The sequence below is a fragment of the Chrysoperla carnea genome, chromosome X (assembly GCF_905475395.1).
Source record: "Chrysoperla carnea chromosome X, inChrCarn1.1, whole genome shotgun sequence".
Lineage (NCBI taxonomy): Eukaryota > Metazoa > Arthropoda > Insecta > Neuroptera > Chrysopidae > Chrysoperla > Chrysoperla carnea.
This window is the reverse complement of record NC_058342.1, coordinates 10,717,613-10,781,381: the sequence shown is the minus strand read 5'-3', so window position 1 is coordinate 10,781,381 and position 63,769 is coordinate 10,717,613. Positions and strand designations below refer to the sequence as shown.

General features: G+C 32.4%; 3 protein-coding genes across 3 annotated transcripts; all 3 read right to left on the bottom strand.

Annotated features, from left to right (window-relative positions):
• Positions 1 to 29,957: 29,957 nt before the first annotated feature.
• On the bottom strand, positions 29,958 to 30,860 carry LOC123302390. Its single transcript, XM_044885309.1, has 2 exons — positions 30,497 to 30,860; positions 29,958 to 30,394 (listed from the first exon to the last, which is right to left on the bottom strand). The coding sequence occupies exons 1-2, from the start codon at positions 30,735 to 30,737 to the stop codon at positions 29,958 to 29,960; spliced, it is 678 nt and encodes a 225-aa protein (XP_044741244.1). The 5' UTR covers positions 30,738 to 30,860.
• An 874-nt stretch (positions 30,861 to 31,734) lies between these two features.
• Positions 31,735 to 41,460, bottom strand: LOC123302888. Its single transcript, XM_044885982.1, has 3 exons — positions 41,376 to 41,460; positions 38,930 to 40,619; positions 31,735 to 31,831 (listed from the first exon to the last, which is right to left on the bottom strand). The coding sequence occupies exons 1-3, from the start codon at positions 41,458 to 41,460 to the stop codon at positions 31,735 to 31,737; spliced, it is 1,872 nt and encodes a 623-aa protein (XP_044741917.1).
• Positions 41,461 to 42,925: 1,465 nt separating this feature from the next.
• On the bottom strand, positions 42,926 to 46,561 carry LOC123302385. The gene is made up of 4 exons (XM_044885302.1): positions 46,280 to 46,561; positions 45,799 to 46,011; positions 45,047 to 45,124; positions 42,926 to 43,302 (listed from the first exon to the last, which is right to left on the bottom strand). The coding sequence occupies exons 1-4, from the start codon at positions 46,524 to 46,526 to the stop codon at positions 43,094 to 43,096; spliced, it is 747 nt and encodes a 248-aa protein (XP_044741237.1). The 5' UTR covers positions 46,527 to 46,561; the 3' UTR covers positions 42,926 to 43,093.
• Between the last annotated feature and the right edge of the window lie 17,208 nt (positions 46,562 to 63,769).

Sequence of the window (63,769 nt, the reverse complement as noted above, 5' to 3'; positions counted from 1 at the left end):
AATATAAAGTAAACATATAAGCAATTACATAGACAAGAAAAAAACCAAGTATCTCCGCCAATATAAGCGATACAAGAGCAGGGTAGATATAGAGTTGAAATTATTTTATCTTATTTTCAACTTTGATAATGAATTTTGTTATAACTTCAATAGTGTAGACGAAAAATAAGAATAAAATTTTTCGATCTGCGCTTTGGTTTTCGAAACATCGAAAACTGAATAATTACACAAAATTTTCAATTGTTTGAAAATTACACCAAATATCGAAAAATTTTATTCGTACTTTTCGTCTTGTATCGTCTAGTGATAACAAAATTTATCATCAAAATTGAAAATATATTTTTTTTAAATTTGTGTCCCCAATACCGTGCTCATACATACTTAAATGTACAGGGGAAACTATGTTTAAGGGATGCTAGATATAAAAAAATTCATTTTATGATACACGTTTCCTACGTAATTTATAAATAATGACAATTTGTAAATACAGTTATAATCGGAAAAATGTCCTTGTTTATTATGAGGTGTTTAAATTTAAAAAAAAAGGAATATTCTTGGGCATATTGTCCAAAACGATCGCATGGAAAAATTGGAAATTTCGCACACAGTATGAGTTAGAGATCTTTCATCATTTAAGAGTTTAAGAATTAAGAAAATCATTAGCGGGTAGTTTAAATGAGTGTAAATGACTTTACCCCATTTCGCTAAGTCTCTTACACTACTGACGTCATTACAAACAGGATAACGTTGTACACTCACCGATTTCTTTTAAAACAAAACAAAATTTTCTTTTCCAATTTTTACATAGAGTGCAACGTTTTGAATATAGATTATACATGCATACAAATGAATTCAAGTAACATTAAATAAAATGCAAAATTTCCAATTTGTTTCAGCATCCGTTTAAAAAATGATTTTATACTTTTTAGTTCGTTATAAAAACATAGAACATTGAATTTTTTTTTTAAATTTTATTATTTTCTACTTTCTAGGGCTGTTATGTGAATGATGAAATTCATTCTTTTCGTTTTTCTCCTTTCACTTTTTTCACATTTCCATGCGTTGTCATCCACTTCTGAGCTATGGTCCCAATTTAAAATTTGGACCCATTTTCCAGATTCTTCATCACATAATATTGATAAATATTATTATGCTATTATGAGAAGAAAAACTTATACATTTTACAAATCAACCAAAAAGCCTAAAAAAATTAACTTGATTCTCTGTCCTGTGAAAAATATCTTAATTGGCTTATTATAAGAATGTTTGTTACTGTTCAACATTAAGATAGGAAAATATTGTATCGATATCAACAGAAAGTTTTACATAAAAATATTTTCAAAATTATCGGTAATAAAAATTTTAAGAAATAAACATGAAAATAATAAAACAAGATTAGTTCGACAGTCCGTATCTGGTAAACTGGGACATAATAACAGTTTATCAAATATCAACAAGTATTCTTAACTATTCCATCCATCTATACTTAGTTTTTGCCATCTTTGGAGAAAAGTACCTACAACGAGATTTTCTTTATCTATGGTATATAGCACAATAATTTGTGCGCATCTTTTACTCTTCTAATTGGCGTAGCCAATCAGAGCTACCCTTCAGCCATCTTGTACTTGACAAGTTTAAATTTACTTAGTTGTCTGGACGAGTGGACGTCATTATTGATGCTTACTAGTTACAGGCTTGTGAAACATTTGTGTTGAAAATATTAAAAATAAATATTTAAAAATCAGTGTTGATTAATTATTTAAAAATATTTGACTACATAAAATTTTTCAGTGCCTATACCTGGAATTTATAACTAGTGAAATGGAATTAAAATTATTATTAAATTGTGTGAATTTGTTAATATCGAATTACCTTCAAAATGCGAACAATTGGAAATAAAATAAAGCCAAAAAAGTGTAATATAAATATGTGTATTTTAAAATGTAATGTGGATGCCATTTAAAATTACAACTAGCTTGTACGAGTTTGGCATTACTTAATCTTCCAAGAAATGTATCTTATCAATTACAAATTTAATTTCAATCAAGTATGAGAACATTAAAATGAAGAATTTAAAATAAATTCAGCTTTTAAGAATTTAATACGAATTTTTTGAATTAGAATCATACAAAAAAAGTGCAATAAGATTGTTTTGAAAGACAGTAAAACGCCATTAAAAAGTACAAGTAAAGTTTAAATATCGTCGCTTGTTTATGTTTAACAAATTATATAAATCGGGTTAAATTTATAAAGAAATATGGTTCAAGATTTTATTTTACCATCAATAAAAGTCATAGCAGCAAACCAAAGTTGGAAGGTCTACATTGAATTATTATTGAAATAAGAGATTGGTAAATTGTGTTACCAATTTGTCCATTTTTTTTGCTGATTTGTTGAAGTTTCATTTTCAAGATATAATTTTCAGAATTTTGCATTTTCGTTTACTCTTTTTCTTCTATCAGAATAATTTTAATGCAATAAGCTTTAGTGGATATATTTTCATCGTTATTAATGCAATGGATTCGATTTTCGATTATTGCATTCCTTCCAAATTTAAAGCAAAGCAGGATTTGACGAAGTTTTTTTACTTGTTTATATAATTTTCACCTTTTGCGTTATTTTCTTATACAATTACATAGCATTTTTTTCGGCAGTCACATTATGAAACGTAGCTAAACTGAAGAGACACTTAATTTTGTTATCTGTTGATTGTCGTTTTTGTTAAAATCGAATTACCTTCAAAATGCGAATTATTGGAAATAAAATAAAGCCCAAAAATAAGTGTAGTCCAGCATGCGTAATTTAAAATGCATTGCGGACACGTCCTTGAAAATTTCATGTACTAAAACTAAACAAAATATTGTAGTAAACAAGAATAATTGCAAACGAACATCATGTGGAATTTAAAACTAGTGAAATGTAATTTAAATTATTATAAAATTGTGTGTAATTGTTAATATCAAACTACCTTCTAAATACGAACTGTTGGAAATAAAACAAAGATAAAAAAAAAGTGTGAACAAAAGTGTATTTTGAAATGCAATGTGAAATCGATTACTCATAAAAAAACGAGTAATAAATGTCCGGGAGGTAGCGTACATTTTTTGTACCTGTTTTTCTCACGATTGAATTATTGATAAATGGATAACTGAAGCAATGGTGATAATGACACCAAGCTTCAGCTGTTTGCTTCGCGGTGGGTGATGGGCGTAATGACGTCACGAATATGTTAAAAATTTGTTTTTTTGAAATCATTTTCTCAAGCGTGAAAATTTTATCACTTGTAATTATAATATTACTAAAGATAAAAACATTCGTCAGCTGCACCGAAAGTGGTGGATTCTACGTCAGTTACCCCTTTGAAGTTGTAAAAAAAGTGGGGGTAAAAAATCATTTTCTCATGCATGAAATTTTTATAAAATATTTAATATATTATTTAAATAATAAAAACAATCTTCAGGTACATCATTAGGTACAACAGATTGAATATTTTCTTCCAGACATTTCATTAATAACGCTTTATTTGATTTATAAATTATTCCATCAAAATCACAGAAAGCTAAAGGTACAGGTTTAAGTGGGTATGTAAAAACTGAATCTATAGTCAATGATTTGTTTAATGATGACAGATCTCAACGGGTATTCTCTCAATAATATAACAACTTGTTTGTTAAATAAAAGATTTATTCATATCTTAACATACATACATTACGAAGTATTTAACTCGACTAAACTAGTGTCTTTCTATACTGTGATGAGTATTGCTGAAAGGTGGGGAACAAGTAACCAACTCATCAAACATACACAGCATAATATAAATTATTACAAATGTATATCGATACTCTTCTAACACCCTCTCTATCGATATAAATTATAAATTTCATCAAACATAAAAACAATTCCGAGAAATACAAAACAATAAGATTCTTAACTAGCATAATTTTTGTGTTTTTTAACATTTTTATTGCTTTTTCATGTTTAGTTTTAGGTAAAGTTTTTGTGCAAATATCTGCCACCATATTGTCAGTTTTTACGTAACACACTTTTATTTCATTTCAAGTCTTCATTTCATTTATCAAGTCTCTTGTATAGTGATATTGAATGTCAATGTGCTTGCTTCTCTTATGAAATACTGCATTTTGAGCTAGTGATATTGCACTCTGATTATCACAAAATACACTAACTGGATTTTTAACTAGATCACTGAATTACATTAATTTTAATAGTCGTTTAATATAAGTTATTTCTTTAGAAACTTCGGCAAGGGCCACGTATTCCGCCTCCATTGTAGATAACGAAACTGTAGGTTGTTTTCTCGATTTCCAACTTATTGCTCCTCCTGCTAAAGTTAAAACATTACCAGAACAAGAACGACGATCATCAGTATCACAACCCCAATCTGAATCTGTATAAGCACACAATTCCTGTTTATTTTTCTCATAAGTAATACCAAATGTTAAAGTACCTTTTAGGTATCTTAACACTCTTTTTGCTAGCAACCAATGTTGTTCCCCGGGATCCGTACAAAAACGGCTTAAAGCACTTGCTACGAATGCTATGTCCGGTCTTGTTGCGTTTGCCAAATAAATTAATCCACCGATAAGTTCACGATAAGGGCGTGTTTTCATTTCTTCTCTTTCTGTGTCTGATTTTGGTCCAAGTTCTTTTGATATTTTTGTATTTGATTCTATAGGTGTGGCTACAATGTCTGCTGAATTAATATTGAATTTTATTAACAATTCCTTAACGTATTTTTCTTGTGTTAGTTTCATTTTTCCTATTTCACCCTCTCTTTCAATATGAATTCCTAAAATATCAGATACTTTTCCTAAATCATTTATTTCAAATTCTATTTTTAGCTTTTCTTTCACTTTATCTATTTCTTTCAAACATTTAGAGGCCAGTAAAATATCGGCTACGTAGATTATCATTATAACTCGTTTCTCGTTTTCACCAAATACATAAACACATGGGTCAGCTTCATTCTGGTATCCACCTTGTTCACTCACAAACTTGTCCAATCTATTATACCATTCACGTCCTGACTGTTTTAATCCATAAATTGGTTTATTTAATTTGCAAACTTTTTCTGGATTTTCTTTTTTAACAAACATTTCTGGTTGTTCCATGTATATTTCATCATGTAAATTTCCTTGTATATACGCAGACACGACGTCCATCTGGTGTACATGCATTTCATTTTCTACAGCGGCCGCAAGAAGTGTGCGAATTATTTCATATCTCGCTACCGGAGCAAATACTTCTTCGTAATCGATTCCTTCCTTTTGTACATGCCCTCGTGCTACTAAACGAGCTTTGTATTTTTCTATCTGCCCTTTTGAGTTTCTTTTTATTTTAAACACCCATTTATTGGTAAGTACTTTTTTGTTTTCAGGTCGGGTAACTAATGTCCACGTTTCATTTCTTTTTAATGTTTGGTATTCTTTTTCCATCGCTTCTAGTCACAAATTGGCATCGTTACGGTCAAGGGCTTCATTTACAGTTGTTGGATCTTCCTCAGATTGACTGGTTTCTTCTGTTTTCTTTTCAACGTAAATTTTCTTGGGTTTACCCCGCTGACCTGTTCGAAGTATTTTTGGTCGACCACGACCACGTTTGTTTTCGATGTTTCTATACTCATCTGTATAAAAAATTTCCGAATTTGGTTCTGTTGAATTTTCTGTATCAAATATTTCCTTTGTGTCTTCTGTATTTTTCATTGATATTTCCTGTTCGCTGCTGGGGGCTTGTGGATCATTATCTTTACTTTCTTCTTTTACAGTTTTTACATATGGTAAATTTTCGTTTTCTTCATTATTTTCTGTTTGTTCTTGTTCAAAATTTAATTGGTAATCTATATCTTCATTATTTTGCATTTCTTCAAAGAATTTAACATCTCTTGCCTTTATTATAGTTTTAGTACCGGGACGCCACAATCGATATGCTTTTGATTCTTGAGAGTAACCTACCAATCTGTATTCTATGCCTTTTGGATCAAATTTTTTTCGATTATTTCGTTTGTTTAGAGCTATTACTTTACTGCCAATTATTCTCAAAAATCCAATATACGGTTTTTCACCGAACCAAATTTCGTAAGGTGTTTTATTGTCCAATAATTTCGTAGGGCATCTGTTTCTCAAATATGTAGCAGTATTAATCATTTCAGCCCATAGTGATTTAGGTAGTTTTGCTTTGAGCATCATGCAACGGGCCATTTCCACTAGGGTCCGGTTAGCTCGTTCCGCCACGCCATTTTGCTGGGGAGTGTATTCCACAGTAAGTTGTCTAGATATACCTTCTTCTTCTAATAACCTTTTAAATTCATTTGATACATATTCTTTACCATTATCTGTTCTAAGTCTTTTGATAACACAACCGGTTTGTTTTTCGATTCTCTTTTTGTAATTTTTGAACGCTATTAATATATCGGATCTTTGTCGCAACATTACAGTTTCAATATATCTTGAATTATCATCTATAAACGTTGCAAAATATCTTGCACCTTCAAGGGATTGAACGTCAAACGGGCCACAAATGTCCGAATGTACTAATCCAAGACGCTCTTTTTCTTTATGTTCTGATATTCTGTAAGGCAGTTGATGAAGTTTGCTTTTTGCACAGATAACACAATCAAAGTTTGTATTTTTATTATTGAGTTGCAAACCTTTTACCATATTATTGGTGTGTAACTTTTTTAAATCATTAACATTGAGATGACCAAATCGTTGATGCCATCTTTCTACATTTTTTGAATTTTCACTAGTTTGAAATACACTATCAGATCTTTCTGATACTACATAAAGATTGTTTCTTGCTTCAGCTCGAAGTACGGTCGTTCCATCTTTCTTTTGAATATAAGCATTATCTTTGTCAAAAATGACTTTATATCCATTTTTCGTTGCTTGTGATACCGATATCAGGTTGTTTCTAAGTTCCTTAATATAAATGGCATTTTTCAATATTATTTTACTTGACTGTTTATCATTTAAGTTCACATCCATATGAACTTCACCAACACCTTGAGAATTCATATACGTATCAGAAGCCGTGTAGACTCTAGATGTTTCATTTTCGTTTAAATTAGCAAATTTTTGTTTTTGATTACACATATGTCTTGTAGCTGCACTGTCCAAACACCAAATATTTGACTGTGTAGTTTCAACATTACAAGCTATGGCAGTCATCGCATTTGCATTCGGAAAAGGTTCTTCTTTTTTTTTATTAATATAACAGTCGGAACTTCTGTGTCAAAATTTTCCACATGTATAACACTTTCCATTAAAACTTTGTTGCTGTTGTGGGTAATTTCTGTTTGTGTTTTGCATAAAACGTTTTGTGTTTGATTGTTTATTTCTTGTATATAAGGCCTCATTACACGAACTTACATTATCTAATTCAAATCTACCGTCTCTTTCTTTTTGTCGTGCTTCCTTTTCAATTAACTTTACTTTAAGACTGCTAACGCTTGGTATATCATCTCGTGATTCGATAGCAACTGCAAAATTTTCATATTCTTCAGGTAACGACCCTAATAACATTATTGAAAGCAAATTATCTGGAATTGCTATACCAATTTCTTTTAATTGTTCAGTTTTACTTGAAAATTCAATTAAGTAATTTGTCATTGAGCTATCCTGAGTTTTCTTCATTCTATATAATTGTTTGTACAATGTTGCTTTTCTTACCGGGCCTTTTGATTCATGAATTGATTTAAGTTCATTCCAAGCTTTATTTGAAGTTTCTGCATTTTTAATATGATTTAACTGACCTTGCGTTATGTTTAATATAATCATAGCCAACGCTTTTTGATCCTTTTTGTCCCATTCTGTAGCATTTGTTTCTGTTTTCAATTCATTTCCATTTACGTGACTCCATAAATCACTACACACTAGAATACTTCGCATTTGTAATTTCCACGATTCATAATTTTCATCATTTAATTTGTCAATGTAATGAATTTACGACCGACATTTTCGTACTTTATTACTTTATTTTTATTAATTACTATTTCACATACGCGTGTACTCTGGTCCCATAACCTGACAGATCTCAACGGGTATTCTCTCAATAATATAACAACTTGTTTGTTAAATAAAAGATTTATTCATATCTTAACATACATACATTACGAAGTATTTAACTCGACTAAACTAGTGTCATTCTATACTGTCATGAGTACTGCTGAATGGTGGGGAACAAGTAACCAACTCATCAATCATACACAGCATAATATAAATTATTACAAATGTATATCGATACTCTTCTAACAAATGACAATAAGAATAAATGACCAAATAAATGCTGCACTTCAACAACTTTTCCAGCAACAGAGAATTTTTTTTAAAAGCATATTTGCGAAAGTAAAAATCTTATTTTTTTAAAATTATCTCAACAAATCTATTAACGTTTACTGCGCATTCTGTAATGAATTGCTCACGTTGCGTATTGCCTAAAGTTTCAATATTTAATACAATTCCGAAATATTTTTTAATGCAGCTTGTCCTGTGTAAATTGTACACAATATTTGGATCTAAATCACTTGAAAATGGGTTATTTGGACGGATACATTCAACTAAATTTTTTCGTTGCTCACTATGTTTTTCAATTCTGTCTTTTTCTAAATCTACTGTCACATCCTTAAACCTGCTTCTTCCATAACATGGCTAATAATTACAGAATGTATAGTATGGCTTTTACACCAAAGTTGACGAGAATCGGACTTGTTGAATGAATAATTCCTGTTAATTTGTTGGCAGCATCGGCGTTAATAGTTTGTTCTAAAGTTAGATCTACTGGTTGCCTTGAAAAAGGCTTTTCAATTCTTTTCACTCCGTATGACCTTTTTTTGGAACTGTAATTCTAATCCTGGATGTGACATACGGACTTTCATTAAATTTTCGTGATAAAGAACAGTGTAACGAGCATAGTTCGGCTGATGCTTGAATAATTCAACATCTGGCTTTCTGATACTCCGACTTAATTGCAAATAATAATTGATTAATTTAATATAAATCATGTAGAATTGCGCGGTTTTCCATTTAATGTTCTTCTTTGATATTTTTCATATTTCTCTAATAACAGCATTATTAACTTTTCATTTGCAATTACTGGATTTGCTGCTTTATTACTAATAAAATCAAATAATATTCGTTGAATTTCGGGACTAATTGTTATTTCTTTCTCTTCCATAAATTTCTCGAAATGTAAAATTAGTAGAGATAATGACAATAACGGGTGCAATCTTTTACAACGATTAAAATGTTTCCCAGTTATGAAGCTATTGACTGAACCGCTTGCTAATAATTCAGCAGTTACCATAATGTCTGTGATCCCACGGTTTTCAATAAATTTGCGATAATGATAATGGTGGAAAGGTCGTCAGTAAGATAGTTCGTCAGTTCGAATAAATCTACGCTGAGATAGTACCCGCGCTTCGTAGCTAAAACCACCTAGCTGACGATTTTTCCACCGTTACCTGGATAGCTGACGATTGTTTTTATTATTTAAATAATATATTAAATATGTTATAAAAATTTCATGCATGAGAAAATGATTTTTTACCCCCATTTTTTTTACAACTTCAAAAGGGTAGCTGACGTAGAATCCACCACTTTCGGTGCAGGTGACGAATGTTTTTCTCTTTAGTAATGTTATAATTAATTACATGTGATACAATTTTCATGCGTGAGAAAATGATTCATAAAAAATTTTTTTAAACAAGTTCGTGACGTCATTACTCCCATCACCCACCGCGACGCAAACAGCTGACGCTTGGTTTCATTATCAGCATTGCTTCAATTATCCATTTATAAAAAAATTAATCGTGAGAAAATGAATGACCCAAAGTGTACGCTACCTCCCGGACTATAAGAGGTTGGCATTACTTAATTTTCCAAAAATTATTTCAATCATGTTTGAAAATATTACAATAAAGAATAAAAAAAATTTCAGCTAAGAATTTCATACGAATAATTTGAATTAGAATCATACAAAAAGTGCATTAAAATTGTTTTGAAATGCAGTTAAACGTCATTAAAAAAAATTCAAGTATAGTTTATAATAGCCTTGAAATTAAAGAAATCGAGTTAATTTTGTAAAGAAATATTGGTTCAGATTTTATTTTACCATCAATTAAAGTCATACATTCAAACCACCGTTGGAAGATTTCAATTAAATTATTGTTGAAATGGAGATAGGTAATTTGTGTTGTGTTGTGTTACCATATTATCTATTTTTTCTGATCCCCCAATTTGAATTAATATCTTAACTACAAAAATTAAGTAATACAATTAATTTTTTTTGAAAGGTGTTACACGATACCATTATTACATCCTGGGAGAGCATTCTTAAGCAAGTGAAAACAGAGCATTCTTTAGTAACAATTGACTGAGTTAATTGTTGAAATACCATGTATAGACAGTGTTGGTGACACAATCGTTTATTTATTTTACGTCGTGTAAATAAAGATTTCCACTCTTAGATAGCCTCAAACATATTCCTATCTGTGAAAAGATCTTGTGTATCAACAATAGTTTCTGGTGTAGTTTGTGGTTCATCACTATTTCGAGAATTTCTTGGCTTGGTTTCCACTCTATCAGAAACTTTGATTATTATCATTAACTTTTTTTTTATTGTTTTGTTTTGTTTTTGTCGTTGTCATCTTTTGTTTTTGAATGATTTTGTTTGTTTGGCTTATTTTTTAGAACTGATTAATCAATAATACTTTTTCGGATAATAATAGAGACCGTTGATTGATTTATTCAATTGCAGATCTATGTTTAAGGTTATTTTCTTTGAGGATATTTATGTCTTCAGGTAACTTTTCAGTGTGTTTTACCACAACTTTTTTCCACGAGACCACTGAAAAATAATTTAAATTCGTCATCATTGAAGAAAACGTTTTTAATCATATAATTTATCTCTTTCTCATTAAAATCACAATTCTTTGTAGCTGCTTGTGTCAGGCATGTTGAATGCCTATACATGCATCATTTATCTATCCCTATCAAACTATAATATTTCTTATAATTTTTAAAAATGTTTGAAATAAAACACTGATTACTTTTTAAATTATCGCTTTAATCACCATTTAACATCACAATTAACACAACTCAACTGAAACAAGTTCAAAAATTCATCACTATTTATATAAAAACCTAAATCTACTAGAAAAATTTGGAAACTGTACATTGATCATATAAAAACGAATTTGTTCTGGATTCTTCTAGAAAAAACATTTTCTGTTCTTCTTTGATGCAAAAAAAAATTAGTTCATTAACTTTCCAATAGATGGCGCTCATATCAACTTTTTATTTAACCATTTTACACTAGTAACTCTTGATATTTCTAACAATAATTAATTGTTGTGAGCTTTAATTTGTGGAAGTTCATTTTAATTCGATTTTAGAAAAATAAAATTTTGTTTATTAAATATAATTTTCAATTCCACTTTTTTATTTAAAAATTAGTTAACATGTTTCGGGTTTTATACCATTGTCGAAACTAACTAAGAAATGTACTACAGGTGACAGAGTATTTATACAAAAATTTGTTTTATGTATTCCGACCTTGAGACACACCTCCATCAAATAAGTCAAAATATGTTAAAATAAATAAAAATGTAAATATAAATATAAATATTGATAGTAATTTCTAGGAATTACGAAGTTTAGTAAATTTGGAAGAAATAAAATCAAAGTTTATATGTAAACAGTTTTGATGGGAAACATTCTGTTTGTTCATTTAGTAAATTAAGTGATCCATTTTTTGCTTATGGATCTCTAAGCCTTCCAACACATGAAGCCTATGTCCTTTTTTCGCCATGTGGAGTATCTCAAGATTTGTGTTTGATTTGTGATTGCTTTCTAATAAATGATTGGCAAAAGCTGAATCTGTACGTTTCAATCTGAAAGATCGCAGGTGTTCTGATTTTCTGAGCTCAAACGATCTTCCAGACTCTCCCACGTAACAAGGAGGGCATTGGGCACATGAAATATTATAAACCCTAGATTTTTATTTTTTTCCCACCTTGTCATTATTTAAAAGGATATTGCCCAGCTTTTAAAAGAGGTTTAATTGCTACATTGATACCCTGTTTTTTCATTATATCAGAGACCTTTTCAGATGACTCGCCAAAATATGTTGTCACCTTAAAATTTTCTTTTACATTAATTTTTTAACCTGGGTTTACCGTGTTATTCACCATGTCCGCAGCATAACCATTGCTAGCCGCTATAGCCTTTTTGATATTTAGTTCTTTGATTATCATTGATTAATATGCTGCCAATTATCTGTTTATACTATATTTCGACCACAGTTCGAAGTTAAAAAAAGCGCTGAAGGACTTTTCCACCATTTCAGCTCCTTTAAAAATATCTCTACCAGTATTTGTGCCAAGAATACTATACATATCAAGAAGTGCCTCATGCACTTCATAGCTTTTATCTACTCCTCGAATATAAATCAACACCTGAGCACTATCTGACACATCCGTTGACTCATCCAAGGCCAAAGGAAACCATTCAACATGTCCATTTTGTCGAACAGTTGAGAGGATATATTTTCAGCGATGTTTTCTACCCTTCGAGCCACAGTGTTTGCTGACCTACTGACAGTTTTTAATAAATTTACCTTTTCAGGGCACATTTCTTCGGCTACTGCAATTATGCATTTTTTGATCATTTCTTCATCGGTGAATGGTTTTCCACGTTTTGCAATTTCAAGAGCCACACGAAAGCTGGCACGAGTTGCAGCCTCTTGTTCAGTTTTGAGTTTTGTAAATGAAGATTGCTGTGATTTCAATCCGCGCTTCATAGCTTCGAGTTTTCCTGCTCGCAAACTCCCGGTATATTTTGAGTAATTTTGAAAATGTTTTGTTTCATAATGGCGTTTAATGTTATATTCCTTGAGAAAGGCTATGTTTCCATTGCAAATCAAACATAGCGCCTTGTTACTGGACTCAATTACGAAATACTGAATGTTCCACTGATCTTTGAATTCACTGCATTCACCATCAATTTTTCGCTTCTTTTCCATACTAATAAATCGCACACAAAAGCAAAAATTCAAATCAAAATACTGTTACAAAGATGCCTTAAACTTAAACACGTTTCAAGGAGGTACGAACTATTTTATTTCACAACAGTGTCATAGGAACTGACTTGTGGTTGCGCCACTAGCTTTCTTATATATTCCAATTACTGATATCTAGAAGTAAGTGGAAGACACCAGAACTTTCTCGAACCAAGGAGATTATTCTGTACGTGCTACTAGCGTCCTATGTTAGCGATAGACGGTACTACCCATTTCCCCTTGTGTCCACCAGATGTCGTGTCACGTTACTCCTCATGGCGCTTACTCTACGACTAATCTAGAAATGACAGATGATGACTTTAGTCCGATTTGCAGCCTTTTTTCAACGTTGCGTACTTTTTTCGAACATTTTTTCATCAGTGGACTATTTTACTTTTTACCACCGGCAACAATGATAATATGGTTTTGACCCTCGGAACTTACTGGAGTAATCAGTATGGCCCTTAGGGTGGACAGTTTGGAGACCCCTGGTTTATAGGATGAACCGATCAAGCGTGGATTGTGGTATCGTAGTAGAGTGCCGTTAGACCGTAATATTCGAAAATGAAGGAACCCACGGAATATGTATGGAATTGAAAATAAATTTCTTTTCAATTCCATGAATTCTTATAAATTTCTTTTCAATTCTTTTTTATCAGATTGTTTATATTCTATATAAAAATGTTTACCTATTAAAAATTGTTGCTTTAATCGAAATAAGTTAATTTATTAAAAAATATAGATGCAACGTTCGGTCGCGCGCTGTCCGTGGCACCGCAGCATGCGACAAACATAAGAGTAACGAAGAGGCAGCGATAGTCTTCTCTGTCACTCTCATGGCCCATTTCTGGAAGTTTTGAAGGCATTGAATTTTTATTTAAAATTATGTAGAACAAATGTTAGTAAAAATTAATTTTTTTTTTTTCCAAAAATATACAAAGTATTAACACTAAATTAATTTAATTTAAGATATATTAATTACAATTTACATCTTCATCAACCTTGTCAATTTGTACTACAGGAGAACACCACAAGCAGATCCACATCTTGATTTACAAGTACAAAACAGAATTCGCAGCAAATTTTCAGGGCCTGGTGGTTTATTCATAATTAAAGGCTTCATGATGTCTGCATCAAATTGCCATCCCCATTTTTCAGGAGAAATATCATTGCCTAACCACATTTGTTCTTGTAAATAAACTCGCTTAATGTGTTCAGAAGCAGAATCTACAGTTGGAGTTAAAGTTGCCAATTGCACGTAACTATTTTTAGCAGTCGCTTTAATAAATGAATGGTATCGAAATTCATTTAAATCTTTGATACCTTTTGGTGCAGAGTACAAAGCTAAGATGCACTTTAAGCCAGCGTCATTTATTTTATTTTCATCTTCATTTACATTTTTTAATACTTTTGCAGCGATATGTAAATCTTCTCGTTCTTCAAACATTTTTGCAAAGTTGATTTTACCTCTTTTATAAAAAGCTGACGTCGTATTACAACCTGTGAATGTATGTAAAAATAAAATATGTTCTTTGCATCTCAGCAATGTTTCATCTAAGCTCTGCGTTGAAAAAAAATTTTGAGCAGTTTTACCTCTTGCTGGTTTCAAAAAAACAATTTCACTATTTTCTGGTGCTAAAGCTGTTAATAATACTAGGACATCAATATCCTCTGAAACGATGAAAAAATTTGTTGAATGTATATTGATAGCTGTTTCTACTATTAATCTATCAGCATCGTCTTCAGCTTGGCATGAAAATATATTATTGTCCGATAACTTGGTTTTCAACAAATCAATCAGCCTCATTTTATTATAACTGTTAGCTAAAAATTTTTCTTGACCAATTTTTAGAGGCATATTTTCATCAAATTCAATATTCGTTGACATATTCTTTTGAGCACGCCGATTTCTTTCAGATGATTTAATGCTTTTTTTATATAGCCATCAAATACCACAAAAATATTACTTCCATAATTATTTTTCAAATACATGATATAATGGTCACAAATAGTTCCAAATTTTTCATCAAATTGCCACTTGCATCGGTGCAATAACATTCCGCCATCAACGACATAATTAGGATTTGAAATATTTTTAATATTGATTGTAACTTCTGAAAACAAATCGTAGAAGGTAGATTTGGTTGTTTTTCGAATATTTCCATTTTCAAATATAGACAGAGGATAACGTGGTAATTCAAATGTCATAAAATTTTTTAATTCTTCATCACTTTTCTTTAAAACGCAAATACTTTGGAATAGTAATAACGGATCAACTGGTATTATATCATCGTGTATTTTTATTTTGCTGGTAACTGCTAACAAAGAAATAACTTTATCTTTTCTTGATAATTTAAGCTGCTTAAAATTTTCACCATCGATGCTTTGTAAAATTTTTTGCCTTCCTCTAAAGCACCAAAACAATTTATTTTATCTTCACCTGTAACTCCTGTTGCAATAGACATAATAGCGTCAGTATCCGGGAAAGGGTTGTGTTGAATGAAAAATTCATCTAATTTTTTTATATCTTTATCATCACGTTCTATCCTTGCATCTGTTGAATCAGTTTGTTGATGACTTTTCTGAAACGATATGTTACAAAAATTCTCCAAGCCTTCAATTATATCTTTCGTGTGAATCACACCTTTTATCCATTTGTAAACTATGCTCGCAGTAGATCCGCGCTTGAAAGGACCACCCTCTCATAGCTTTCATTAATGTCTGTTCAATAGTTTGATCTGTAGATATACCAGAAAAATAATAATTTGAATGTCTAGCAGTAAAATATCCTTCCGTAAATGTACTGAATTCTTTTGGATCCATTTTTGTTTTTAATTCATTCATATGTTGCAAATAAATTTGTGAAGCTTTTGCGTATGGAAAGTGACCGGATGCGTGGAAAAATGGAATCATTAATCCAAGAGTTTTTAAGTGTAAATTCCAATCACCCATACGATCTGCAGCAACAAAATCTTTTGAAATGGATACCATTCGAATATAAGTTATCCACAACTTACATGTTTTATTTTTGCCTGCAAGCTCGTTTAGTTTATTATCAAAAATTTTAGCTATCCTTTTGAATCCTTTATTCTCTTTAATTTCTGTGTAATTAAACATTTCAAAAATGCATGAGTTTGTTTCATCATTGATTAAAGCGACAAATTCTTCATTATTATTTTTAAGATCATTAAAAATTAAGCGTGATAGGGTTTGTTGCATTAGGGTATGTGCACGCACTGCTCTAGCATACGCACGTCCATTTAAAATTTGATCAATAGTATTCTCTGTATAAATACACGATAAAGCTTCTTTCAGTCCACTACCGCCCATAATGTAACCTATCGACCCCATATACGACATCTGAGTATGAAAAGGGCCTTGACGCACGACAATAAAAATTTTAACATGAATGTTTAAAGCTGAAATAATATCCAGTGCTTTTATATACAATGGTTGGTCGAATGTTAAAATACATGTTCTCATCCCTAGAGATATAGCATTTTCCACTGAATTTAGTATAGCTGTGTATAAAGTGTTATAATCACTTGGCGGTGCATTGATGAAAGGCATAAAAATGATAGAAGATAAATAAAAGTCCCAAGCACTAGTAAGCATATTCATAAAGCCATTCCATCCAGGAAAATTATTATCAGTTTTGAATTTCAAATACATCCACAGAATGTTCAGTTGAGCATTGATATTTGTTTTTAAGTCTAGTTCATCACTTGAGATTTTCACCACAAGCTTCTCAAATCCTTCACCAGCTGAATCTGGGTATACTTGCAGGGGAATATTTCCATTTTCAACAATTTCAGATTCAGTAGGCATTTTATTTACACGTTTAATAGGTTCTCTAGGCACCAAACCATCCCTTGGTGTAACTATTTCAATAGATCCTAAATAATGAAATGTTCCTTTTCCATCAATTGTATTTATATTAAAATCTGCATTGTCATGCACAAACTGCACAAAAGTTCCTGGTTTTATTTTCACAGGAGCGGTAATGCTTGATGAGGCTTCATATAATTGGGCTTCTTTATATGAAGCACAAAATCCAAGGGCATTACATATATTTATAATTTTTTTTGAACCAAATTTTCTGTGTAACGTTCCTGCTAAGCCTACTTGTAGAGGAGATATGAAAGATCGTGGCCGAACTGCAGATATAATAGCGTGAGCTATAGATGAACATTTATTATGATACAGTGTTAAGTTACCAGCTTTGGTTTTTTTTATCTGTTAAAATTATTTCTGATAATAAATAACTTAATGATTCGGGAATTAAGTTATTAATATTTTCAAACATTTTGTCACTAGCTTCATAAAAATCATTATTATACACTTGAATTCGAATATGCCTGCGAATTATCTCACCAGCTGCTTTCAAAATCCGATATTCTTCTTCTTCTTCATTACTTGACCTTGCACTGTACCAAGCATCATATAAAATTTCATGCTGTTTATTTTTAAAACATATAATTGTGTTGGAACCAAACTTGCTGGAAAATACAATGTTGTCTTGATAATGCAATTTTAATCTGGACTTGATCGTTTTTTCATCTGGAACATAGTCATTCAATATACCCTTCAATTCCTGCATGGAAAACTGACAATCATCATTTTCTTCTATATATCTATAAATTTGCTCCATAGCTTCATCAACTTTTGCTACTTGTGGATGAACTGAGTTTTCTGTTTTAGTTGTTTTTAAAGAATTCTTCAACGAAATATAGCAATCATTATGATACTTTGCTGCAAGAGCTAATAGATCAATGATACCTGAAACTCTCTTATGGATTTCTCTGCAATTATCGTTTTTAGATGTTGATATTATTTTCAGAATTTGACTTTGAAAATTTGCATTTCCTACAGTACATATTTGCCTACATTGGTTTTTATTTTTTTTCTTCTCTTTAACTACATCAGCTTGGTTACAAGTAAAGCATTTATTTTTCCAATCAAAATTTGTGGAAAGACTAGTTCTCAGTTTCTTCTTTGGTGGAGAATACGCAAGATTAACTTTTATTTTATTGATGTAGGCTTGAATATATTTCTTATTGATATATAGGGTGGGCCATCTGTTAGTTTTTTTTTAAATTATTGATTTCAATGTTGAAACACAGGTGTCATTATTTGATTTTCTGGCATATGTCAAGTTAGTCTATGGCAAACTTAGTCATGAATTCATTATCAACGCAAGAACGCATTTTAATTATCCAAACTTATTACGAAAAAGGCCGGTCTATAAAAGTTACATTTCGCAAACTTCGTGAATATTTCGGTCAGCATAAACGTCCTACAGAGTCTGGAATTCGCAAAATTGTTCAACGTTTTGAGAAATCTGGTTCCGTGGAAGGTCGTACAGCATATCAACATGCTCGTCCAGTTCGTACTCCTGAAAATGTAGCCTCTGTAAGTGCAAGTGTCCGTGAAAGGCCATCAACGTCAACCAGGCATCGTTCACAAGAATTGAACATTTCCCGAACCACTTTGCGTCGCATTTTACATGATGATCTTCATTTCCATCCATACAAGATTCAATTAACACAAAAGTTGAAGCCACAAGACCACTGTCAACGCCGTAATTTTGTCGATTGGATGCTTGAAAGAGAAGAGAGTTTTTCTTCAAAAATCATCTTCTCAGATGAGGCTCATTTTCATCTAAATGGACATGTCAACAAGCAAAATTGTAGGATTTGGAGTCCAGAAAATCCTCACAATATTCACGAAGAACCACTCCATGCTGAAAAAGTCACTGTTTGGTGCGGATTATGGGCTGGCGGTGTCATTGGACCTTTCTTCTTCGAAAATGAACGTGAAAAGGCCGTCATGGTGAATTCTGAGCGTTATCGGGGTATGTTGACTGATTATTTATGGCCAAAACTTGATGAATTGAATGTCAACGACCTTTGGTTCCAACAAGACGGGGCCACACCACACGTAACACGTGAAACAATGGGCCTATTGCGATCGAAATTCGGTGAACGCCTAATTTCCCGTAATTCCGTTGTGAATTGGCCAGCAAGATCATGTGATTTGACACCGCTCGATTATTTTCTTTGGGGTTATTTGAAAGGAAAAGTGTATACCAATATCCCACGGACGATTCAAGACCTCAAACGCAACATTCGACATGAAGTTCAAGTTATTGATCCACTTTTATTGCAAAAAGTCATTGAAAATTTTGATGTGCGGATACAGACCTGTAAAAGGAGTCGTGGTGGTCACTTGGACGATATTGTTTTTCATACTTAATTGCCATAGACACGACTTTGATTTTCAATAAAGATCTACGAATTTTATTCATATGAAATGTGTTTTATTTCCCCAAAAAAAAAAAAACTAACAGATGGCCCACCCTATATTTAGCTCTACATGTTGAATGACCATAAACAAAATCATCATTATAGCTATCAAAAAGTCCATCTTGCCTTTCAGCAGAAGCATTTTTTAAATTACTTATTCCTCTGGTTATTTTCATTACTTGTCCTAATGAATCAGTAGGTCCAGAAGCAGAGCCAAGTTTATCAGAAATGTAGCAAGTAAGATTATCATCATCTTTGAATTGATCCATATTTATTTATGTAAAGTGTAATGAACAAAATGTAAAAGTTTTAATTTACTTAAGTAAAAATATGAAAATGAAATTTCAATATAAAAATGGAAAGTAAAGAAATTTACTGATAATGAATTGATTTATAAATAAATTGTTATAGAAATTAATATCGAATGAATAGTTAAAAATTTTTATAAACGGAAAAATTTAGGTTATGAATCCATGTTTACAATCTTAAAAACATTTATAATTGCATTTCTTACAAAAAAAAAAAAAATCAATCGTACAATATATAATAAAATACTTACTATTAATTTTAATTATTGAAATACTGTATATTTATGCTGTAATTAAATAATTGATTTTACATGCACTTGAAAAGGGTAAATTTCACTTTACTTGCGTTAACAAAATTCCAAATCCGGTGGTTGAGAGAACTAATAACACTGAACTAGTCCTACGAAAACGGCACTCCGTTGTGCAGGAACACCTGCCGCGCGCCCCTCCACTTAATTTTACCTGTCCCTTGCTTGTTCAACTATTTTGTATACCTCTTACCGTATAGGTATGTGTACTAGAATATCTATTAATAAATATTTTCAATTTAGAATCATAAATTAAAAATTATTTAAACCAAAATAGCTAATTTACTTATAAATAAAATTGCAATTGTTTATAAATAAATAAATTAAAAAAAGCAACGAATTTTTTTGGGTAAACTTTGTTACATAGAGTACAAATAATAAGATTCCGCAAAATTTTTACCTATTCATCGATTTTACTTGGGTTCCTAGGTATAAATCTAACGACACTCCACTATCGGTAAAAGTAGGTTTTCGGTAGATGTTAAATTCAAGTTGATTATTAACTCTTTTAATATTTATATCTAAGAAATTTATTTGTTGGTTATTTTCAATTTCAAAGGTAAACTGGATCTTTTCGTTGAACGTATTTACTGTATCCAAATAGGTCTCTAATTGGCTATGAGTACCATCCAAACAAATGATAATATCATCCACATAACGATATCAGAATTTAATGTGTTGTTGGGTGGCTTTGTATGAAGCGACTATTTTATTTTTTAATGTTTCCATGAGTAAGTCGGCTAAAAACGGATTAAGTGGAGATCCCATAGCAAGACCCGAAATCTGTAAATTTTATTGTTGTAAGAAAAATAATTTTGTCTCAAAATAATTCTTAGCATATTTATTAATTCTGAAATTTTCAATGGATTGACACGTTGTTGTTCTAATTTTCTTTCAACAATTGAAATACATTCAGATGCCGGTATGTTTCCGAACATATTTGTTACATCGAGTGATGCTAGTTTGTACCCATTATTGAAACTGAATTCATTGAGTCTTCCAATTAAATTCAAAGAATTATTATGTTGTTGTTTGGAAATTTTATCAAATTTCTTAAAGTTGTATTCAAAAATTTTGCTATTTTGTTAGATGGAAAGTCAATGTAGGAGACAACCGGTCTTATTGATAGTTCTTCTTTATGAATTTTAATGATTCCATAAAGTGATGGTGATTTAGGTTTCATTTCAACCAATTTTAACTTCCAAATTACTTAAAATAGCGTTCGAATTTTTGATACAACTCTTTATTTCTTGTTGGAATTTGTTTGTAGGGTCTGTGGATAATCTTTGGATTTTTTATTTTTGAAAGAAATCTCCAACTTTATTAATGTTAATCTTGCCTCTTTAACACCACTATGGAATTACCTTTACCAGCCTTAGTAATCGTTAAATTATTTTCTACAATCTTTCTATTAATTTCTTTGATGGTGTTGGTGTCAGTAGTCTTGTTGTAGATTGGAATATTAGATAAAGCTTTCTTTAATAATTCGACTGTCAATGAGTCCTTGTGATTTTTGAGCGCTATTTCGGAATCAACAATTAAATTCTCGACTTGATATTTGAATTTAATTTGGTGGGTGTATTTAATACATTTGTCTAGTAATTTCTTTTCTTTATTATTGAAAACGACATCTGTTAATAAAATTGTTCGTTTTCCAAATGAAGAGTTGCCTTTCGAATTTTGTTTTTGTGTTGATCTATTGAATGTGCAAAGTTTTTCCAATTTCTTCTTTTATGTAATATACTTTAACTGAATAATTTAATTGATTTCTTGAGTCACTTGAAACATTAATTGATCCAATTCCATAGGATGAAGTTTAAAACTAAGTTCACTGTGTACAACTTTTAAGTATATGAATATGTTATTTCTCTTTATGAACCATGGCCTCGATTCCTCTTTTATCCAAACTATTTTTGCAGCTTTTATATCCTTCGTCGATTCTGTACTAATGGTTTTTGACTTCAATTGTACGTAATTTGTGACTTTTCTTCTTAAACATTTTTGATTAAACCAAATGTTTTGAGAATATTTACGTGATTTTAATTTCTGTAGTATAATCTTTTTTGCTCAATTAAACTTGCTTGTTTTATGTAATTAATTCTTGTTTTTTTATTTGTGGAAGTTCATTTTAATTCGATTTAAAAAAAAAAAACCAATAAATAAATTTCTTAGATATAAATATTAAAAGAGTTAATAATAAACTTGAATTTAACATCTACCGAAAACCTACTTTTACCGATACCACAATCCACGCTTTTTCGGTTCATCTTATAAACAAAAAATTGGCAGCATATCAATCAATGATGATAAATAGAGCTCTAAATATGTCTTTACCTACATCCAATTTTTTCAAAGAACTAAATATCATAAAGGCTATAGTTGCTAACAATGGTTATGATCCGGACATGGTGGATAACATGGTACGCAAAAGAAAACAAATTCTAACGTTAAACACGGTAATCCCAGGTGCCAAAAATGATGTAAACGAAAATTTTAAGGTGATAACATATTTTGGCGATTTATCTGAAAAGGTCTGTGATATAATGAAAAAACAGGGTATCAATGTAGCAATTCAACCTCTTTTAAAGCTGGGCAAAATCCTCATAAATAATAAGGACAAAGTGGGCAAATAAAAATCTGGGGTTTATAAGATTTCATGTGCCCAATTCCCCCCTGGTTACGTGGGACAATCTGGAAGATCGTTTGAGCTCAGGAAATCAGAACACCTGCGATCTTTCAGATTGAAACGTACAGATTCGGCTTTTGCCAATCATTTATTAGAAAGCAATCACAAATCTTCAGATACTCCACATGGCGAAAAAAGGACATAGGCTTGATGTGTTGGAAGGCTTAGAGCCCCATAAGTACAAAAATGGACCACTTAATTTATTAAATGAACAAACAGAATGTTTCCCATCAAAACTTTTTACATTAATATAAACTTTGATTTTATTTGTTCTAAATTTACTAAACTTCGTAATTCCTAGAAATTACTATCAATAATTTTATTTATATTTACATTTTTATTTATTTTAACTTATTTTGACTTATTTGATGGAGGTGTGTCTCAAGGTCGGAATACATAAAACAAATTTTTGTATAAATACTCTGTCACCTGTAGTACATTTCTTAGTTAGTTTCGACAATGGGATAAAACCCGAAACATGTTAACTTATTTTTAAATAAAAAAGTGGAATTGCAAATTTTTTTTAATAAATAAATATTTTTAAATAATTAATTTAGAAACTTTTATTTTTCTAAAATCGAATATTTCTTATAGCTTACACGGAGGTTTGTTGCGGCTGCCTGAAGCCGCCTGTTTCTCTACTTTTCCTCCCTCTTCATAACTAACAAGGGGAGGGCACGGTGTGGGAAATTCACTTCGGGAGGAGACTCTGTGTGTAAGTAGTTTCCCATAAGGGTATGCAAACCCTGAAGCATTCAGAATGGCCAGTAGTTTCGAAGAAATACGCCTTTGAAACTCCACGTGTAACTTATATACTAGGTTATTTTCATCGCTAGCACGAACGGCGAAATGGCCTAGTCAGCAGTGTCTCAGCCTACCACACGGTCGTTCCCGGTTTGATTCCCGCATTCAATTTTTTTTCTCCTTTAAACTTTTTTAATAATTAAATGAATTTAATTGAGAAAAACGTTGTTAAGTATTAAATTAATTTTAATTTACATTAACTATTATACTAAAAAATTTTAATTGTATTTTCTTTATTATTACAAAACAATTATTTTTCTACAAACAAGAACCTGAATGATAGTTATCGTAATAACATACGAAACAATATTTTTTTTCATATCTCGCACAGTTAATGAACGAAGAATTATTACTAGAACAAAGTTCTTTAATTGTAAGTAGTTCATTTGGAAAGCATACATTATTCACATTAACAAATATTTCTCTCTTTTCACAATCAGAGAGTTTTGCAGCATACCAAGTATATCGTTCATTTAAAAAAAAATTGGCGATGATAATTGATGTACGATAGATTAAATTTTTATACAGTCTTCCCTTGAATTGATTTCTCTATTATTTTCTACCAGATAAGCGGTGTTTTGTAAATTTTTAATGAGATTTTTAACCTGTCTATAAAAATAAACATCGCAAGGTTGAACAACCGTACATTTCGGAGGAATAACTTTAATCGCACAAGTAGGCAATTTATTATCATCTAGGAAATTTTCATCATAAATTTGAGGCTTTGTTAGACCTCACCACCAGACTATAAGAAGAGGAAAATTTTCTTTTCCTACGTAAGACTTTAAACAATTTCGTTAAAAGACAATATATAATCCTGTTGTCAGTTTACCAGATTTTGAACATGTTATTAGCATTCATGATAGAGTTATTAGCACATAGTTGGATTTTTCTGTGTACTCATCAACTATTTTTTGAACTCTAGGACCAAATGTACCAGTTGGTTCTTGGAGATATACAAATACTTAAGGCAATAATTCCCCAGATAACGTCAGAGCATATTGTGCTGTTGTATATGAAAGAGTTACTTTATTCATATCTTGTCCCTTTACAAATACTGTTTTGCTTCCTTTTTCTGCAAGAGTTCTATTAAGAGTGGATTGGTACTAGCATCCTGGAAAAAATATCATCAGATACATGATTCAAATAAGTAAACAGTTATAATTAAATACAATCTGAAAACTTGCTTAATGGACCTACCTGCCTAATCAGTGTTAATGACGAATTTTTCGTCAAATTTAGGTATTAATTGTAATGTCTGTATCTGAAATTTTTCTGCAGAGTTTAAAATTTCTTCTATATTTCTTCTAAATGTAGATTTCGTGGTTTTTTTTCGATATTACTTTCAAACTGCTTGGTTACAGTTATTCTTTGGAAGAGTAACAATGGATCTACAGAGACTTAGCCGTTTGAAGCTAGAACCATAAAACAAAAGAAAAAAAAATTAAAAAATATTAACTTTTATCGATTGTCTATCGATTGACCATGTTTGTCCATGAAAAATTTTCGATAGCCCATCTGTTTAGCTTATTTTGTAAAAACAAATTCCCGGGTGCCAACTTCACGCTGGCACCACATTTCTTTTTTTGCCAATATTTTTATTGCAATCAATTGTCCATCGTATGATCATGATTGCCCAAAAGTAATTATGTTTACCCACCCTTAGTTTTCGAATTATTTAAAAAAAATATTTTTTGGGTGCCAGATTCACACTACCGAAGAAGTCGATTTCCCATGGTTAAAAATTCCTTTGAAATGTTGTGATTGATTGTCCATTGCTGAATAATGATAGCCCATGCGTCAAATATATAAATTGTTTTGTCGTTTAATAACAATTAGTACAGAAAGATTGACAAAGTCCATATTCAAATCAACCAATGAAATGCGCGACACACAAATGCATAGTGTGCGAGCTCTCACTAATAGAAGGATTTACTAAACGATACCAATCGATACTCAAATTAATGAAATTGACGTTTGAGAAAAAACATGCAAAAACAAGCGAGAGTACAAATTCAAAAAAAAAACTGTTACGCGTTGAGGATGTCTCATATGTACTATTGGATCGTCGATTATGAAATATTAAATTTGAATTCATTAAGTACTCAATTCTTGCATATCAAATAATAGACGAATTACCGATCATTTTTTTTAATACTATTTCAAACCATTAACCGTTGAACGAATTTCAATTGCTAGACCAGTCTTGGTTTTTGCATAAATAAACAAACAAACTAAAAAAGTAAATCTAAAAAATAGTAAAGTAAATGCAGTATAATAGAGTCGCACTACAAAGCTAGCGCTTGTAATGGAAAATAAACAAAAGTAAATATATTCAGTTAAAATTTATTGTCATAATAAAAATTTTTACGTTTAGCTATCTGTATATTTACTTATTCGAAATGAATGCTTTTTATCATGACAAAAATGAAAAAAAAATAGCTAACAGAAATTCTCCAATAGAATTTTTTGATAAGTCGCGAATGTCACACTGTCTTAGACTTCCTGCCCCCCTTGTCACATCTTGACACACTCAGCAGAACCCCCCCCCCCCCTCTAGAGTGCGAACGTATTTTATGAACGTCCCCTTTACAATAGTTAATTTTGACTAATTTGTTAACAGCTAAAGTTGCAAAACCTTATCAGTGCGTTTCAAAGTTATATCATTAAACTTCAAATCAGTTATGTTCACCATAGATTGTCATACGATTTCATGGGCTGTGTAACAATTAATGGTCATTTCCAACGATTCCAGAAGCTAAGGATATCAATTTTTTTATTTTTGGAAAGGAATCATGAAGTTTAAGCCATTCAACTAGTTAACGTTCATCAATGTTATCTCTTCTTGCTCTTGAATCTCTTGCATCAACGTATTGTTCAACAGAATCTAATGAAATATTACAATACTTTTCAATTTCTTCACAAATTGTATTTGTAGCGTACATAGCATACACCGGTTTACATAAAACACTCTCTTGAGTACTGCGACCTCGAGATACTCCTCCTACTGTCTTCATAGACTTCATAAGATTTTGTTCGATTATCAAGTCTGTCCATGTACCAGAATAGAATTTTCTGTGCGTCTCACAGTGAATAATCCATCTTTAAATTTCTGAAAGTTGGTTGATTCATTGTCGTTTCCAATTTCATCATATCTTGAATATATAAATTAGTAGATTTTGCATGTAAAAAGTTACCACAAGCGTGAAAATACGGCAGTATTTTTCGTACTGCATCAAAATGTTCTTCGAAAAGTCCCAGTCTTTCAGCGCGAATAAAGTCTAGTGCTATCGATACCATATCCAAGTATTGTACCCATAACTGTGCTGTAGGACCTCGAGCTTTCAATTCCTTCAGTTGATCATGAAGTTGATTAATAAATGAGTTCGAATTACCTATACAACCTTCTACATCTTCATAAGCAACATCACGACAAGTTGTTTGTTCAATTGACTCATCCAACACAAAATCTTCCATTTTCATGTCTTCAAAAATTGTCGTTGATAATGCAAGTTGTAATAGTGTATGACCTCCGATACTTCTTGAATATGCGTGTCCATTTAAAATTTTGCCGATACAATTAGTAGCATATATTGTACCCAAAGCTTCCCTGATTCCACTTCCGTCCATTACATATCCTATCCATCCAAAAATGACATAAGCATATGAAATCCCCCCAGTTTAACAACTATTTTAAATATTTCTGAGTTAGAATCTTATGCAGCTACTATTTCATGTGCTTTGGAGTAAAGGGGTTGATCAAAAGTAATCACACACGTTTTTTGTTCATGTGCTTTGGCGATGTTTACTGGCGATGTTTATGTAGTATAAATCGCGTCTAAATTACTAGCGGGATGATCAAAAGGCAGAAACAGTTTGATGTTGACTTTAGATGTTGAAAAATTCGTATTTTTTCTTGTTAGCTGTTCAAAATAGCCAATCCATCCTGGCAATTGCAAAAAATCAACTGCAGTCAACTTTCTATTTGTTAGTGCTACATCATCATGCATTTTTTCGACTTGAATCTTGCTGTATCCAGGCTTAACTGGCTTCTTATATGCTAGAAGAGATACATGTAATCTTGCTGCGAACTCATTGGCACTTGGCTTCCTTGTACATTTTTGTATGAGTTCATCGTAAATAACAGCTTCTTTTGGAGTAAAAATCTTAATCATTCCCATAAAATGAAGAGTATTATTACCATCAAGAGTTTGGACATTTATATCCGCTTTGTCTCCAACATATTGTACCAACGCACCTGATTCTGATGATGAAATGTGAGGTTGCGAATGGTAAACTGCTGAAATTTCATATTCAACAATATTTTTATAGAAAGCTGCAAATCCCAAGCTAGATACAACATCCAATAGTCTTTTTGATCCATATCTTCTATGAAGAAATACAGAAAACCCTAATAGTCGGTGTGATGAAAATGATCGTTCTCGTATCGAAGACATTATTGCATGACATTATTCCGTTCTGCCTTTTTTATTTTTAAATATAATTTCGTGTAGAAAATGTAATAGAGTTTTAGGTATTTCTTCATTAATGTTATCTAACATTTTATTTGGAGGTGGATACGATTTGGTTTCAACTATCGAGGCCCGAATGTCTTGTCTAATAATAGCTGCTACGATCCTACATTTTTTAGTAATTTTTATTAATTACGATATCGGTTAAGTATTTTTGTTGAAGTCTTGCTAAGATAGTCTTGTCATCTGGTACATACTCCGTATGAACATCCTTGAGCTCTTTTAATGTAAATTGCGAATCTTCATGATTTTCTAAGTAACAAAAATCTCTTTCATTGCTTGAGTAACTTGATTTTCTTAACGAGGCTTATCTACTGAGAATATGGTGGTATAATGGTGTTCGATTCAAAAAATGAGTATTGTAAACGGTATGGTATTTTGCTTTAGCTGCAACAATGTCGATTTCATGAAGTACACGATCTTTCACTAATTCTCTTAAGGAATTCTTTCGTTCTTCTGCTCTTTTGATGACATAAGCACATGTCTTTGAATTCCAGAGTACTTACGTTACTGATTGTTCGTCGATACTTTTCTTTTTTTCGTAACTCTACTACCCCCCGCCCCAATCTGTCTCAAATTTTTCATACTTAACGGAAAATGAAATGAAAAATTTTAAAGTAGAGGATATTGGGGTACATTTTAGAGGTTACTATAAGTATTACTCAACACTTACTCGACTTCTCAATTGTCTTCCATTTTTACCGGAGACGAAAAAAATTCGGGGTGTTTATAAATTGGTCACAACATTTTTAAAAAGGAAAAATATGTAATTCATATAAGAAATTTGAAGCAATGTTTAAAGTTTGATTTGAAATTAGAAAATATTGACAGAGTTTTGCGATTTAATCAATCACGTTGGCTTCAAAATTATGTTGACTTAAATGCACGGTTAAGAAAATTAGCTTCCAATGAGTTTGAAAAAGATTTTTTTAAATTAATAGTCAATTCAGTTTTCGAAAATGTATGCAATCACAGACATATAAGAATAGTTTGTGGATGTGGGGGGGGGGCAGATATGGATTGAGAAAAATGCTAGCAAAACAAAAGTAAAAATCACAATTTGTATACTCTGGAACAGAATAAGAAATCTTTGTCATGTGACGATGATAAGAGGTATATTTTACCAGATAATATAAATACATAAGCGTTAGGACATTATAAAATTGGAAATGAAATAAAATAGATTTTTAAATATAAAAGTTTTTTATTTGAGTAAATTTGATTTAGTTTTTTTGCAATAAATCCTTGGTATCAATCCAAAATTTTCCAGGAAAACCAAGCCATTTTACATAAATTTTCTTCCCACATCTCTTAAAATTTTTTTCGATCAAATAAGAATTTAAATTATCTGTTTTTAACAGTTCGTGAGTATAAAATGCACCTTTAATTGGATTTTGATTTAAATCTCGTAAAATATACGAAACTAGCAGACCCGACAGACGTTGTCCTGTACACACGTCGTTAATTCGAAAATTTCAAACATTCTTCAATAAGCTGTAACAATCTGGACTGTTTTGATGAAAATTTTTATTCAAGAGTTATTTTAATATCTAACGTCATTACATGTACACTTATCCAAATCCGATCGATCGGTAGCATGTGAGTATATACTGTGTGTGTAAGTGTGCATATACTTTATGAGTGAAGTGAAATGTAGAAGCTGTGTTAAATAAAAAGATTAATCTATTACCACACTTCACGGATTAAATTTGAAGACTAGATAATAGCAGCCACTGTCTATGGTTTGGATGACACGGATATTTCTAGGCGTCACCGAAAATTTTAAGCGAATGAAATGACTGATTACAGGCTGGGATGTTATCCGTAGAGTGTGGCAATAACAGCATCGTAAATACAAACTTAAATTTGTTTTAAATAAAGGTAAAAAATCTTACACTGAAACTATTTTATAACATTTATTTATTAATTTACAAAAACTTAATTTATCTTAATGCTATAGGATGTACAATATTTTTAGTTAATCCTTGAGGCGTATAAACAAACAAATTCGATGGTTTTCCAACTCTGGAACACGCAACATATAATTGACCACAAATTGTCATTGTTTGGCCTTGTGACTTATTTATAGTCATAACATATGCCAAGCGGATCGAAAATTGTAAATGTTTGAATGGTATAGGCGAATCTGAAGGAATCATTGGGATCCGTGGTAGAAGTACACTGCTTCCTCTGACAACTGTGATCCATTCTCTTTTATTGTTAACTGTTTTTCTTCTGGAATTGCTTTTGCGCAGCTTTTTTAAAGCATTTTCTACCACACGTTCATGACGTCCGAGTATACTAGATGAAATTGGTGGAATGTTCAACTCAGAAAGCACCGTGTTTAATTGTGACGAGCCTAATCCTGAATCAATAACAGCTGTAAAATAATATAACATTTAATTTCACATTATTTTTACATGTTTATTCATGCAAAGTATTCTTATAAAATACAAAAATCAAGCAGATGCTTTTATATTACCTGCTGCAGCTTTAACATTAATGGAGTATTGGCAATTACGGAACTCATGAGAATGGTTGCTACTTGTTGTTTTAGTGGAAGTCGGCAGAACATAAATATTTAAGCACTGATGACATCTTATTTTATATACACTTGCTAACCCAATCCTCTTTTCTTCTTCAACATATCGGAATGAAAAGGCTGTATCACAATCAGTACACCACATTTTTTCTGCTAAAATACGCGGACACATCGTTCTCATACTACCATCTTATATGCAAGTAGATTCTTCATCATTCTTTTTCTTCGTTTTACAGCACTCACTTTTTCACGCCACTCAGTTTGGCTTTTAATTTACCTTCATAACGATGACGTTCACTCATAATTAAATACGTACTGCTACGGTTATGTCTGTCGTCATAAACACTGAATATAACGAACGAAACATGACCAGTTGTACCAACTACCGAAAAATGCAATTATTGTTATACAACGTTGCCAGGTTTATTTCTACTTTAGAGATAATTGAAAATAAATATTTAAACAAATTTTTATGACTTCAATTCAGACAATAATTATTTTTACACTTATAAAATATATTTACGAGTGTTTTTTGAGAATTTCACAAATGAGAAAAAAATTTTAAAATTAAGATTGGTAATTTAGTCAAATTTTCAACTATGGATTTCTTTCATTAACTTTTAAAAATAACAATTGATTATTAAATTAATAATAATTATAAAATAGGGCAATTTTGATATATGATCAATTAAAAAATGATAGCGTTATATTTTTATTTTTATTCTTAAAGAAATTTCAAATAAATAGTCAATTGATAGAAAGTACCTCCCAAACTTCCTTAAAAGTAAAAAAATAATCATCTGAGTCTTCTGAACATCCTGATGTTGGCTCTAAAGATGCATTTTTGCATTCATGCATAGGAACTGTTTTTACTAGTTGAATATCTTTAGGAGTTTTTTACCATTTGAGTTTAAATTTTGGATGTGATACAGTGGCTAATATATACTCTCTGAATTTTTTAAGTGCGTGATTTTGAAAAATCGGTTTTGTAAGCCTTCTAGACATGCTTTTTTCAATGGTTCACAGTATGTATGTAAGATGTGTTTTATTAGCTATTGATTCTTTAATTTGTATTATTATAGGAAGAACAAAACCCAAGACACAATTATATTTTCCTTGTTACAGTTCAATGGCTCTAGCTACAGAGCCCATTACATTTGAATATTCTTTAATGAAATCTAATTCAATTGACTTTGATTTTGGATTTCCGAATGTTTATCTAAACTATTTTTAATTTGTAATATTCGTTGAGTGCTGTCATATAACGAATTCCATCTAATATCATTAATTAAATCAGCTACTTTCGTTGATTTATGCGATACATTGCATAAAGCTGTTCGTTTAGCCATACTCGAATTATAAATTACTCTATATGAAGAGTTTTCGAGGGATTTAAGGGCGTCTGTGGCCGCTACTTAATTTAACAAATGAGAAAAGCATCTGTAATAAGTAGTTAGAGTAATACTTTCTTGTAAAAAGTCATCTTCATTCATCAATTACGAGAATACTTATGAACTTCAATATTTATGATCATCTAAATAGTCAGCTTGTTCGATAACCGTATTAGCACTGTGAGAGAGGCTGTAAATTTTGAATGCTTTCCTAAAATTAAACGTAAGATCAGTTACTGTTGCGGCTAATTGCTTTGCTATTCCAAAATCTGAATGAACAGTATTTCATCATAAGTATGTGAATATTTGATTCTTTTACAAGACATAACTACAGACTTTTGATAGTGTTTTGGGTTCTACATTAACTAACAGTGGTTCTAACAGCGGCCAGTTACACCCAAGTAGCTTTTATTTTTTAGCTGACCAAATATAAGCCGTATTGCGTATGAATTGTATTGATTTAAATGTTGCTATCATTTTAGAAACTAAGTTTAATTTTTAACTTACTGATTTTGTAATGTTGTACGGCATAGGTGATACTTTTCCTAATTCGACAATTAAGTTTTTAAATGAAGGCTTTCCTATGATTGATAACGGTAGCATCTCTTCAGCGATATTATTCATTATCAAATTTAATGTCCAAAAAGTGAAAATCATGAGAATGGTTTGGATGCATTCTGGATTCTGATGTAACTGAAGTTTCAATTGGTTATTAACTGAAAATATTCAAAATAAATTTTGTGTTCGTCCACTAATTCGGTTAAAAATGATTCCTTAAATTGTCCTTAAGAAATGATTATTTAGGCATTTTCCGATTGAGTGGACGGAACACCCCCTAGGCCACTTCGAAAATTTTTTAAATATACATAACTGAACTTTTTTGTTTCGTCCGTCCATAAATAATGTTAAAAAATGATTTCTTATTATGTCCTTAAGAAATAACTATAGAAGCATTTTACGATTGAGTGGATGGAACACTCCCTCTGACTTTACAAAATTTTGCATTGGCTTTGAAATCAAAAATATTTTCCGGAAAGAGCGCTAATTTGATATAAAATAATTCCTCATAATGTACTTAAGAAATAACTATAGAAGCATTTTACAACATAGTGAGAGGAAGGCTCCTTCAGAGCCCTTTTTGAAAAGTTTGAAGTAATTTGAAATTTTAACTGAAAAAAATGTGATCGAAGTCTTTCTTGTCTTGATTCTATATGTTGCAATTATTTTCGAAAATATTCATTTATTCAAGTCTGGCGATCAAATCTGGAGGAATGCATTTAATAAATAAATTTATTATTCTTTATTCAATGTGACTAGTAGATAAAATAAGTAATATATCTTTTTAAAATAGTTAATCAAATTTAATTTTGCTTTCATAATAATTTAATTTTATAACATTTTTTCTGTAAACAAGATATCGAAATATATATATATATATATATATATATATATATTTTAAATTTAGTTCGTTTCTTACTTAGGCCTTATCCTACTGCTCTCGCTTTTTGGCATTTTCATCTTGAGCCAGGGTTATTTCGCTTGATTCCGTCTATATAAACACAGATATTCCTTTTTTAAACCATGGTTTTTCTATAAAAAATTGCTATTTTTATTACGAAACTAGGTGTAATTAATAAGATCGATCCCGAAAGAAAAAATTTTATTTTAATTAGCTGAATAACTTTTTACCTGAATATATTAATTGTTACAAATACTACTATGGTAAATATTAAGATAATAATATATAATTGTTTTAAACATTAGATTTAGATTGAAACATGCCTATCGATGGTCTTTTTCTTTTCGGTTTAGTTTCTTTGCATTCATCCTCTGAACACATTTCACTATCTTGAATACAATTTGAATGTATGTACCGTTTGCATGTGTTACATTCATATTATTATTATTATTTTTTTATTAATTTAACGCAAGCAATGCAAACATTTATCCTGAATATTTTCGAACTTTCTTAACAATGTATCTTTTATCTCTTTCCTAAATTTAACAGGATCGAACGGTACAGAATTGAGACAATTTAGTATTTGATCTTCGTTATTCGTATATTATGAGTTTTTGCATATTGTTATAATATATAGAATTACCCGAGTAGAAATTTTTAAGGGTTGCAGCCCGGCCCATAACCGGCAAGCCCAATTTATTATAGGGCCGTATTAAGGCACATTTGATCCGCTCCGGACTAGAAATGTAACGCCTCAAATCATCAGGACCTGAACAACACACCGGAGTTGGCCCTGACCCAATCCTAGTGTTTGGCCCCTATCAGAAAATTTTATTGGGCCCGGCTCAAAAAATATGATTTGGGCCCAATTTGGCCCCTAGATAGTAGACATATGGCCTAAATACGAAATCTTGTCAGGCCCCAATCAATTTATTTCATCCGCGCCAGGTCAGAAATGTAACGCCTTAAATCATCCGGGCCAAAACAGTATGCAAGAATTGGTCCTGATCAAATAAAAGATTTTGTCCCCTATCAGAAAATAGGCAAATGGTCCCAAACAGGAAAATTTGTCTGGCCCCTACCAGAGAATTTTATAGGGTCCGGATAAGACCATATGATCAGGTCCCGTTCGGGAGTTCATATGGCCCCAAACAGAAAACTCTGTTCTGCCCCCTATTAGGGAATTATGTTAGGCCCGGATCATGAATTTATTTGCAAAAACTCTGGTAAGAAATGAAATAAAATTTTATCTGCAATAAATTCTGTTTATTAATTTCTTTTAAATTTTTATAAATTGACATTAAATCACAAAACACTTAAATATATTAAATAAACTAATGAAAATTTAAATATATTAATGAAAATTTTAAAAATTATAATTGAAAAAAAAAATTCTTTGATGGAATTAACTAAAAAAAAAGTAATTTTAATCTGTATTTTTATAATCGATCTAAATAATAATTGATCTAAAAAAAATAGAATATCCTTTTTACTGGTTTTAATTAAATAAATAATAATAAGAGTAATAAATTAATATGAATTTGAACAATTCTTAATAATGATACTTAAAAAAAAAAAAAAAATCATTTACTTCACTAAATCAAATGTAATCAATCATTAATAAAAGAGAATTTTAATAAAAAATAATTTAAAAAATATATGTATATATCCTTTTTAATAAAAGGTATGAACAGATTTACACCAATCTGCCACCCTATCGAAAATGGTATCAAAAAAATATAATTTAATTGTAAAAATAATGGTATAGGCTTATCCACAAAAAAACAATTCAAGAAGAAAATTGATTAAAATTATTTAATTTCTTATCGAATTAAGTTTTTTTTTTTAAATAAAGAATAAATGAATTGAAATTGAGAGGAACATTAGAACACTTAACGATAATATCCTAAGCTGCTTTTAACTAAATGTAATATAATAGTCATAAAGAGACGGAATAAGGTAGAAGAACTTCAACCAATTTTATGATTTACATTATCAAATTTCGGAATCCTGGGAAAGTCAATAAATCTTTATAAAAACTGTGAGCTGCTTTGAAGCTGACTTAAAACAAAAATTTGTGCGATCTTGCCCAGAGGGTGGGACCCCTGCCGAGGTTGGAAAATTTTTTGCTAAAAATGACAATAGGAATGTTAGGGATATTTCACAAGTTAGTGTTTTTACTTTTTTCTTTGGTGATTTTAATTAATAATAAGTTGGTATTAACTGACTTTACCAAACTTCCGCTGCACAATAGTCTTGTGTTGTATAAGTTGTTTACTTATTTTCAAGTTCGGTCAGCCTACGGGCTGGCCAAGCTAACTGAGTTCATAACTCTTTACTTTTTTATAAAAACGAATTAATTGTAATTATAAAAAAGTAAAGAGTTATGAACTCAGTTAGCTTGGCCAGCCCGTAGGCTGACCGAACTTGAAAATAAGTAAACAACTTATACAACACAAGACTATTGTGCAGCGGAAGTTTGGTAAAGTCAGTTAATACCAACTTATTATTAATTAAAATCACCAAAGAAAAAAGTAAAAACACTAACTTGTGAAATATCCCTAACATAAGTCGCCCCCCCAAATTCGATAGAATTTGAGCCTACCTAAACAAAAAGGGAAAAATTCAGTTACATGGGACCGAACAAATTGAAAATGTCAACAATGTAGATGAAATAAGAGAAAACATGGATAAAATCACAGATGAAGAGTGGACTAAAAGACCGCTGCCAATTACCTACCAAGAGATGATTTCAACTCGATGTTGTTTTCTATTATTTTTAAAAAATATTTTACAGAAAAAGATGAATGAATCATTGAACAAAATAACAGATATGTTTTATTGTATGGCAACGGATACATTGAATCCTCCTGTTGAAGAAACAATTTTACCAAAAAGATTATTACAAATGTTATAATGACGTACTGAAAATCAGTGATAGAATTTTATTATTTTGTATAAAAACTTTAATAAGAAAAGCAGAATCTATGTTAATTTGTTTTATGAAAATGTACAATATGATTTTTCATGAAAATTTATATATATATATATATATATATTTTTGATATAAATAAATAATTAAATTTTGAAAAGAAAAAAAAAAAAAAAATAAATGAATGGGGGAGCGAAGGATAAAATGGGATTACTCGATCGACCCACGCAGTGGAAGCAGTCTGGCGACCGCCCGAGTAACTACTTGCTGATCCGCAAGTTTTAAATCGGCAACACGAGGTATACCGTCTGCAGACATGTGAAGTCTGATTATACGACCAATAGGCCAAGAAAGTGGGGGAGTTTGATCCCCTTTTACTAATACGACATCCCCAACCTCAGGGGTGGCGGCAGGCGATTTCCATTTGTTTCTTTGAATTAAAGTATTTAAATACTCTTTCGACCAACGTTTCCAAAAACTTTGAACCAAGCGTCGCAGGTTCAGCCAACGGTCACGAACGGGCTGTTCACAAGGTGGGTAACGTTCGGGCAACGAGGTCAAGGGGGTGCCGGTAAGAAAGTGTCCAGGGGTTAAATAAGACGATGCCTCAGAAGGATCAGCAGGCAGATCGTACAGTGGGCGACTGTTCAACACCGCTTCAATGCGGGCGAATATCGTGAAATAATCTTCAACGGAATAGGAAGATTCCTTGAACATGCGTTTGAGGAGCGATTTGGCGGATTTGACGCCAGCTTCCCATAAACCCCCGAACCAAGGTGCATATGCACAGTTGAAATGCCATTGTACACTTTTAAGAGACAAATAATCGGAGATGTTCTCGCGATTTTCTTGTAAGAAAATAGAAATTTCATTTAAAAGGCGTGAGGCGCCAAGAAAATTCCGACCTTGATCGGAATATATGTCGGATGGAAGACTCCGACGAGCTACAAATCGATCCAGTGCTGCTAGAAAGCATTGAGTAGTGAGTTCTGAAGCGAACTCAAGATGGACACATTTTGTGGAAAAACACACAAAAATGCAGAGATAACCTTTTGTTAAACGAGGTTTACGTGGGTTGCCGGATTTAACAATGAATGGACCGGCGAAGTCGACTCCGGTATGAGAAAATGGTTTCGAGGGGGTGACTCGAGATTCGGGTAAAGCTGCCATTTGAGGCGTGAAGGGCACGAAATCTGTAGCATGTGGGACAGTTACGGATCACTTTCCGAACGAGACCACGAAGCCCGGGAATCCAATAAACAGCTTGAACAGAAGCTTGGACTGCTCTGGGCCCAGAATGAAGAGAACACAAATGAGCATGAACGCATATTAATTGGGAGATGTGTGCCACTTTGGGCAACAAAATGGGGTGCTTGGAAGCTGAAGAGAGTGGGGAGTGGTCGAGGCGACCACCCACTCTAATTATGGAAGAAGAATCTAAAAACGGACTGAGCGAGCTGAGACTGCCTTTAAGAGCTTTATGAGCGGACAACAAACGAATTTCGGATGAATAATAATGTTTTTGAGTTATATGAATGATTTTGATTTTCGCAAAATCTAATTCAGTGACGGACAACGGACCAGAAATGGGTTCTAGATGCTGTAGGCGTGCTTTACACTGTTTGATGAAACGAAGCATCCATGCGACTACTCGGATCAAACGCGTCCATGACGAAAAGCGAGAAAACAATTCTAACATTTGATCCGGAGTAATTAAATTGGCTGCGAGAGCCAAGGGTTTAATTTCAGGCAGCTCAGCAATATTGGAAATTGTATCCGTAAAAGGAGGAGGCCACTGACTGAGAGGCTCCGAAATTAGCGATGGTCCGTGAAACCACAAGTTATGTTGAGTTGATTTGCAAAAATGATCAGGGGTCAGTCCGCGAGATGCGATATCAGTAGGGTTGACAGAAGTGTGAATATAAGACCAGCACATTTGTTGAGTAATTTGTTGAATGGCTACAACACGATTGGCAACGTAAACTTTGAGTAAATGTGGAGGAGTGTTGAGCCAATATAAAACGATGTGAGCATCGGTGAATAAACGTGGGGGAATTTTGAACAAATTCGGCATAGTTTGACGGACAGACGAGACGAGTTTGCTAAGCAGAAGTGCTCCGCAGAGTTCCAGGCGCGGTATGCTCAGGGTTTTCAATGGAGCTACCTTAGTTTTAGCAGCAAATAAATTGGATGTTATTGAATATCCATCATCACAACAGAGATAAAGCACAGCTGCGTATCCAAGCTGACTAGCGTCAGAGAAACCGGCCAACCATACCGACCTACTTTCTGAAGGAGCAATAAAACGGGGAATGCGAATTTGAGCTACTAGATACATGTTTTGTTGATGGAGGTCCCAAATTTGACGAATATGTGGAGGTACAGGGTCGTCCCACCCTGAGTGATCTAACCATAACTTTTGCAGAATACACTTCAAGCTAAAGGTAATAGGTGCTAAAAAACCCAAAGGATCATACACTCCTGCCACATGTGAAAGCAAAGTGCGTTTTGTCAAAACGTTTTCGAATGATTTAAATTGAAATAGAAAACTATCTGTGTTTGGGTCCCACAGCAGCCCAAGTATTTTGAACACAGTCTCCGTTTCGAACACAAATGGCGTCTCGATGTGATCTACAGGGAGATCAGCTAATATGGAAGGATCGTTGCTAGTCCATTTTCGCAACTCAAAACCTCCCCTACTCATTAAAGTTTGTAATTGTGTCATTAAAGTTTTGGCTTGTTCAGGAGACGAAGCACCAGTAATAATATCATCAACGTAAGTGTTGTGCAGAAGGGCTTGAGAAGCCAAAGGATAATGATTGCCTTCGTCGATAACTAATTGTTTTAGGCACCTTTGTGCAAGAAAAGCGGAAGGAACTAAGCCGTATGTTACGGTATTTAGTTCAAATTCAACGACGTCGGATTCAGTGGATGGTCGGTAAAATATATGCTGATAAATGCGATCTTCTGGACGTACCAAAATTTGTCGATACATTTGACGTATATCAGAACACAAGGCTATTGCGTTAAAATGGAATGAATAAAGGATATCCGAGATATCGTTTTGTAATTTAGGACCGGCCAACAATAATGAATTTAAAGAAATTTTGTTATAACCTGGGTCCGATGCGTTAAAAACAACACGTAATTTGGTGGATGTACTAGTGTCCTTAGTGACACAATGATGGGGAATTATATAACCTGATGAGTTAGTTGCCTTTGACATGTGACATAATGAAATGTATTCATCCATGAATTCGGTATACGCCTTATATTTTTCTGGAAATTTAGACAATCTTTTTTCCAAATTAATAAAGGAAGCGAGTGAACGCTCCTTGTTGAAAAGGGCAGGGAGGCTGCCCGGACGAAACGGAAGAGCGACAATGTATCGACCCGTTGAGTCACGCGAATGCGTGTCTTTAAAATGGCGTTCCGCCAAAATATCTGAAGGATTTGAGGGGATGGAAACCGAAACTTCTTCAGTTTCCCAAAAATTTTGTAAGTGATCACTTATTTGAGCAGTGCTCAGGAGTGAAATGGGTTGAGTAGGGGGGTTGCCCTCAACAGGACCGATAATCAACCATCCAAAAATACTGTTTATGGCGGAAGGGAATCCCTGAATATTTTGAGAATCCGTACATGACAATATAGAGGGGAACAAATCTGCCCCTATTAAGAAATCCACGGGGGATGATTTATAAAATTGGCTATCTGCCAATTTGAGTGACGTGAAGCGACTGATGACTTCTTGAGATAATTCAATTGAAGGTAAATTTAACGAAATAGTAGACATGACATAAGCAGTTGTAGAGACTTTTATGTCAGAATATTTTGACTTTAAAATGCACGAAACCGTACCATGACAAGAGGTTTCGGTGGCGCCAATACCAGAAATTTGAGTTGAAGTGGGTTTAATAGGTAAACCAAGAGCACGACAACATGATAATGAAATAATTGACACTTGGGAGCCAGGGTCCACAAGTGCCCGAACAGAAAAATAATTACCACTGGGGGTATTAATTAAAATTTGAGCTGTGCCCAGTAAGACCCCTTGTGGGTTTTGGGCATATGAAGTACATGACAGCGCCGGGATGTCGTTACCGGTGCTGTGGGGGGGTTGAGTGTTTGAGTTTGAGGGAGACGCATTCAAGTCCGAAACGGTGGCTTTGGTTGCCGACGTGACCGGTGATTGAAACCCAGGATGAAGGGTAGTGTGATGTTGATTAGAATCACACTTGCGACATACATTTTTAGAAGCACATTGGCTTCGAAGATGAGAACCTAAACAATTGAAACAACGAGTAAGTGATTTTAAATATTGATATTTATTTGATAATTCCATTTTTAAAAATGAAGGACAAGCTGCGAGATTGTGAGGGCCTCTGCAGCGAATACATTTTGAAATCTGAGAGTTTTGTTTAAATGAAGAAATTTTATTCGTGTTGTGAGCGGTGTTTACTAAAAATGATTTCGGTTTATTTGTTTTTGGAAACGTTGAGCTACTGGTGCGAGTAGTGGGTAATTGCAACTCTAATGAGCGAAGCTGATTAGTAACAAACGTGATTAAATCCGTGTATGACGGAATCTCCTTGTCTGAATGACGCAACTCAAATTCACGGCGCATATTAGTGTCCAGATTATTTAGTGTTAAGTTGAAAAAAATGAAATCAATTAAATCTGGTAAATCCATAGAGCGAATAGATTTTACTGCAGTTTCATGAGTGGTGAGAAATGAATTTAAATTATTTAAATTAGACAAATGGGTTGTCTTGAACTCTAAAATTTTTTGTAAATAAAAACTGGCTATGCGCCTTTTATTGTTGTAGCGAAAACGTAATGCTTCGTATGCTAATGGATAGTTTTCGCTAGTTAAGGCAAACCCAGAAATCACTGCTGCCGCGTCCCCTTTCAACGAGGTTTTAAGGTAACGAAATTTGCAAATATTGTCCATATGTTTTGAATGGACAAGGCTGTCAAATATAGAAATAAATTCCAACCAGGAATCTATATCGCCATTGAATTGGGGTAAATTAATACGAGCTAAATTGTTATCTTGTTGAAGAGGTTTGACTGAATCAACCGATGTTGAATCAGAAACTTTGTTTGGCATTAACGCCTTCATTTTGTGGTAATGCAGCTTGATTGAAAATGTCAACTGATCGTAAGCTATTTGAGCTGAAACTGTTTCGATTCGCTTACGTTTTTCTACGGCAGAATTAAATTTCAAAATATCACTTTGAATTATTTTATGATTTTCAATGAAGGATGGCAGTTCTTTAAATAATAATTCACACTGTAAAAAATCGGCTTGTGCAAGACCCCTTACAGTGTCATAAATTGCGTTTACTTGCGCAAAGGCATTTTCACGATGAAGGACTAGGTTTTCCTTCACTGCTTCCATGTTTTCTCCATATTGGAGTAAGCTGTCAATAACTTGTGCCATACTTGAATGAAAATGCAAATAAAATTGAAAAAAGGAATAATATTAATTGATGAAGGATTGATAAAACAATCAAATGACTTTAAATAATTAAAATATTATTGATAAGCGATACGTTGATGATTTCAATCGAGTTACAGAACCACTGAAATTAAATTTGTTTAAAATCAAAAGAAAATTTTTAATAAATTAGAGCAAATCCGCATAAGTTACCCGGGCACTCAGTATTATATGTGAAATGAAATTTGTTTTGAAAAACTCGAATACTTGAGAGTGAATGAAAATCAATGAAGAATAATGAATTTATTTGATACCCAAGAATAAACAATTTAAACTTTTTAGAATACAAGTGAAATGAAATAAAAGAATGAAATTAATTAATTTTAAAAAATGCAATCAAAGTCAATAACCATACGTTTACGAATTTTCCCTATAAGAAATTGAAACTAATTAAATCAATTGAGTATTAAATAATATTGAATTAATACGAAATTTTAATCAAATGCGATTTAATTAAAAGAATTTTAAATTTTTTCAGAAAATTGAAATTAACAATTAAAGTCAAAAAAAAAATAAATTGTTTACATTTATTTTTGAAATGTCATTTGATAACTTTTGACAATTGAAAAAAAATGTAAATATTGTGATTTGTGATTTGAACAAAAAAATAGTCAATAGTGACATCTATTTTATGAAAAGAGTAGTTTTATTATTTGTCAAATATGAAATATCAAAATGGCGTCGACTGGCCTGGTGAAAAAACTAGGGTTGTTATTGTCAAGCTATTACGCAATCGCTTGTCAAAAACAAAAAACACGAAAAAACACGTGATTATTTGAATTGAATGAAAAAAAACGTATATCCGGCTCGAAGGACCAAAAATGTTGGGGCGATGGTCGCTGGTTTAAGAAAAACTAAAATATTTCCCAACACTTAGCGAATTTTAAGAACGTTTGAGAGCTGTTGGACTGTATGAAAAAAAAATATATGTACTCACCAGTTTTTTCTCCAGGTTGACACTAGTCAGATAATGAAGTTGTTATTTAAACCAGCGACCATCGCCCCAACAAGGAATAAATTCTAAACAAAAAGTGTCATTGAAACAAATTTCGAAAAGTCAATACTTCCCGAGTACTTGGTGATTGAAAACAGAGCTATTGCAACCCATTAATAATTTTTTTTTTAATGTAAATGATCACATGAATTTTTATGATATATATTGTTACTCTATTTCTACTACCCAAATAAAATTTTGTCATTGAAGTTAAATTAAAACATACTAATAGACCTGATCTAGAAGAATTTTTTGTTTTGTTTACAGCATCTCTTCGTTAGAATTAGTGGGGTTTTCAGTGTTTTCTTCTTGATTCTTATCCAATTTTTCTTGATTTTGCAATTTTCTTTTTTCTCTATACCCATGCCAATCTCGAGAATTATTAAGAACAATACCAACTGCACCATAAAAATCTTTTTCTTTAAAAATATCAGCTTTTTTTGAATTTGTGTACTCTAATTGAATAGTTTCTGAAAAACATTAAAAATTGATTGAACAACTGACATAAATTCTTACAAATTGAAATTTATTAGGTAATATGTGTTACTTTTACAGCACCACTCAAAGATAAAGGTTTCCATTAAGAACAATGTCTCAATTATGAACACTTCAACAAATTTCATAATTAAATATTTATTTTTTCATTTGAAACTAATGCAAATTTATATATATATACATATATATTTTGTTTATTCAATTTTCAAGTTTAAATTTGTATTCAATAAAGAGTTAAAAGTGATCCATCATTTGTTCTTCAATGGAAAGTTTTAGTTTACCAAATATTAAACATAAAAAATGTAAATAATAAATTATGCAAACCTAGCAAACAACCACAGAAAGACGTTTGTTTAAAAATATGCTTTCCTTTTATCTGCTTTACGGCAGTGAATTCGAGGGTAACAATTTGAGTTAAAAATTTAGTCATTACAGCAGTTAGCGATTTTGAAATTTTTTCACGTGCAGAAATTAAAGGTAAGATCATAGAAATCTGTCAACAGTTAATTTTATTATGTGAAAGCTTATAAGTATTTAACATTAATTTAAATATTTAATGAAACTTACAACTTCTTCACGTAAACTTTTGTCCGTTTTTAAATTTTCGTCGAATAACAGAAAATCGTTTAAGGCGTTGAAGGGAAGATTTAAATCATGTTTCTTCTGTTTTTCTTTGACCTGTCTTACGACACTAGTTCTTATTTCTTTTATTTCAGCTAATTCTTCCTTGATAATTATTAATTCACTTTGTATGGTTCCAATTTGATAAGTTATTATTATTATCAAATGATTGCTTTAACCAAGAAGGTAATGGGTTTTGTAGATAAGACTGCACGTCTGTAGAAATAAATAAAAAAAGAAGTGAAAACAAACAATTGACTGAGTTAATTGTTGAAATAGCATATATAGACAGTGTTGATTATACATACATGTCCCACATATACATATAACTGATTTACCTATAAAATACCATACATTTGCGCATGATATGCGCTTTCGCGAGTAAACAGTGACGTTTACGGAAAAATGTTTCAAACAAAAGTTGTTTATTTTTTTAAAAGGAACATTTTTTACATTTAAACTTTTGTTATATCTCTAACGGTTTAAAAGATGGGTACTACGGACCCAAGACCCAATTGACCTATGTTGCTCATTTACGAACTTGACCTCACTTTTTACGTTCTTAGCACGCAATAAAATTTTCAGCTTGATATCTCTTTTCGTTTTTGAGCAATCGTGATGACAGACGACAGACAGACATACGGAAATGGACTAATTAGATGATTTTATGAAGACATGTACCAAAATTTTTTTTATAGCATGAATATTTTTAAGCGTTACAAACTTGGGACTAAACTTAATATACCTAGTATACCTATACTTAGTATATTTCATAAACATGGAATAAAAATTACTTAAAGTTAATCTTAGTTTTGCGAATAATAAAAAAAAATACAATAAAATGCATTTTTTGTAGATATTAATAAAAAAACCAATAACTCAATCTACTACAAAGAGCCATGAAAATTGTTTGTTAAAAAAGCTCCGAAACTAATTTGTAAAACGTTTAAAAGTTTATGAAAAAATTTTGTCCACTTTAGGAAAATCTATATCAAATTTTGGTAATTTTTCAAAAAATTCAGATGTTTATCGTAAATTCATAATTAAAAAGTTTATTCTAGAATAAACTGAATTAGCTAATTCAAAAAGTATAATTACCGGAAGACGTTGTACTTTTTTTTGACAACGTATTCGATGATGAGTTGTCGTCACTATCAGCCAATATTTGAGAAGATACTGCAAGAAAAAAACAAGTAAAAGTAAACAATTGACTGAGTTAATTGTTGAAACACCATGTATAGACAGTCTTGTTTACTCTGTCACATTACACATACATACATGTCACACCTAAATAACTGATACAGCCTGAACATACATACTAAATAATTTGCGCTCTCACGGATAAACAGTAATGTTTACGAAAAAATGTTTCAAAAAATGTTGTTAATTTTTTTATCAGGAACATTTTTCACATTTAAACTTTTGTTCTATCTCTAACGATTTACAAGATGGGTTCCACAAGACCCAATTGACCTATGTTGCTCATTTACGAACTTGATCTGACTTTTCACGTCCTCAGCACGTTATAAAATTTGACTAATCGTGATGACAGATGGACACACAGACGACAGACAGATAGACAACAAAAAATGGACTAATTAGATGATTTTATGAACATCTTTACCAAAATTTTGTTCATGATATTAATATTTTTAAGCGTTACAAAGTTGGGACTAAACTTAGAAAACCTTCGTTTATTTCAAATATACCTTGTATAAAAATTGTAGATGAATAAAAATAGTTTTGATTTTTCTATTTTTATTTGAATTATGGATTAAAAATGAAATATGATTATAATCATTGTGAATAAGTCATGTAAGAAGAGGAAAAAAACAATATAAATTACTCACTTGAGTTACCCATTTCATCATCTGTCGACAAATCAAAGGTTCCGACGTCTTCTAACGATTTGTTTTTAATTTTTTTCTTTGCCATGCCTTTTAATCGGCATTGTTTTTTTATTGAATCTTGCTTCTTTAAAATATGTTGTTCGTTATCAGTAGAAAATGCGTACGCTTGAGTACGTAAAATTTTCAACTTTTCGAGTCCTTCTTTGTACGTGTCTATTTACAAAAAAACAAAAAATAAAATAAAAACATGACTTTCGAAAATACAAATTCTGTAAAAAAATTAATTTTTGTAAGATTACAAAAAAAATCAGAAAAATAATTATTATTTATAAAATTTCTGAAGGTTTAGCGAAAAAAGTGTTTGCGGTGAGCAAAAACAATAGATGGCTGACGTGCTCAGACTAACAAAATATTTTTTGTGAAATGAAATTTTATTTAGTATATTTTTATTTTTTTGATTAATAAAAAATATTTTACTAACCTGCTGTTCCTCTAACTTCCACTCTATAATTATTCCAACTGGAATCTGCTGGTTTGTTTTCACGAACTAATTTATGTAATAGATTAATTTTATCTTTAGTAGATTCATTTATAAATGGGCATACAAGTTTGTTATGGTCATCACAAAATATCCATTTGGTTGGCACAATGTCTACTTGGACAGTTTCGCTCCTCTCAATTTCTTTTTCGTCCAAAAAAACTATTAAAGAATATCTTTTTTCGCACATTTCGTTGACAAAAGCGTGCAATTTGAAACGACTGTTTGTATGATAATTGTATTAACTGTTATAGTTATGCTAAGTACGTGTACCTACCACGCAAGCTCATAGATAAAACTGCACAAACACAAACATGTTTACTGTTTATTCACAAAATTCAAAAATATACAACGTTTTAAGTACTACAGCTACAGTGTAGTAACTACACAAATAAATCACCACCCCGCGTAAGCAACCAATCAAGGATAAATAAACGATAAAAACCTAGATTAATATAAAATAAAATAGAGACATTCTTTTTAATAATCATTATAATATCTAATAAATAATGTTTTTTTTTAAATTGTTCATATATGCAGTAATGGCATAGAGTATGTTTTAATTTGATCATTTTCATTAATTGTCATCGTAAACATTTTCTGTAACACCATTTGTAATTGTCTAATAAAACGATTTTTGGTTGTATGAACTCTCCACATATTTAAAATATCTGATTTACATGGAATTTTAAACGTTGGCTTATCTTTTTCCAATATTATTCCTGCAATATTAATTGTAGTTTCATTGGAAAGCATGAATATTTCTTGGATTTGTAAAATTGTCTTATCGTATAACATTACTGTGTTATTTGGTTTAGTAGAACTTAAAATCATATTTTTAAATTTTAACTTTTTAATAATTATTTTGCCATTTTCATTTGGATTTTTTTTACTTAGTATTTTTACTTCGGAATTTATTGTAATATTTTCCGTATCAACTAATGATCTTTCATATAAACGTCGGCATAATTGTGCTAAAGGATACTTGCCACTTCTTAAAAGTTTTTTAATATAACCCAATGCATTTTCGAAGGGAAATGCTGTAAAGTCACTGATAGGTGATTGTAAATATTTCACATCATCGGCTAAATGAATTAAGCTATGTACATTTGAAACATTAATAGATTGCCCATATAAATTCGGAGCCATTGTAACAAAACGTGTTAACATTTTTTTTGCTTGTTTATTGTATTGTAGTGCTGAATCTGATGATAATATACGACACGCCACAGAAAAAAGTAAAAAATGTTCAAATAGTATTTTAGGTAAACAGTATTTCAATATAACAGACCCAGCATACAGTAAGAAAAATCTAAATTCTGTAGCTTTCCATTTTGAAATATCATTTATATCTCTTGTTGTACGCTGAAAATCTTCGGGAATTTGATAACGTAAAGAAAGTAATAGTTGAGATAGTTTACATTTGTTAGCATAGCTTAATTTGGCAGCGGATTTATTTTCTAACCAATAATCGACAAACAGTTTTTTCATAACACCTAGGCAAGCAAGGTGCATAAAGTCTAATAAAAACATATTAATCATGTCGCAATTATCTAAATTTGTAAGCGGCGATATTCCCGTGTGGTGTTCTGGATTTTCTTGACGACAAAAACTTTGATGAGTTCTCAACTCACAGGTTGTCTCACAGTATGTTACACGCTTATCTTTCCATGTTCCTTCCACTATACACCTCTCACAAGCCCAATAAGCATTATGATTTTTAATACACTTAATGAAAGAACGAGCTGGTCGGTCACAAACGAATGCTTTTATACGAATATTGAAAAATTGATTTTTGATGGTTAATCCGTTATGTTGTAATTCATTCATTTCATTAATGAATTGTTTTAAATATTTGAATACATCACTAGGTTTTTTATCACCCAGATAAATGGCAATTGGATAAGGTCTATATTTGATAGATTTATGATATACTAGACAAAGAATCGGCCAAAACTGCTTTGAGGAAGATTTATAAACAGGAATTCCGTCAATATTGATTAAAAGATTTAATTCCCGCTCGTCAGAATGACACAATGGATTTATAGCCTGTTGAAGATAATTAGCCACACCAAAATAAACATATTCTGACGTTTCATCAAATTTTTCTATGTCGTAAAATGCAGAAGTTGTTTTTAAAAATGTTTTAGCTGTTCTAGGAAGATCCGGTGATAGACGCCGGCGTAAAATATTCAGTAAGTCATCAATTTTTGTGTGGGGAATATTGGACATTGCGGCCCACTGACGAAGATCTTCGATTTCATTACAACTATTACTAATATTGGCAGAACAATCTTCTTCACTATTAACAGATACATTCATTTCGTCATCACTTTGATTTTCTTTGTACAGTTCTCTATCACTGCATTCATTAGTTATTGATGATACAGATTCATTATAAATATTGTTGAGATAAGGATCCACAATGTCATTTACTACTACTTTGTCTCCAAAAAATTCTTCAACAGATGAAGCACTGTTCCCTTGAACTATGTTGGAAAAATCGCTAATGCTGTTTGCACTACCTAATTGAGGTGGTATTAACTCAGACTTCTCTGTTACTTGATCTTTCTGCCGTTTTCGAAATCGTTGCACTCTCAACCGTGTAGCTTCACGTTTTCTTCGATTTTTTTCTGTGTAATTCATTATTATAAACCAGTATAAATCAATATATGTATGTTTAATTAATATTGAGAAAAAGTAAAAACACAATGGCCTAAACCAATTCACAAGAAATATTGAAATATGAAACAAATGCAACACTATAACTATAGAAAATAACCGGTGAAATGCTGAATTAACTATAAAAGAATAGGGAGCATACATAGTGAATGTAGTCAGGAACAGTACATATACATATGTGACGTAATGCATTTAACAGTATAAACCGCTGACAATTTTGAACAAGATCTATTACTTGTATTTCGGTAAACATAGGGCATAAGTTTAAGGTCGGATTATAATTTAGGAGTAACTCAGGGCATTCAAATCAGGGCCTGCTAATTTTTAACCAGACTATCCGTAATAGGGATTTTAAACGGCTTCGGGCCGGAAAATATTTGTAGGCCATTTAGTATGAGGGGAAACTCTGGGAATTTAAATCAGGGCCCGCTATTTTTTAACTGGGTTTTCCCTAGTAGGAATTTTATAGGGTTGATCAAATTCGGGGCGGAAAATATTTGTCGGGTATTCCGTATTAGGGGTAAGTTAGGACATTTAAATCAGGACCCGCTAATTTTTAACTGGGTTGCCCGTAATAGGGATTTGAGAGGGCTGATCGCATTCGGACCGGAAAATATTTGTAGGGCATTTAGTATGAGGAGAAACTCTGGGAATTTAAATCAGGGCCCGCCATTTTTTAACTAGGTTTTCCCTAGTAGAGATTTTATAGGGTTGATCAAATTCGGGCCGGAAAATATTTGTCGGGTATTCCGTATTAGGGGTAAGTTAGGACATTTAAATCAGGACCCGCTAATTTTTAACTGGGTTGCCCGTAATAGGGATTACATAGGGCGGACCGCATTCGGGCCGGGAAAATTTTGTTGGGAATTTTATATTAGGGGTGGCATACGGCAGTACAATCAGGGCCGGTTAATTTTCGGGAGGGGGTTTCCATTTAGGGCAGCTTTTAGGGCTCATTTCTTCCGGACCTGCCAAAGTCAACATGGGGATTCACTAACAGGGAATTTGTTACTAGGTACTGATCAGGGCCACATATGGTAAAACGTAATACGGTATACCCTGCTGTAGCCTGATATGGGCCTGAACACCTTTGAGTTTGCCCTGAATCATTTCTACTCGGGTATATACAAGCCACAATTCGAAGTATCACTTTCTTGTTGATATTGGCTTTTCCACTTCCTGTTTGTCCATTATTTTTTATGGTAAAGCAATTTTTTTAAAGTTTACTTACTATCCCAAATGCAAAGGAAGTTTTTAGAAGCTGTCATTACTCTTTTATTGTCATTTGTAGTTTTATACGGATCTAACAGAATTATTAGACTTTTTGGGTTGTACAAACAATAAACGCCAGTTCGCATTAAATTGATAAGGTAAGGTAGGGTCGCCAAATATCGTCCCCTGGTTTGTAAAAACTCTGTAGGGAAAAAAATATTTCGTGTAAAGTAATAAATAAAACGTCAAAGTTTAGGTAGAACATTTCTTTAATATTAAAAATAAACAAAAACTCGGTAACTTTGTAAATATTTCGACAAAAATAATTATAACAAAAACGTCCAAAATCTAAAAATCTATTCTTTGGCACCTAATTACGCCCCGGGGATGGTATTGAGATCATTATAATCAGTACTTTAACTTATATTGTATGTTTAATAATTATTTGGTTTATTCTACTTAAATTATCTAATCAGACTTTTATTATTCATTGGTGTAGATTAAGTAATTTTAATTTTCCAGACAAATTGCACAGATAAATTTAGGACCTGGATTTTCAACACAATCCTCATGCATCCATTGAGAAACTTTTATGCATTCTATCCATTTCTCTCCTTTTTTATCTTGAGAAAAGTTTTTATGGCAAACTGGACATTCAGCGTCATCATTGTCACTATCTTCTTCATCAGTAGAGACCAAAATTGGTTCCTCATCAGAATCATTAGATGTATCCTCATCAGAAGACTGTTTCTTTTGCCGCTTGTTGGATTTATTTTTGGTGTTTCCTACAGGTTTGCCTTTTTTTACATTAATAGCTCTTTTTTTAGTGTTTTTCTTGCATCCTTTTCGCCCCGCTTCTTGGAATTATAAACGGCGATTGAGAGTTTTCTAATCGTAGTAATTTCGTTGGTGTTGTTGGTCCACAGTCCAAAGATGAAGAGCTATCATTAACCAATGATGTGGTGCTGTTTGAATCGGTTGTAGAAGGAGCATTTGGCGATTCAACGAAAATGTTTTCGTTAAGTGGAAAAATTCCTGTTTTCCGAAAGCCATTTACAGCCGTATCGATTTTACAGGCTTTTGTATAAGCTTTACCAAATATTTCTCCAACTTGGTAGTGAGTAACAACTCTCCCTGGATGATTTGTCAACCAATTTTCTATTTCTTGGGCATTGAAAGTTTTTAAAGGAAACATAAATGAGACATCTAAAGGCTGCATACGATCAGTTGAATGAGGGGGAAGGCATATTACAGACACGCCATTGTCACGTGCAATGTCAATCACGTCTAAATTTCTTGTACGGCTATAATGACCATCTAACACCAGCAATACAGGGTTTTCTTTAGATGGTTTTACTATAGACACGAAGTGTCTCGGCCATTTTGTAAACAGCTCAGGCTGGATCCAACCAGAAGGATGGCATCTACCAATGGTGCCTGGAGGTGCTCCATCAAGTAGTTCAATTTTCATGTTTTTTCTTGGAAACAACATTAATGGAGGGAATGAACTGACCAGAAGCTGACATACAAGTCACAATAGTAACTAATGCTCCCCTTTCAGCGGACGATAATTTATGCACTTCTCTCTTGCCTTTCACAGTCAGGATTTTTCTGACTTTATGCTGAACAGTGCTAATTCCTGTTTCGTCCACATTAAATATTTTATTGGGGTTGAAATTAATCTTCTGTAATTCTGGTTTTAAAAGCTCAAAAAAAGTTTTAACATTTTCGGCAGTAAAACCTTGAACACGAGCTCGTGATAATGACTCAGGTGTACGGAACGACAATTCAGGATAACGACCCATAAATAGCTTCATACATTTTTTGCCTGCCTTCTTTTTGGTCTGTGAAAATGGGTGTGGAATACTATTTCTAAGAGCCAATTGGAATGCCATGCGTTTTAAATCAGAAGCGGTGACACCATAGTAATTCTTTTCCATTTGTAAGCAATAGTTCACCAACTCCTTTTCTAATTCAAGCGGCAAAACTGGTTTCCTTCCCATTTTACCAGAAACTAAATTTTCTATAGATTTTTCAGATTTTTTAACATAATCTTTCAAAGTAGCCCTAGGAACATTATATAACTTCACCGCCTTTCTATATCCTATTTCTTTTGCTCGTACAGCTTCAACAGCTTTTTTCATATCTTTAGGGTCCCACAACTTTCTCTTCGGCATCTAAATTAGAATAAATATATATACAAAACAATTATAGATAACACATTTGAGTGAAAAATAAAGTTATCTAAATATCGTCCCGGGGACGATATTAGGTCCACGTAAGGGGACGATATTAAGAATTGGCTGTTTCTGTCAATAACGTCCATTCAACAAAAAACACGTGTTATAACCTAAATGTTTTCATATCCATTGTAATCTATGCGATAATAATTAACTTTGACAACAACTTCGTTTCAATAACTCAAGCACATCGATATTTAAACTATTCCGATAATATTTTAATAAAAAACTCACCTTGATCAGTTTTTTTTTTTCTTTAAATATCTTGTCACAGGAATATTATTTCACCGCCAATATTCTGCAATGGCCGACTGAGGTAACTAACTTTAGGTTCAGTATATCAAAACTGAACAAATACGACAGTCCCAAGTACAATAACGTGGCATCTCAAGAATTCTTACAAACGGATCGCTTTGGAAAATCGCAAAGAAACGTACAATAATAGCAATTGCACAACAGTGGGATGACGTTTGTGAATAGAAAATGAGAACATGCGCCAAAGTGCGTCATTGCAGTTCAAATATCGGCCAACTAAACAGCGTGTAATTTCAGTGTTGGTTTGTAGGTTTGGATGCTAAAAACCGCCATATCGCTGCCTTTTGTGATTTTTTTTGGAAATGTATTTGATCGATTACCAAATTAAAATATTCGACGTTGAATGTAACTTGAATGTTTTGATATATAAAAAAAATTTTTTGTTGAATTTAAAAATAGGTAGGTATATGTCTTATAGAATAATCATCTTTGGAAAAGCGTCATAACTTTCTTCAGCAAAACAACTTTTTCGTTTAAGAAAATTTTCTCGATAAATGAAAGGCTATTGAAACATTTAAGCTAAAATTGATCACTGTCTGAAAACTATTGAGTGAATTTCAGTTGAATTTAAAAATATATCTTATAGAATATGTATATGTCTTATAGAATAATCATCTTTGGAAAAGCGCCATAATTTTCTTCAGCAAAATAACTTTCTCATTTTAGAAAGTTATTTTGTTTATATATTATGTTTACCATAATGGTAATGTAAATTTTAACCAAATATTAACAAATTTAAACAATTGACCTCAAATATAGATAAACCAACATTTTATTATACGATAGCATTGAAATATTAACAAACTTAGATACTATCTGAGAAATTATGTAAATTCAGCTTAATTTAAACCTACTTAGATTTAAACTGAAAGATAGGACATTAGCCAAATGAATCATAAGAACAAAACACGCTTAAATATATTAAAATTTTGACTACAATACGGCGTATACGAAATAAGTTATTTTAAACAGCAATATGCATGCTCAGAAAAAACTTACTATAAATTATATTTCTACACGCGTATTGAATTACGACCTCGATATAAATCTTAGTTAAAACTAAACTACATTACTGCAATAATGAGGAAACAGAATGTCAACTAAGAACATTATTTTAACACTACTAGGATGATCATTTCAACATCCATACAAATCATTATCGGGACGAATAACCCCGACATAATACAAAAATGTATTTAAACGTGTCACGTTTTTGAAACTAAATAAATCATTTAGGCATCGTCTTACGACAAAATCTCCCTATAAAACTTGCGATTCATCTTTGGACCAACGGTTATATAACGACATTAAAATTACTTAAAAAAAATATTACCTCGACATAGCATGAATTAGTAAATATACACAAGCAATATAACCCGGTCAATTTAAACATTCGAAGTTACATAAAGTCCCAACAAGCTGAATTTCTGTGAAGTTGTTCAAAACATAATTACAAACAATGTCTAGAAGTTCCCCATCATTCCCCTGTAAGGAAAAAATTTAATTCAAGGTCAAAGGTCAAAAAAATGGTTTTTCGCGATTTTCAGCAAAACGGTACGTTTTATCATAAAAGTACCTCAGACAAAAATTGTAGATCACAAAATTATCTATAAAAAATGTATCAATACTTTTTTTCTTACGAGCCACCGTTTCTGAGATATAACGATTCTAAAAGTTATAAAAGTTGTTATCGTCATAATAATATATAATATCGTCATAATAATATATAATATATAATAATATCGTCATAATAATGTTATGCACACGTTTCCACGCCACCTATGAGGTAGTGTACTTAGCGCGTTTTTGTTAACGTGGTTTCCCCAGTAGGCGTACTCCACGGGTCAGTTGTGATCCTGTTTATTGTAAAACTATTGCAAAATAACGGAAATTTTCAAAGATTGGGAAAGATAAAAGCGATGTAAATGAAAAAAAAGTGTTGAAGTTTATTCGTCTTATTCGTAAGTTTCAAATTCTTGTTCTTCTTCTTGATCTTCTTCTTGTTCTTCTTCTCCTGCTTCTTCTTCATCTTCATTTTGGATGCAAGTAAATTGCGTCAATAGCGATGTATCGCATGATACTTCGTCGGAGTCAAACGAATCCTCCCTTGTTTGTGATTCAATATTAGAGCACGACCGGCCTTGACAATGTGTGCACGCCAAAGAACAAGACAGTCCGACTTTTTTGCAACCACATTTAGCACTGCATCCCTTTTTGCAGTTGCAAAAAATAGTGTTCAGCAGTTTTTCCGGCGCAGGTGGAATTAAAGTTTGAACTGGCTCTAATATATTGTTGACCAACTTCCAACCCTAGTCTGTAGGGTCTAGCTGATAACCAAGCCACACTTGAACTTGGTAATATACTCGAAGAAGATGTTGGTGAGCAGCAACTGAGGTTGGAGGAAGACAAGCTAATTGAACTTGTTTTTTATTTTTAGTATTTTTAACGAAACATGCATATCGATGTTTATCTAAACAGGTAGTTTTTTTAGGAGCTCCGTACATAGAAAGAAGAAAGCGGATGCCGTTGGTAATAACTTCTTGTTGAGTTGAATCACTTTTTTTAAAAACTTCAGCACATGAATTAAGTCTTGTTTTTCAAACATTTTGAAAACTGCTGTTTTACCCCTCCTGTAAAATGCAGATGTCGTATCACAGCCAGTTATTGCGTGTAAAAATAGTACATGATCTTTACACTTTACAAAAGTAAATAAACTTTTTGATGAATATATATATCTGATTGATGCTGAGCTTTTCCTGGTTTTAAGAAAAAAATAGTTTTTTCAGTTTGCGTTCGAGCAGTGAGTAATACAAGTAAGTCAACATCTTCACCAACAACAATAGTTGTATTTGTCAAATTGAATTGCTCTATTGCTGTTTCAATAATCAATACATCAGCATCATTATTAGCTTGTTTTACCAATATATTTTCAGCCGTAAACTTTTCTTTCAACATTGAAATGAACCGAGACTTGTTGTGGGTATTAGTAAGAAATTTCTGTTGACTGGTTGGGACTGTCATAATTTCATCAAATAAAATGTCAGAAGATGAAGATGTTGCTAAAGTTCGACGACGTTGTTCTACAGATATTTCTCTTGCAATCATCATAGCCATCAAATACGACAGTAACTATATATATATATATATATATATATATATATATATATATATATATATATATTGTATAAAATTTTACAACTCTAGATGTATAAACGTGGCGTACTCATGCATATTATGACGATAACAACTTTTATAACTTTTAGAATCGTTATATCTCAGAAACGGTGGCTCGTAAGAAAAAAAGTATTGATACATTTTTTATAGATAATTTTATAATCTACAATTTTTGTCTGAGGTACTTTTATGATAAAACGTACCGTTTTGCTGAAAATCGCGAAAAACTCATTTTTTTGACCTTTGACCTTGAATTAAATTTGGGAACTTCCAGACATTGTTTATAACTATGTTTTGAACAGCTTCACAAAAATTCAGCTTGTTGGGACTTTATGTAACTTCACTCTCATTTTTTGTTTAAATTGACCGGGTTAATATCAAACAAATGAAAAATATTCACATTACCTTTACGACAGCATTTTAATATTTATTTACCGTACGTTCGAGTATCGTATATAAAACCCATGGTTTTTAAATTATAACACCCAACCACGTTGTACTCTATTAAACCATATTGAATTCTCCCGATAACATTTTTGATCCGTTCTTCGAGGCGGCCCAAACGAGAAGGAAGCCACCGTATCTATTTGTTTACCATCTCATGAAATTTTTCTCCCCCCATATTTATTTGAAAAAAACAAAAACCCTAGCATTTTTGACATTTACTAAGTAACTATAAAAGTAACTATATGAAGGCATATGCTTACTACAGGATGACTGAATATAAAGGCTGTTTCACACTACGAACGGTTACATCATAACAATCTAGCATTTGGCATATCATTATTATCAAATTTAATAGCTACGCAAGCTCCAAAACTTTCTCCAGAAAATCGAACTGCCTATGATTGCGTAGTATCACACCGTTACACAGTGTTTCGTTTATATGGAGCTAGCGGGACAAAATTATTTTTTGGCTTATTTTCATTTTTTATGTATTTTCCAGGTAGACTGTGCTATTTTAAGCGAGAATAAACATAATTTGGATACTGTAATGTATATAAAGCCTAGATCGGTATTGATATCTAAATTTCGCTCGTTTCAACACCATTCCCGTGGTGAAATGTAGGTGAGGGCGTTGTAATTTGAGGTATATACCTACCGACGTACCTTATTTACTACCTACTTTAGGTAGAATTTATCATTTATAAAATAAAATAAAAATAAAATAAAAATGAATTGTCAAAAACTATATTTGATTAGATTTCAATAATTTTCAAATTTTTATATATTAAATTAACTAAAATATCGTAAAAATAAAATAAATAACTTAGGTACTAAGAAATAAGCTAAAAATATAAAAAAACTTAAATATATGTAACAAATACTATATTAAAAAAAATAATAATACTAAATAAAAAATATAAATATTAAAAAAAGTTAATCAATAAAAAATGTAAACTTAATAATCGTCATCAGACTCATCGTCATTACTCTCCCATTCTGTAGAGTCTGAAAACAAATAATCTTCTTCATTAATTTCGACTACTAGTGACGTCGATTTTGGTGGCATTGAAGGTGGGACAATCAACTGCACAATCTCCGGTGGCAAAGAGCTGAACTTCTTTCGCGGTAGCTCCCTAAATGTGTTTATTACAGGATCGGAAGTAATCAGTAGCATTCTCAAAAGATCTGTATTCGTAGCAACACGTGACCTCTTTCTGGTGTTGTGCTCACGGAATCTACGACAATCTTTTTCTTGCTTCCTGGGCTTCCTCGGAAAGCTGCCCAATTGGAAGAAGATTTCTAGAAGAGTCTACGTAATAAGCCAAAGCTTCGTCTGCAGTTAACTGCCTACTTTCCTCACAGCTCGTGTTATTTTTTGAGCTTTCGCTGACTTTTTTTATTTGCTGAGCAATACTTCGGTGCCCTTTTTTTCTGGAGGCTAATTCGGCAGCTGTAATTAGCTCACTTGCAGAACGAGTTTCCAACACATCTTCGACCCTTCGTCTCTTTGTTTTTATTGATAGGTCATCAAATGATATTTTTGGTCGGCCTACATTCTGACCTCCTGAGGACGTTGAAGACGTTGAAGGGCACGGCTGGTTTACACATACTGTCAATTCCATATCGCAACCATCCAACCAATTTTTATGTTTCATTAAAAACATTTCCTTGTTGCATTTTGATGATGCCCACTTTTCGCTAAATTTCGCGGAAAGACTTGAAATTTTCATTTTAAGTTTTCGTGTAGATTCTTCAGACATTTCATTTAGCCTATGTTTTTCACATAAAACATCAAAAATGCGATGAATTCTATCATTTTTTTCATGTTTTAGCCATTCGTCGAAAAAATCCGATTTCGTCATAGTTATGACTCGTTCTGATAAAAGGACAATATTTTTACTTGGGGGCATTTTCGGGCGTTAAAATTTACATGAATCTATTCTTAAATGTTGTAAATATAACATACAGAAAAATCTAGCTGGATACATGTGGATACAAAAAGTTGCAACCCTTTAAAATTTAAATTTAGCAAAAAAAATTAATTATTTCTATCATATTACTCTTAGCCATGGTACACGGAAAATATGAGTAATTGAATAAAAAAAAAAACATAAAAATAGAGTACATACCTTCAACAAAATAATCCATCACGAAAATCACTTAACACTAAACCAGAAATTTAAAGAGATGCTATCGTAAGTGTGCGAAAAATTCAACTGATTTGCAAATACAAAACTACCTTTGTTATCACTGTACTTTGAACACAAACACCTATCTGGGTGGGTGGTTTAGCCCAATGATATTTTCGAATTTGGTACCTACAAAGGGTTGTTTACAACATGGCCTTATCATTTTTTTGAAATTGCGTCATGACTTTTGTCCCGCTAGATAGCATTAAACGAAACACTGTGCGTTACCTTGACTACGACAAGGCAAATTTGAGTCAACATAAAGTATTAATTTTCTGTCAAAATCAACAAATACTAAGACCCAGTGGTTTGTGTGTATTAAAATTGGTAAAAGCCAAAATTTATAAATTTTTGCTTGGTTTTGTATTAACCAGTTTTCAAAACTTTGGGTAACACAGTTAGTTCTTATAAATAAATCAATTAAAATTGACTCAATTGAGATAACATGTTTATCGGATTTTCGGGCTTCTATCACTTGTATGAAGGTAAAAGGGTTTATTATAGTCTAAGATCCTGCTGCAAAATCACTACGTTCATTAAGTTTTGAGTGAAACACAAATTTTAACATGATTTTACGAATAGGAGGATACACTGATAACACCGCAGCCAGTCAAAAGTGGCCGCAAGTAATTTTAATTAAATTAATGTTAATTAATATTCAAAAAAAAATTTCGTTTACTTCTCTTTAAAATAAAATATCATCCACATCATAACAATGCATGTAAAGAATTCTAAAATCCTTAAGTGCCGTTCCATACTCGGGCGCAACTACCTCGCAGCCAGGTGTAAGCAGGTAATATTTTGATCTATCTATACGTTCGTGACTTACACGGATGTTTTTTATATCAAATTAAAGCTAATTTTTTTTCTAACATGATGATATATTGCTGCCTATGAAAAAATAGCCGCAAATTAGGAGTGCCATTAGTTGAAAACGCGAGATATCTGAGATAAAATGAGAGAGAGTTAGCGCGCAACGCCACTTGTTAGATGAAGATGGTGAATGCAAACTGTGTGCGTATTTGAAGCTATTGCGCATGCGTCGATAGATAGGATTCTCAGCCGACGGCTCAAACAATAGTAGGAACGACTACATTTACTCCAAAATTATAATTACGTAATGAATATTATGGAAAAAAAAACTTAAAATAATGAGAGATTTATTTTATAGTTGTAACATCTTCAATTATATTATATGGGTAATACAATTATACAACACGTTGGTTACTAACTTATTATTTATTCCGATAATATTTACAATTATTTACAATATATTTATTGTTGTATTAAAAGTGTTGATGTTCGTAGTTTTAACTCACTAGTCCAATTGAATATGTCCGTCGTCCGTGTACTCAGTCAAGGTCAGCTGACGGTGCTGCCGTCGACCGCGCATGTACCATTGTATCTTGCGTTTCACTTTGGCTGACTGCACTTTGTTATCGACATCACTACAGCACCCCCGGCTTAAAATGCTACAACATAAAATGAATTATTAATATTATATCACATATCATAATATATGTGATATGTACACATATGTGACATATTCCATATATACATATACACATATATACTTTTTGAAACGATACATCTATACCTTCAAATACAACTAAAAAAAAAAAATAAAAAATTCGAGATTAGGCTATATACACTAAAAAAAAATTAAATATAATAAAATTATATAAAAGTATTCATAAAAACATATTTAAAGGAATTGAACAAATTAACATTCTAGTCGTTAACATCGACTTCGAAGGTTGTAGCGATTGCCTTTCTGCGTTTCTTCCTGAGTTTCTACCGAAAGCTGATTTGACGGAGAAGCGTGAATCTTGATGGGTTCCGTAGGATTACATAGCGCTTCGGGAAGATAATTATCTTCGTACGGAAGTTTACACGGAATCAACTGATTCACGTGCCGTTTCCACCTCCTATTCCCAGGTAACTCTATAAGGTAAGTTTGGTTTCCCATATTTGAATGATTTTACCCTTAGCCCAAGAAACTTTTCCAGGAACGCTGTAATCTTTTGCAATCACAATGTCACCTACGTTAATTTTTTTTTTATTAACGCCACCAAAATTTCGCTTCTGCCGCGCCTGAGCTTTCGCTACACTCTTTTGCAGTGCCTTATCCGTAATTATTGCGTTTTCATTTTTGAGTAGGTCCAAACGACACCTTAACCTTCTCTTCATCATTAAACTAGCTGGTGACTTTCCTGTTGTGCCATGTTCGGTGTTGCGGTAATCTAATAAAAAATTACACAAAACTTTATTTAAGTTCTTACCGGAATGTTGGTTATACATTGCACATTTCAATGCCTTTTTTAACCTCTTTACACCATTTTCAGCCAATCCATTATTTTGAGCATGCCCAACAGGGATCGTTTTATGTCGAATACCGTTGTCCTTCAAAAACGATTCAAATTCCTTCGATACTAGGGACCGTCCATTGTCCGACACCAATTCCCTAGGTAACCCGAACCTAGCAAAAACGGTCCGTAGGACATCTATCGTACGTTCAGACGTGATGGATGCACCCATATTTATGCACTCAATCCACTTGCTGTGTGCGTCGACTATTATGAGGAAGTTTTTGTTAAACACAGTAAAATAATCGATATGAACTCGATTCCATGGTTCGTTTGGCCAATCCCACGTTTTTAACTCCGATTTTGGAGGGTCTGAGCGATTAAACAAACAATTTTCGCATGAATTCACCCATTCCTCCAATTTAGCGTCCATGTTGGGCCACCACACATAATTTCGCGCTAACCTTTTCATTTTGATGATACCCATATGAGAGCTATGGAGCTGATTCAATATGGGTTGCCTTTGCGTTAACGGAATGATCAAACGGTGCCCCCAAAAATAGACATCCCTTTTCTACCGACAGTTCGTGTTGGCGCCTTGAAAAGGCTTGTAGATCCTGTGAGATCTTCTTAGGCCACCCCTCCTGGACATTTTTTATGACCTTTTGTAATGTATTATCTTCCTGTGTAGCCTGCTGAATATTTTCGAATGTAATTGGTAGTTCAGCAGAGGAAGTCGTATAGTTTACGTAAACGTCATCCTCTGTAGACGATCTTTCCGACGTTAGCGGAACATGTCTTGACAGAAAATCGGCTACATTGACCTTCGATCGAACATACTTGATGTCGAAATCGTATCCGGATAGCAATAATGCGTACCGTTGCAGTCTGTTGGCTGCTACAGCAGGAATTCCTTTTTTTGGCCCGAAAATTGCCACTAATGCCTGGTTATCTGTTACCAGCGTAAATTTTCGACCGAAAAGATACTGGTGATATTTTTTACCCCGAAAGCGATAGCCATTGCTCCCTCATTATTTGTGAATACTTTTTTTCACACTTAGCGTTCGTGAGCTGAGAGCTATTGGCTGTTCGTTTCCATTCTGGTTTACATGAGCTAGAACACTCGCTACGCCGATAGGGGATGCGCCCACTGTAAGCACTATGGGCTTTTGTGGGTCATAATGTGCGAGCGTTCGGTCCGACATGAGTTCGTCTTTGATTTTGGCGAAAGCTTCTTGCTGCGTACTCGACCATACAGAAGATTGATCTTTTTTAAGTAAAGCATACAGAGGCGCACAAATCTCACTTGCTCTTGGAATAAAGTTCCTATAATAGTTAACCATTCCCAAAAACGCCTGTACCCCTCGTACGTCTTCCGGACGCTTGGCTTCCGAAATCGCTTCAATCTTTCTTTTGTCCATATGTAACCCATTCTTGTCAATGACATGTCCCAAATACGAAACTGACGGTTTTAAAAAGGTACATTTGGCTTTACTAACCTTCAGCCCCGCGTCCCTTAGCGTATTTAAAACCGCTTCTAGCCTCTGAAGATGTTCACTTCTGTTCCGTGCTGTGACTAAAATATCGTCCATGAAACAGACTACTACAGGGACCCCAGTGAACAAGGAGTCCATTACCCGCTGGAAGATAGCTGGACTGGAGGCCACCCCATAAACCAATCGCGTGTATACGAATAACCCTTTCGTTGTTGAAATTGTGGTCAATTTTTGGGAGTTTTCATCCAGCAATAGTTGCTGATAAGCCATGCTCAGGTCGAGCTTAGAAAACTGTAGTCCCCCATGCAACCTTGCGAACATTTCCTCGATTTTTGGCAGAGGGTAGTGTTCTACCTCTAATTGTGGATTTACCGTAACCTTATAGTCTCCACATAAGCGAAGTTCCCCGTTCTTTTTCAATATAGGTACGATTGGGGTACCCCAGACGCTATACTTGGTTGCTTTTAGTATCCCCAATGCTACCAGTTTATCTAGTTCATTTTCAACCTTATCTTTGATGGCAATTGGCAGAGGCCTTGGTTTGCAAAATTTAGGACTTGCACCCGCCTTTAACTTTAATCTAACTTTATCTTTATTAAAAGTTCCCAGTTTTCCATCAAAAACCTCACTGTATTTGTTTAACAGGATTTCTAATTTTGAATTTTCCATAAAATTGAACTGTCTCAACTCGATATTAAAAGTGTGCATCCCATTTCTCCCTAATATGGGTGATCCACCATTTTCAATGACGTAAACATCTAAAAATTTACAATCGCTTCTAAAATTTACCGGTAATCTACATACCCCTGTTGGCTTCATGGCGCTTCCATTGTACCTAAACAACCGTTTGGTAGTAGAACGTAATTTAAATTTTTTGAAAAATCGATTGTACATGCTCACTGAAATACCTGAAATTGGTACCCCACTATCCACTTCGAACTCCAATTCAACACCATGAATACTAACCTTGGCCCCAATAGGTTTAAAATCGTCATCTGCCCTAAAACAAAAAAGAGAAAGTTCATCGTTATCAATATATGATACCCTGTTTTTTGAACACATCTTCAAATGTCCACGTTTATGGCAGGCTTGGCATCTATAATTTTTGAACCGGCAGCTGCTTTCCGTGTGATTTTTATAACCACAAATTTGACATTTGTTCCCTGATGTAGGTTGCTTTTTTGATGCTTCCTCTTCATTTTTCTTGAAGTTTTTCTTTTTTCGGCTGTGGATCCTGTTGACTGCTTCTAGTTTCACTTGATGTTCCATAACACTGCCTTCATATTGTCGCTGAATACATTCGACGTTGTTTGCAATATGTATGGCCTTTTCCATCGTTAATTGAGTCACGTCTTCGAGAAACAATTTGTCC

Coding starts and splice junctions, on each gene's coding strand:
- LOC123302390 (XM_044885309.1), bottom strand. CDS start 30,737: ATGAGAACGATGTGTCCGCGTATTTTAGCAGAAAAAATGTGGTGTACT. Junction 30,395..30,496: donor TAATGTTAAAGCTGCAGCAG/GTAATATAAAAG, acceptor ATTATTTTACAG/CTGTTATTGATTCAGGATTA.
- LOC123302888 (XM_044885982.1), bottom strand. CDS start 41,460: ATGAAGGCGTTAATGCCAAACAAAGTTTCTGATTCAACATCGGTTGAT. Junction 40,620..41,375: donor ACAAGATAACAATTTAGCTC/GTATTAATTTAC, acceptor TCAATTGTTTAG/GTTCTCATCTTCGAAGCCAA. Junction 31,832..38,929: donor GTGTTCGAAACGGAGACTGT/GTTCAAAATACT, acceptor TAATGATATTAG/ATGGAATTCGTTATATGACA.
- LOC123302385 (XM_044885302.1), bottom strand. CDS start 46,526: ATGTGCGAAAAAAGATATTCTTTAATAGTTTTTTTGGACGAAAAAGAA. Junction 46,012..46,279: donor GGAAGTTAGAGGAACAGCAG/GTTAGTAAAATA, acceptor TTTTGTAAATAG/ACACGTACAAAGAAGGACTC. Junction 43,303..45,046: donor AAAAAGTACAACGTCTTCCG/GTAATTATACTT, acceptor AATGTTTTTCAG/AAACTATTCAATTAGAGTAC.